The following is a 72,089-nucleotide window of genomic DNA, read 5'->3' on the forward strand; positions in this document are numbered from 1 at the left end:
CATATAGACCATTACAATAGCAATAAAGTCTCCTTCCAGGGCGTGACACACATCTTTATAAAAATGCTCGTCAGCACATCACACTGCCAGTGATAATGCACAGTCATAACCCACCACACTGTCACTGGTTGTCAGAAAATATTGGCCATATGTTTACTTCTCAGTGCTGGCCATTTGTACAAATAAAACCGGCACAACTGACATACTGCAGAATCACTATCACAAATGTGCTGTAATCAATGATATTTAAAGCGCCCTGCACAGGGGGATATGTCTGAAGTGATGTGGACCGGATTTCCTTTCAACATAACGTTATGGGGACTTGCTTATATCTGATAAACATTTCAGAGGAGATATTTACCAACGAATGAATAAGATAACAGTGAAACATTATGGTACAGTATTCGTTCTGGGCTTTTGTACTTATTTGTGGATTGATATCACAGGTGACCCGGCGGTCAGGGATAAACGTTCAGGCTTTATTTTTTGTCATCACATTGGGCCGGGTTTACATTTCGAGTCACTGGTCCATTTTGTTTTTCGTATATGTAAAAGCAATTCGGAGTCATTTATTTGTAAATCCTGTTACACTCTTTTGTTTCGAAGACGAAATATAAGTCGTTGTTTCAAAATATTAGCGTGGCCTATAATTATTTGGTTGATTTGTGAGACTTTCCCACATCCTACGCTCTATACCTCTCACTTACCCGTGCACTCTACCTCCTTTTCCCCCTCTCTCACAATTTCGCTCTGTCTGTACTGTCTATATCTCTTTATCTCTCCCCTCTCCTCTCTCTCTCCACTCTGCACACTCTCGATCCCTCTTCTTGCCCACATATTCATCCATCTTCAGCTTCCCTATCTGCACCCTTCACACACACCGTACCCCATTCCCTATCCATGCTCACCCATGCAATCTCCTTCTGCCTCTTCCTTCCCCTCACCCGCACTCCCCATTTCACTCTCAGCCGCACATCAACATCAGTTAAAAGGTGGCAAAGGTTAAGGTTGATATGGTCTAATTTGTTCAAATGGCAAAAAAAAAAAAATGTTTTAAAACAACTGCGGATGTTTGGATTAGGGTTAAAAATAACTATGCAGCTTCTGGCCCCTGGTAACCTTCTTTAGACTGTTAAAGGTTCCATCGGTCTTCACTTTAGTAGAAATGGTTTAATGTATTAAAGACACAGTATTCACTACTGAACAAGGTGACGGTGGATTTGATTTCAGCAGAACGACATTTGCGTGTCCAGGCAGTTGATTACACAGAGACACTGAGCTACGTATCTCACAGAACAACAACCAAAACCTTCCTAATCAATCAATGTTGCTTCTTCATTTCTAATTTCTCTGAAGCGTCTCGGCTCGAAAAGTCGAATTTTTATTCAATTCCATAGACTTTGCCTGACCTGCTGAGTTCCTCCATCATTTTGTGTATTACAATAGCTATGGATGATCGGCGAGAGGGAGTGTGTGGGATCAACAGGTGGGCAGTATGAGTGGACTTCACAACATTAGCACGCTGTTAAAGTATTTTGGGAGAATTGAGCTGTGAAGAATTTAACTTATGGTATTTATTTGGACATTAATCCAGATATCTGCGTTATCAATCAATGATGAATGAGTCAGCGAGTTGTAGAACAGTATAATATGGAAACAGGCCCTTCAGCTCCGCCTTCCAACTGCAAACTGCTTCATGTTGCCCTTAAACCTTCCACCATTAACAGATGACTCTGATTGTTAGTGCATCCAAACTCAGTGGAAAATTCCAACCTGCATTTATCCTAGCAGATTTGTAAGGAGATAGTAGATACTTGGAGTAAACATAAGCTTGTGATTGTGGGAGATTTTAATTTTCCAAACATAGACTGGGAAGCCCATACTGTAAAAGTACTGTTAAAGGGCTGGACGGTTTGGAGTTTGTAAAATGTGTGCAGGATCTTTCTTTTGCAGCCATACAGAGAGGTACCAATCAGAGAAGGAGAAGTGTTGAATCTCCTGTTAGGGAATGAGATAGGGCAGATGACGGAGGTTTGTGTTGGGGAGCACTTCGGGTCCAGTGATCACAATGCCATTAGTTTCAATATAATTATGGAGAAGGATAGGTCTGGACCCAGAGTTGATATTTTTGATTGGAGAAAGACTAACTTTGAGGAGATGCGAAAGGATTTAGAAGGAGTGGATTGGGACAAATTGTTTTATGGGAGGGATGTAATATAGTAATGGAGGTCATTTAAAGGTGCAATTCTGAGGGTACAGAATCTTTATGTTCCTATTATGTTGAAAGGAAAGGTTAAGCGTTTGAGCAGCCATGGTTTTCAAGGGATATTGGAAACACAGTTCGGAAAAAGAGAGATACCAACAATAAATATAGGCAGCATGGAGTAAATGAGGTGCTGCAGAAATATGAAGAATGTAAAAAGAATCTTAAGAAAGAAATTAGAAAAGCTAAATGAAGATATGAGGTTGCTTTGGCAAGTAAGGTGAAAATAAAACCAAAGGGTTTCTACAGTTGTATTAATAGGAAAAGGATAGTGGGGGATTAAGTTGGTCCCTTAGAGAATCAAAGTGGACAGCTATGTGTGGAGCCAAAAGAGATTTGGCCATGCAAAACAATTTCTTTTCCTCGGTATTCACTGGGGAGAAGAATATTGACTTGTGTAAGATAAGGGAAACAGGTAGGGAAGTTATGGAAACTATGATGATTAAAGCAGAGGAGGTGCTGGAGCTTTTAAGGAATAACAAAAGTGGATAAGTCTCCGGGTCCTGACAGGATATTTCCTAGGTCCTTGAGAGTAGTTAGTGTGGAAATAGCAGCGGCTCTGACAGAAATATCTTAAATGTCATTAGAAACGGAGATGGTGCCGGAGGATTGTTTTATTGCTCATGTTGTTCCATTGTTTAAAAAGGGTTCTAAGAGTAAACCTAGCAATTATCAGGCTGTGAGTTTGACGTCAGTTGTGGGTAAATTGATGGAAACTATTCTTAGAGATGGTATATATAATTATCTGGATAGACAACGTCTGATTAGGAGTAGACAACATGGATTTGTGCGTGGAAGATCATGTTTGACAAATTTTTTAAATTATTTTTTTGAAGACGTTGCTAGGAAAGTTGACGAGGGTAAAGCAGTGGATGCTGTCTATATGGACTTCAGTAAGGCTTTTGACAAAGTTCCACATGGACTGTTAGTTGGGAAGATTGAATCATTAGGTATTTATATTGAAGTAGTAAAATGGATTCAGCAGTTTCTGAATGGGAGACGCCAGACTGTAGTGGTGAATAACTGTTTGTCAGATTGGAGTCCGGTGATGAGGGGTGTGCCTCAGGAATCTGTACTGGGTACAACGTTGTTTGTCGTATACATTAATGATCTGGATGATGGGGTAGTAAATTGGATTAGTAAGTATGCCGATGTTACTAAGATAGGTGGAGCTGTGGAAAATGAAGTTGTGTTTCAAAGCTTGCAGACAGATTTAGGCCAGTTAGAAGAGTGGGCTGAAAAATGGCAGACACAGTTTAATGCTAATAATTGTGAGGTGCTACATTATGGGAGGACTAATCAAAATAGGACATACACGGTAAATGATAGAGCATTGAAGAATACAGTATAACAGGGGGATCTAGAAATGATGGTGTATACTTCCCTGAAGGTAGAATCTCATGTGGATGGGGTGGTGAAGAAAGCTTTTGGTATGCTGGCCTTTATAAATCAGAGCATTAAGTATAGGAGTTGGGTTGTAATGTTGAAATTGTAGAACGCATCGGTAAGGTCAAATTTGGAGGATTGTGTACAGTTCTGGTCACCGAATTATAGGAAAGGTGTCAACAAAATAGAGAGAGTACAGAGAAGATTTACTAGAATGTTACCTGGGTTTCATCACCTAAGTTACAGAGAGAGTTTGAACAAGTTGGGTCTTTATTCTTTGGAGCGTAGAAGGTTGAGGGAGGTCTTGATAGAGGTATTTAAAATTATGAGGGGGATAGATAGAGTTGAAGTGGATAGGCTTTTTCCATTGAGAGTGGGGGAGATTCAAACAAGATTTGAGATTTAAAGGGCAAAAGTTCAGGGGTAACATAAGGGGGAACGTCTTTACTCAGAGCGTGGTAGCTGTGTGGAACGAACTTCCAGCAGAAGTGGTTGAGGCAGATTCGATGATGTCATTTAAAGTTAAATTGGATAGATATATGGACAGGAAAGGAAAGGAGGGTTATAGGCTGAGTGCAGGTCGGTGGGACTAGGTGAGAGTAAGAGTTCGGCACGGACTAGAAGGGCCGACATGGCCTGTTTTCGTGCTGTAATTGTTGTATGTTTATATGGTTATATCTATACCCCCATAATTTTGTGCACCACTCTCAAAGCTTCGCTCAGTGCTCTAAGTTCCAAGGAATGAAGTCCAATACTCTGTAATGTTACCTTATCAGTCAGGTCGTCCATACCAGGCAACCTCTTGGTAATTTTTCTCTGTACTCTTACTCTGTATCCTTTCCTGTAGGTAGGCGACCAAAACTACACACAGTACTCCAAATTCAGCCTCAGCAATGCCTTATACTACACCAACAAAAATCCCATTTCCTGTGCTCAATGTATTGATTTATGTAGGCCAATGTTCGAAAAACAATGCAGTCTCAGTAAAGTCAGAAATAATCCTGCAAAGTTATTTCCAGTCGTATACCCAATAACGCTTGGATTATATACATTGTACCTTTGACCTTCTTCACTGCCTACAACATTTCAAAATCTCCCTCACCACCTCAGCTCTTCACCATTACCACCTCTTCGACCGAGGTGAGTGACCTCCTTTCTAACATTGGACTCCATCTGACCGGTTGCTTCTCCCAAGCTGAATCCACAGAACGTGTCCATCGCTGCTCGAATCTCATCGGATTCTCTGAGGCCCAGTGCAGTTTATTGCCAACTATGCAATTTCGGGGACGTCAAATACTGCTCAGAATATAAATTCGACAATTACTGTGTAATTAATAAAATATGAGCCTACATGATATTTCATGAAGCTTGGAAATGTTGCTTTCTGTCCCTTAGGCGAATTGTAGACTCCGATTAGGAATAGGTCAGACACCGTGGGAGGTAAGTGCGGAAATTGGTGGGGCCGCAGCGGATACAATTAAATTCTTTGGTCCCTTACAATATCTTTTAACAACTTTCCCACGACTGATAGCAAGCTCAGAGGGCTAAAATTTCACAGATTAATTTAGAGCCTATCTTAAGCAACGGAAGAACGCTGGGCTCTCCTCGAGTCCGCTGGTTTAAGCACGCAGACTGCGGACCCGATCTGTTTTTCTTTTGCACATTTACTTTAAAACTAATGTCCTTCGGACTACTGGATGCAACGTGTTCCCCTATACAAAATGGTGCCACCTGGCCATCCTCCTTCCCTAAATGCAAATCAATATCGCACACTCCCTCATTTGGGACTTTTATCTCCTGATTCAGAAAACATTCCAGAAAATAGATGACAACGTCTATTCCACCTTGTCCCAGTCCCAGTCAAAACCTGGAAATTTAACCCCAGCTCCTATAACAAACTGACGTTTGCTGAAATTCTGAGCAATTTCTCTTCACATTTGTTCCTCTAACTCCCACGGACACTTGGCTGGGCTGTAATGCCGTGTAATACATCTATCATACTTCATCGCTCCAAAGCCAAAGCCCCTTTAACATGGCCATACCTGTCTTATTACTACGTTCCACATTGAACGCCTCACTAGGTGAGTTCTCTAATCCACCCTGATGTGACATCTTCCTTAACTAGTAACGCCATCCCTCCTCATTTATTCCTTCCCCCTCTGCTTCATCTTAAACAGCGGAGCGGTGGAATACTGCGCTGCCAGTCCTGCTCATACTGCAACCATCCCACTAATGGCGAGAATATAGGAAATCCACGTGCTCATTCATGCCATGGTCTCATCCGCCTTTTAATACAATACTTCTTACATTGAGGTATCTGCAGCTGAGTACATTACTCGCACCATGATCAACAATTAAATTCCTGACACGAGGAATTCTGCAGATGCTGGAAATTCTAGCAACACACATCAAAGTTCACCAGAAACGTTGATGTATGTAAATTAAATTCCTGATTCTGTCTGAGGCCTTAGCATCTGTCTCCACAATCTACTCACTTTCTGTTCTGCGGCAGCCTTGTTGTTATCGCTTGCAAGTCTGGATTTACCCTTCCCCCTCCCACCACCAATTCCCCCACCCACCCCACCTCGAGCAGCACTCGCAAGCCTTCCGGCTAGGATATTAATAGTCTTCAGTTCACGTGCATACGAACTTCCTTTCAGCCGACTCCAAAATCAACCAAACCACTCCCTCAGCTTAATGCTGTATTTTTTTTTCTTCCGCTCACATGTCTTTGAAATGTCCCTAATGTCTCAGCACCGAACACCAGCCCTGGCAGCCTGTTCCAGGACCGCAGCAATCTCTGTGTAACAAAATGTTGCTTCTCGCATCCAGACTATAATCTCTTCCGATTCTTTTAATGTTATGCCCTTCGTATTAGCCACTTACGTCCTCGACAATGTCTAGCTGTCCAATATCCCAAAACCTCTTATCACTTATCACTCTTCTATCAAGCAATATGTCATACTCCTTCCTACCAGATCCATAAAACAGAGATCCATCAACGTTTTCTGAAAAGGTTTTTTGTCATACCTGAATAGCATCTCGGAAAATCTATTCTGGGTCAACTTTAAACGCTCCAAATACTCCTATAATTGCAGCAGAATGAGGCCATTTCCGCCACTCTGCCCCGCCGTTCCATCATGGCTGAATTACTATTCCTCGTAATTCCATGCTGCTGCCTTCTTGCCGTAACCTTTGAAGTCCTGACTGATCAAGAACATACGAACTTTCGCTTTCAAAACTAAATCCAATAACTTCGATTCCACAGTTGGCTGAAAATAAATGATAAGAGATTTACCACTCTCTGGCTATAATCATAATAATCATAAATTAATTAATCAATTAATAAATGAATAAATCACAATCAGCTCTGTCCATCTGCGATTCTCCAGACGAGTTACACATTATTTGCAATTTTTGGCACTGCCAGTAGTTGGGTTTGCAGGTGGGCAGATAAAGAGTGAGAGGGAAATGAGAATGCGGAAATGTGAAATGGAAGGGGGCAGTACCGGAAGTTCAAGATATCCGATATATCAAGGTATTCCGTCTGGGTAGACTCTAAACCATTAGTTCAGAAGCTACCCAGACGAAGTGTAAGTTGTTGTTACATCAACGTGAGTGTGGCCTCATTGCTTCAATATCCAGCACAGAAATGTGCAGCTTTCCACTAGACACAGGCCTCCAATTAGAAAGGCAACCATTTTCCTTCACTCTCTGTCTCGTGCCCCTACACCAATGTCCACTCCAATGTTACACCTCATCTTGAAAGTAAAGCTCACGGATTTTCCTGACAAATCTCCGATGCGGGACTTTGATAAATTCTCCTGATAAAGTCAATTTAGCCATCATCCAATACAGTTCGTTTGTCGACTTTCCTAGGGGAAAAAATCGTTACTTCCTCGGGAAACTCTATAACATAGTGTGGGATGTACAATGCCGTGACTCGCCCTAGTCAGTCCCGTCTATTAAAATACTGATACATACGGTGCTTGCAAACTTTACTACTACTGATGTCACGAGTAGGGACCTGTGGTTCCACAGATGATTTCTGAGCCTTTCCCACATTCCTCGCTCTATCCCTCTCACTAACCCGTGCACTCTACCTTCGACTCCCTCTCTCTTACACTACCCCTCTCTGCTCTCTGTAAAGCTCTTTTTCGCTACCTCTCTCCTCTCAGTCCAGCTCGCCACTCTACCCTCTTTCTCCATCTTGAGCTTCCTTTTCTCCAACTTTCACACACACCCTGCCCTTTTCCCTCTCCCTGCTCACCCATTCACTCTCCTTCCGTCTCATTATAGCGCTTACCCTCACTCTCCCTCTTAAAGTCACCGTTACATCCGCATTAAACATGTTGGTCGGAAAAGGTTAGGAGTGCAATGGGCTGAGTAATTTAAATTAATTTTTAAAATATTTCTTTAAACAAATGCCGTTGAATGAAGTCTGAGTGTAAAATAAGTGCAAGTTCTGACCCTGGTAGTTTTCCTTATACGGTTAAAGTTTCCATCACTCTTTTCTGAAGCAGAATTGGTTAAAAATAATTGGTTAAATGCAATATTCAGGTCATATCGTTCACACCTGAATGAGAGTGAAATTGCATTTCATTTCAGCAGAAAGGCCAGCCCCTATTATGAGGAAACTGTGGGGTCAGGCAACTGATTAGACAGGGACATTGATCTCCGAATCTCACAGAGCAAGAACCCAAACCTTCCTAATCAAGCAATAATCTGGACTCTTCCTGCTTGATTTCTAATTTCTCTGAGGCCCGAAAGGTTGAATTCTTGATCCATTCCACAGATTTTGCCTGAGTTTCTCGGGCATTGTTTTGCGTTACCATAGTTACAAAAGATTGGCGAAATGGAGTAATGAAGCAGTAAGTAGTTTGAAACGGCATCAAAACATAACCACGGTGTTAGAATATTTTTTGGAGAACTAAGCTGTGAACAGTCTAACTTCTGAAATTTATATTGGATCTTAGTTTAATCATCCGTTTGTGTGTGTTACGAATCAATTATTAAGGAGTTAGTGAGTCATGGAAATGTACAGTATGGAAACAAGCCCTTCGACCCATGGCTCTCATCTGCAAACTCCCATCCACCTGTACAGAGGCCCCCACTATCCAACATTCCCTTCAAGTTTGAAATGTAGCCCGCATGCACCACTTGCCACAGAAGCATTTTTTTACACTGTCATAATCCTCTGAATGAAGAAGTGTTCATTTGTAATACCCTTAAACTTTTCTGACTCGGCTGGTGGCGTAGTGGCATTAGTCGAAAGGTCCCGAGTTCGAATCCAGCCGGCTCCCCTGCACGCTTTCCATCCTTGCCGGGTTATGAGCTGGTGATATCTTTGGAATCTCACCCGGCAGAGGGCAATTGCAAACCACTACTGTCAATTGCCTCGTACGCGGTTCCCCACTACGTCAGAAGGGCGTGGAGGGAAATTGTCCGCTAACCGTAAAAACTCCGGATGCGAGGTAACATTCCTTTTCCTATCCTTTTCACCTGCACCCTTAAGACATGACCTCTGATTGTAAGTTTACCCAAACTCACTGAAAATCTCTACTTGCATTTACCCTATCACTATCCCTCATCTTTGTGTGTACCTCTAACAAATATTCCTTGGTGTTCTTATTTCTAAGGAATAAAGTCCGATTCTATTCAATCTCACCTTATAACTCATGTCTTCCATACCAGACAACGTCCAGTTAAGTTTCCTCTGTACTATTACTCTGTAGCCTTCCCTGTAGGTAGATGACCACAATTGCACACAATACTCCGAATTCGGCCTGAACAATGCCTCAAACAAGCTCAACTTGTTTCCCATCTCTTGTACTCAAAAGTATTAATTTATGACAGCCAATGTGCCCAAATCAATGCATTCTCAGTAATGTCCTGAATAATTCAGCAAAGTTATTTCCACTTGTGTACCCAATAGCGTTTAGAATATATATAGTACCTTTCACCTCGCTCAATAGCTACCTCATGTCAAAACCTCCCTCGCCGCCTCAGCCCTCCACTATTTCTGCTTCTTCTGCAGAAGTGGGTGACTTCATTTCCAGCAATGGACTCCATCTGGTCTGTTGCTTCTCCCCAACCTGAACCCCCGCAACGTGTCCATCAATACTTAAATCTTATTGGATTTGTGAGGCCCAGTCGAATTTATTGCCAACCGCGCAAATTGGGGGTGAAACTGTCCTTTCAAATAACGCTCAGAACATTAATTCGACAAAAAAACAGAGATGCCTCAACGTTTCCTCATAAGACTTATTGTCTTACCTGAGAGGTATGTCGGTAAATCTATTCTGCATCGTGTTTAAACTTTCCACATCATCCTGTAATTGGAGCAGAATTCGGCCATTCGGACCATTCTGCTCCAAAATTCAATCGTGGCTGATATACTATTCCTAGCAACTCCATCCGGGTGCCTCCGTCCTATAACCTTTGATGTCCTAACTAATCAGAAACATATTAACCTTCGCTTTAATAACTATACCCAATAGCATAGCTGCACAGCCGGCTGGAAAATTAGTAACAGTGATTTACCATTCTCTAAGCTGAAAATAAATAGATTTAAAAAATCTTCATATCTGTCGTTCCTTCGATTCTCCACACGAGTTATGCTTTATTTCCGATTTCTGGCAATGCAAGCAGTTGGGGTTTCAGGTAAGCAGGCAGGAAGAGAAAGGAGAAATGAAAATTAGGAATGTTGCAGTTAACGGGGGCATTACCGAATTTTTGAGATATCGATGCTCACACCATCAGGTGGGAGGCTAACCAGACGGAATGTAAGTTTGTGTTCCAGCGACATGAGTGTCTTTTGATTGCTTCCATATCCAGCACCAACACGTGCGTCTCTCTTCTCGTCACAGGCCTCCACTTAGTAAGGCAACAATCTGCCACCACTCTCTGCCTCGTCCCAGTACGCCAATGTCCACCCTAAAGTATTACCTCATCTTGAATGAAAAGCTAATGGATTTTGTTGATGAATCTGTTATGCCGGATTTTCATAAAATCTGTTGATAAAATCCATGAAAACCTCATTCACTGCATTACCTTCATCAACTCTCCTTGAAATTTACCTCGTGACTGCACGAAAAAATTGCCTAGAATACACAAAGCCATGCTGACTATCCTAGTCAGTCCTCTCTATTAAAATACTCACACATACGGTGCTTTCCCACTTTCCCACTGCTGATATCAGGAGCACAGGCTTAAACTCCCTGGCTGATTTGTGAGACTTTCCCACAACCCTCGCTCTAACCATTTCACTTTCCCGTGCACTCAATCATCCACTGCCTGTCTCCTGCACTTCCTATCTCTCTGCCATCTCGATCTCTCTTTTCCTCTGCCTCTCTCATCTCAGTCCAGCTCTGCACTTTCCCCTCTGCACTTTCATCTTGAGCTTCCCTTCCTCCACCTTCCATAGACACCCTGTCGTTTCCCTGCTCCCTGCTCTCCCATTCTCTCTCCTTCTGACTCCTTTTCCCTCCGCCCTCACTCCCTCACTCTGAACTTCAACCTCACAACAAGATTTAAAATATTGCTGGCGAAATGTTAGGAACGCAATGGGCTGATTTATTTAAATAATCGTTGAAATATTTCTTTAAACAACTGCAGATGATTTGAGTCTGAGTTAAAATAAAGTGCAGGCTCTGACCCCTGTTAATTTTCTTTATAAGTTTAAATTTTCTGTCTCTCTTCCCTGCAGCAGAAATGGTTAAATGCAATATTAAAGACAAATGGTTCACACCTGAATAAGAGTGAAACTGCACTCCATTTCAGCAGAACGGCCTCTCCCTATTCTCAGGTATGTGAGGGCGAGGTAGCTGATCATGCAGAGATACTGAGCTCCGAATCTCACACAACAACTCAAATCTTCCTAATCAATCAATAGTCTGGATTCTCCCTGCTTTATTTCTCATTTCTCTGAAGGGCGTCGGCCCGAAAGGTCGAATTCTTGTTCAATTCCATAGATCTTGCCAAACCGGCTGAGTTCTTCAAGCATTGATTTGTGTTACCATTGTTACGAGCGGTCGGCAAAAGGGAGTGTGCAGATGCAGTAGGCAGGTTGAAACGACTTCAATAACCTTCCTTATCAATCAATTACCTGGCCTCTTCTTCCCTCCTTTGCAGTTCCACTGAAGAGTGTCGGCCCGAAAGGTCGAATTCTTCTTCAATTCCATAGACTTTGCCTGAGATGCTGAGTTCGTCCGGCATTTGGTGTATTACTGTAGGTACGAAAGATTGGCGAAAGACAGTTTGCGGGAGCAGTGGGCGGGCAGTTTGAAACAACTTCCAAACACAAGCACGCTGTCAGACTATATTTGGAGATTTAACCTGTGAACAATTGAACTTCTGATATTTATTTTGGATCTTATTTTATTTTGGACAGTTGTCGGTATTGTAAATCAATGAGTAAGGAGTTATCGATTCAAAGGAAAGTACAGAATGGAAGCAGGACCTTCGGCACAGTCCTCGCAATGCAGACTTCCATCCACCTGCACCCGGGCCATAGTTACCCATAGCACCACTATCCAAAATTATCTTAAAATTTCACATCCAACTCGCATGCACCATTTGTGCCGGCAGCAGCATTTACACTCTCACATTCCTCTGAATGAAGAAGAGTTCCCTCGTAATCCTCTTAAACTTTTCACATTCCACCCTTAACCCATGATCTCTGATGGCATGTCCACACAAACTCAATGCAAAGTGTCTGCTTGCATTTACCCCAACTCTACCCCGCATCTTTGTTGTCTACATCTAACATTCGTCCCACAATATTTTACTTTCCAAGGAATAAACTCCGAAACTATCCAATAATTCCTTATAATTCATGTCTTCCATACCAGCAGCTTCACTGTAAAATTCTATGTATTCTTTCCCTTTATTCTTTCTTGTCGGTAGGTGACCATAACGGCACATAATACTCCAAATTCGCCTTGAGCAATGCCTAAAACAACTTCAAAAAAATTCCCGTCTGCTGTACTCAAAATATTGAATTAAGACCATAACACCATAAGACAAAGGAGCAGAAGCTGACCATTCGGTCCATGGAGTCCGCTCCGCCATTTTATCATGAGCTGATCCATTCTCCCATTTAGTCCCAGTCCCCGCCTTCTCACCATAACCTTTGATGCCCTGGCTACTCAGATACCTATCAACCTCTGCCTTAAATACATCCAATGACTAGTCCTCCACTGCCGCATGGGGCAACGAATTCCACAGATTCACCATCCTCTGGCTAAAAAAAAAAAAAAAAAAAAAAGTTCTTCGCATCTCTGTTCTGAATGGGCGCCCTTCAATCCTTAATTCATGCCATCTCATACTAGACTCCCCCACCATGGGAAACAATTTTGCCACATCCACTCTGTCCATGCATTCGAAATGTTTCTTTGAGGTCCCCGCTCATTCTTCTAAACTCCAAGGAATACAGTCCAAGAGCGGACAAATGTTCCTCATTTGTTAACCCTCTCATTCCTGGAATCATTCCTGTGAATCTTCTCTGAACCATCTCCAAAGTCAGCACATCTTTTCTTAAATAAGGAGCCCAAAACTGCCCAAAGTACTCCAAGTGAGGTCTCACCAGCGCATCATAGAGCCTCAACGTCACATTCCTGCTCCTATACTCTATTCTTCTAGAAATGAATGCTAACATTGCATTCGCCTTCTTCACCAGCGACTCAACCTGGAGGTTAACCTTAAGGGTATCCTGTACGAGGATTCCCAAGTCCTGTTGCAACTCTGCAACTCAGAACTTTGATTTTTCTCCCCATTTAAATAATGGTCTGCCCGTTTATTTATTCTGCCAAAGTGCATAACCATACACTTCCCAACATTGTAATTCATTTGCCACCTCTTTGCCCATTCTCCCAATCTATCCAAGTCTCTCTGCAAACTCTTTGTTTCCACAGCACTACGGGCCACTCCACCTATCTTTATAGCATCAGAAAACTTAGCCACAAAGCCATCCATTCCATAATCCAAATCGTTGATGTACAACGTAAAAAGAAGCGGCCCGAACACGCAACCCTGTGGAACACCACTGGTAATCGGCAGTCAACCAGAAAATCAAGAAGGCCAATGTGCCAAAAGCAATGCAATGTCACCAACGTCCTAAATAAACATGTTTCCAGTCCTATACCAAATAACGCTCGGATTATATCATCTGACCTCCCTCAGTTCCTGCCTCATTCCAACATCTGCCTCCGCACCTCAACACTTCACCAGCTCTGACTCTTCCACAGAAGCGAGTGACTTCATTCAACAACAATGGGCTCCATCTGACCTGCTGCTTTCCCACACCCTAAAACACAAAACCTTGTCCATCACTACTGACATCTCGTTGGGTTTTGTGAGGCCCAGTCCAGTAGATTGCCAAGTGTTGAAGCTCGTGGAGATACAGTCCATTCAAATAAAACTCAGAACTGCTTTTTCATTAATAGAATTTGAACACGGGTATTATGTCATTAAGAAACATGAAATGTTGGATCCTGTCTCTCAGCCGAATTGGAAACAACTCGGACAGCGAAGTATGTAAGTACGGAAGTTGGTGGTGTCGCAGCATATATATTTAAATTATGCTGAGTGACAGGTAAGGTACTGGAGGATTGGTGGATAGTTTTTTTTTTATTTTTCCGCTGTTTATGAAAGGGTCAGAAAGCAACCAGGAAATTGTAGGCCGTTGCTGCTTACATCAGTATTGGGAGAATTAATGGAAGGACCGTACACGTGAGATTTTAATGGGCAGGACTGATTAGGGATAGTCAATGTGGCGTTCTGTACTGGGTAATCTTAGAGAGTTTTCCGGCAAGGTTACGAGGAATTTACTGGGAATGTTGATGAAGACAAGCCAGTGGACGATGTCTGTATGGACTTCAGCAATGCAATTGGCGGCCGGCGCGGGGGAAGGCAGTGAGTGCTACTAGATGGTGCCTCTCTGAGTGGAGACCTGTGGCTAGTGGAGGACCGCGGGGTCTGTGCTGGGGCCACTGCTGTTTCTCATCTTTTAGAATGATCTGGACTATAATGTGGTTAACTGGACCAGAAAATCTGCCGATGACACCGTGATAGGTGACAACGGGGAAGACTATCAAAGCTTGCAGCAGGATCTGGAACAACTACAAAACAGAGGTGAAAATGGCAGATGTAATTTAATGCAGGCAAGTGGAAGCTGTTGCTCTGCTGTAGAAATAACGAGGGTAGGTTTCAGAAGTAAGAGTTAGGGACTGAGGAGTATTACAGAAAAAAAAATGGATTTGGGATTATGGGTCCACACTTCATTTGAAGTAGTGTCACAGGTAGATAGAGTCGGAAAGAATGCTTTTGGTACATTCGCCTTCTATCTCTTACTAAGTCATTCAGTTAGTCCTGACGAAGGGTCTCGGCCTGAAACGTCGACTGTACCTCTTCCTAGAGATGCTGCCTGGCCTGTTGCGTTCACCAGCAACTTTGACATCTCTTAATGCTGATGTTATTAAACGAATGTCAATAAACTCCACTGATCTGACAATCTTTGACCAAATTGATTCCAGTTGAATGGGAGTATATTGTCAAAACAGTTTGTTTTAATATCAGCAGAAAGGCAGTTCCCTGTACCGAGACAGGTGAGCGATGTTTGAGCTGAAACTTGACCTGCTTCGGTTAGATATTTTTACGCGCCGGGCGGTCCTCAGACCCTCACGAACCCAGGCTGGACCAAATTTGCAGCCTGGACTCGTTCAGTTAAAAAGAGAAACTCCGCAGCACTGTTTGCAATGTAAGAACTAGGCGGGAATGTCACTAGGAAATCCAGACAAAAACTGCCTGTGGCCGCGAGGATTAGTTAACACAGCCTGTTTGCTTTCCGGGTTACGGTTGCTACATTTGTTCTAATCCCCTCTCCTCACTCTGTCGGGCTTGACTCGGGCCGGTGAGAGTAAGTGTGAGCCAGACTACGCAGCTCAGCGTTCCCGAGGTTCACCGTGCCCTTTAAGTCTGTAATGAGCGAGGGACATTTTATAGACGAATGGCCTCAGGAGCAACAGCTCAGACGCAACTCTCCGTAATAGGTGAGGACACAAGGGCAGGAAGATTGCCGCTCACCCGGTAGTCAGACTGTGATTACCCGGGACCACATTTAACGCCGTTCAGTCCAAACATCAGAGTTAGGTGCTGTCTCTAAAGCTGCACAATTATTCAGCGTTTAGAGCGAGGCTTGGCTTAAAATCCGTTGGGATCGGGAAGGGAACAATGAGAGAAGGGAGCCCTCAGCTGACCAAGTTAAGGAGTTAATTATTATCGAATCAGATTACTTCAAATGACATGGGTGCCTCCATTCACAAACACTCTCCAAGGTGTTCGTGCAGAAAGTAACTTTCACCGCGGCAGATTAAGCTGCAATGTCGCACGGGCCAGGGTCCCGTCACCGATCTCTCTCTATCCTTAAAAAGTAACTAAACCGAATAACAGGCAGTGGGATTTTATAATTGATAGTGCCACAGATTAATTTATTTGAAGGAATAGTGAGAAATATTGATACAAACATCTACAGTGGTTGGAATCATATGTTAAGGGACAAATGGTGTAAACTCGCAGCAACGTTAACATTAACCTTTCAGATTCCAGAGCCTAGTTAATGCGATTGTACATCTCATTGTGGGTGTTATTGGTGTTTCTTGTGGCGCAAAGGGTTACATTCACGTTAGACCAACCCTTTTCACAGTTGAAAGTGAACGTGGAACTGGGTTGGACTGGGTTTGAGCAGAGTGCCCTCTCCCATTTCTTTGGAATGTGCGCTTGTGGGACGGGCCGCTGCTTGCACAGACACTGAGCTCTGAGCCTCATACAACAGCAACTCGCACTTCCCACATCAGCCAAATTTCCCTCGCCTGATTGCTTGCACGGAGGTTTGTTGTAGAAACCCACACTGCCAGAATATTCTTTGGGAATTACGGTGAAAATATTTGATTAAGGACTTTATTTCCAGTCAAACTGCTGTCTGACTTTGGAATCAGTCTTCAAGAAGGCATCATTTCTGTTTTAAGCCTCTTCTGTCGGCGGGGTGGTGGGGGGGGTAGGTGTTTGTTTTCCTGCAGTAACTTGTTTGCGCGGTTGATACTTTTCACACCCTACTTCCAGCTTAAAAACTGTTCTAGAACTAGCAACATCAGTGTGAGAGCAATGGTGCGGTATTTGTTTAGCCAGCAACTGCTCCGCTTTCGAAATACCGAATTTCGGATTATATATATATTTCTTTCTTTTTCGTCCGGGTTGGTTGCGAGTGTTTTAGCGCCTCACAATGGCCAGAGGAAGCAATGATTTTAATTATATTCACGCCAAGATGTTTAATAAATCGAGACCAAGACAGCCATAAGAAGGACGGCACACAGGAATGAGGGTTAAAGGCCAATTCAGATCGATCACTTTGAAATTAGATAGTTGTTTGGAACAGCAGGTTCGACGGGACAAGTGAACCAATTCCTCCTATTAGTCTGTTTTGAGTACGTCTTCCTCTTTGGATGCATATATCCTATCCCTTCCCAATTGATTCCATAAACTGGAGCCATTGCTGTCCTGTCGTCATCCTTGCCAGCGTCTGGACGTGAAAGCACAGAGGAACATCTGGAGAAATTTCTGAAACGCCCATCCGCTGCTGTCGTTAATTTGTGGTCGGTAATCTTTCGGAGGGTAGGCCTCAAAATCTCCGGCTTTGCCTGCTTTTGCCGAACGAGAAAGAGGTCGAATCTCTCGGACAGAGGTGGCACTCAGTACTCGGTGTTGGAGATCTGATCAGAGCTCGAAGTGTTCGGTTGACTCAGAGTCGGATTGTGGTCGGCATGGCAGGGAGAGTTCTTCCTTCTCCCGTCTGCGTGAGGTGTGGGACATTTGAGAAACTTTGAACTTTACTGTGCTCACGGACTTCTTCATCAAGTTATGGTATTATGCACTGTTGTAGCTATGTGTTATAATTATGTGGTTTTGTTAGCTTTTTTTAGTCCTGGTTTGTCCTGTGTTTTGTGATATCACACCGGAGGAACTAATGTATCATTTCTTAATGCATGCATTACTAAATGACAATAAAAGAGGACTACATGTCTTCATAATCTAAAAGTATCTAACATATCTGTCTCTACGAACACCCCAGGTGGTTAATCCAGCAATCGGCCAATCTGTGTATAAAAGGGCTTGCCTCTTACATCTTTGAGATGATCCCCTGTCACATTAAATTCATAGCCTCTGGTGTTAGACATTTCAACAGTGGGTTCAAATCTCCCCCGTCTCTTTCTCCCCAGACTCTCCCTCTCTCCATACTCTTTCTTTCTCAGTACACTCTAAGGAAGCGTCGATCGCTTGGCTCAGGATTGGAGTCCTTTTCACAAGAACCGAATTCCCCTCTGTGGCAATACAAGACCGGTTGTTTAACACACAAAAACGATACACAATAAAAGGCCAATAGATTGACGGCGATAAAAGCGGTAAATGCGAAGAGAAGGATGTTCCAGGATCCTGCGACAGTTTATTTCAATCTGATTACTAACACAGGTATAATAAAGTAGCAATCATCAATCACCAAAATCATGCTTTAAAATAGAAACGCATGAAAGATCCTATACATTACTATGAATACAATACTGATTCAGATTTAGAGTCCCACAAATTACACTGCGACTGACCCTTAGTAGAGATAGGGCAATTTGGATTTTCTATAGAAATTATGAATAGAATGATTGAGTTCTGTGGCGTTAAGCATGTCTGCACAGCTGGTTTATCTAATACGAAGGACAAGTGCAATGTTTACTCTGGCTTCTGAAGGCTGTTGACTTTCTTTTTCGTAGAATTCTTATCCAAAAGTTTTAGCTGTTTATTTAACGATGATCTTATCCCTGCTCATTCGATCGTCATAATTAGAAGTCGAATTTTGCAGATGATAACTGGAGCTTGGGCAGACAGTCCCTGGGCAGGTAAACACATTACTAATTTGATACCAGGTCACTGGCCACAGGTACACTTACAGTTGAAGTTCGCACATCTGTACTCTTGGATTTGTTTGTTCATCGCCTGTTCGATGCAATCAGCTAAATCCATCCACCGCCTAATCTCTCCCAATCTACACCAGGCCCGATATGATCGCAAGAGGCTCAGTGTGAATTGCGCCCGTTCACCGTGTGATGGCAACACTTCGGCTGGATGATCCCTTTCCTCTCTGTCACCGAGAAGCAAAGGCTTTTGACGGATGTGCATTTACACTGTGTTATCGGATTCATTATCACGTTGTTTAGCGGTGACGAGAGCGCGGATATGCTGAAAAATTAAATATAAAAGTTGCGATGAGTTTAATAATTGGTAGCAGTTGTAGGTCGCGGTCTGTTCAGTACCGTGACTCGTTCGTGTTCTACACTAGATTTATTCTCGCCGCTGCCACGTTCTCCAATGACCGCCAGTTCTGTAGTGTCAAGGTAGTAAACACCGTGAAGAGCATAAATATTTTTTAGTAATTATTTGAATAATTGACATGAGCAGGTATTTCACTTCGCTCATGAACGGCGCTCTGAACTTGGGCTAAGTTACCCCATAAATAAACGTATTTGTGCAGACACTTAATTTCATCACCATGTAACACACTCAAAATGCTGGTGGAACGCCGTAAGCCAGTCAGCATCAATAAGAAGAAGTATGGTCGACGTTCGGGCCGAGACCCTGACTCTAAACTAGAACAAAGTCTCTGCCCACCATTTTATCAAACTTCCGTTCCACCCCTGCATCATCCATAACCACATATCGCAATCACTCTTACGATTAATAGTTTAAGAGAGACTTAAGCACAAAACCCACTTGATCAATATACAGGCTAACCACACGGCATCCAACGAAACCGATCCCGGACGATACCCCCACCATGAACCGCTCCCCAGCGTCGTTTCTCACATGGCACACATTCTACACCATCACTCTTCTTCAAAAATAACCCAGACGGGCTGAGAGTAGAACAAACTGCTCTGACAGAGCTGATAAATGAAATACCGAGATCATAGTAGTGAAGATATGAATATCTATCTATCTATCTATTTATTTATCTGTGTTGGTATTGGAGATGGAAAGTCGATGTGGAAAGGATGTTTCCCATTGTGAGAGAGTCGAGGACAACAGGGTACAGCCTCAAGATAGAGGGGAGCTCTTTCAAAACGGAGATGCGGAGACATTTCTTTAGTCAAAGGGTGCTGAATTTGCTCAATTTGTTCGCACATGCAGCTGTGGAAACCAGGTCGTTGGGTGCATTTAAGCATGAGATTGATAGGTTCTTGATTGGATTTGCATCAAATGTTACGGGGAGAAGGCCAGGAAATGGGGCTGAAGAGGAGAAAAAAAAGGATCAGCCATGATTGAATGGCGGAGCAGACTCGATGGGCAAGATGGCCAAATTCTGCTGCTATGTCTTATGGGCTATGGTCTACAGGATCTGTAAACTGTCAACATCAGGACTGTAAACTGTAAATAAACGGTGTAAATGCAGATAATAAATGCAGCATCTGTGGAGAAGAATAAACGCCGCATATTTTGACCTCAGACCCTTCATCAGAACTGGAGTGGAAGGGTACAGAAGCAGAAGATAGCTACTACCATCCTTCTCTTCTCCTCCCCGTCCTCGTAATTACCCATCACCCCCTCTGGTTCCTGTCTCATCCCCTTACTCCACTGTGCACTCTTATCAGATTCATTCTTTCGACTACTTTCTTAACGTGGAGAAAATCCCGGAATCTGAGATGCAGAGGGACCTAGGAGCCCTTGTTCAGTACATCCTGAAGGTTAACTTGTAGGTTGAGTCAGTGGTGAGGAAGGCAAATGCGATGTTAGCATTCATTTCAAGAAAACTCTAATATAAGTGCAAGGATGCGATTGTGAGGGATTATAAGGCACTGGTGAGGCCTCACCCTCAGCGTTGTTAATAGTTTGGGTGGCCATCTTAGAAAATATTTTCTGGCATTAAAGAGAGTCCAGAACAGTTTCGCAAGGATGATTGCAGGAATTAAATGCTTATCATACGTGGAACGTTTGACAGCTCTCGGTCTGGACTCGCTAAAGTTCTGAAGGATGAAGTGGGGAATCTCGTTGAAACCTTTCGAAGGCTGAAAGGCCTAGACAGAGTAGATGTGGAAACGTTGTTTCTCATGGCGGGAGAGTCTAGGACAAGAGAGTATAGCGACAGGACAGAGGGTCGCCCTTTTTAACAGAGATGCGGAGACAATTCTTTAGCTAAAGGGTGATGAATTTGTGGAATTTGTTGCCACATGCAGCTGTGGAGACCAGGTCGCTGGGCGTATTTAAGGCATGGATTAATAGCTTCTTGATTGGACATGATATCAATGGATATGACCAGGAACTGTGGTTGAGAAGAAGATCAAGAAAAAGGATCAACAGTGATTGAATGATGGAACAGATTTATAGACAATAGACAATAGACGATAGGTGCAGAAGTAGACCATTCGGCCTTTCGAGCTTGAACCGCCATTCTGAGATCATGGCTGATCATCTACTATCAATACCCGGTTCCTGCCTTGTCCCCATAACCCTTGATTCCCCTATCCATAAGATACCTATCTAGCTCCCTCTTGAAAGCATCCAGAGAATTGGCCTCCACTGCCTTCTGAGGCAGCGCATTCCACACCTCCACAACTCTCTGGGAGAAGAAGTTCCTCCTCAACTCTGTCCTAAATGACCCACCCCTTATTCTTAATCCATGCCCTCTGGTACTGGACTCCCCCAGCATCTGGAACATATTTTCTGTCTCTATCTTGTCCAATCCCTTTATAATCTTATATGTTCAATCAGATCCCCCCCTCAATCTCCTTAATTCCAGCGTGTACAAGCCCAGTCTCTCTAACCTCTCTGCGTAAGACAGTCCGGACATCCCAGGAATTAACCTAGTGAACCTACGCTGCACCTCCTCCACAGCCAGAATGTCCTTCCTTCACCCTGGAGACCAAAACTGCACACAATACTCCAGGTATGGTCTCACCAGGGCCCTGTACAAACGCAAAAGGATTTCCTTGCTCTTGTACTCAATTTCCTTTGTAATAAAGGTTAACATTCCATTAGCCTTCTTCACTGCCTGCTGCACTTGCTCATTCACCTTCAGAGACTGATGAACAAGTACTCCTAGATCTCTTTGTATTTCTGCCTTACCTAACTCCACACCGTTCAGATAATAATCTGCCTTCCTGTTCTTGCTCCCAAAGTGAATAACCTCACACTTATTCACATTAAACGCCATCTGCCAAGTTTCTGCCCACTCACCCAGCCGATCCAAGTCACCTTGAAATCTCCTAACATACTCATCACATGTCACACTGCCACCCAGCTTAGTATCATCGCAAACTTGCTGATGTTATTCACAATGCCTTCCTCCAAATTACTGACGTAAATCGTAAACAGCTGTGGTCCCAATACCGAGCCCTGTGGCACCCCACTAGTCACCACCTGCCATTCCGAGAAACACCCATTCACTGCTACCCTTTGCTTTCTATCTGCCAACCAGATTTCTATCTATATCAATATCCTCCCCCCAATGCCATGAGCTCTGATTTTACCCACCAATCTCCTATGTGGTACCTTATCAAATGCCTTCAAAAAGTGAAGGTACACCACATCCACTGTATCTCCCGCGTCTATCTTCCTAGTTACATCCTCGAAAAACTCCAATAGATTAGTCAAGCATGATTTGCCCTTGGTAAATCCATGCTGGCTCGGCCCAATCCTATCACTACTATCAAGATATGCCGCTATTTCATCTTTAATAATGGACTCTAGCATCTTCCCCACTACTGATGTTAGGCTAACAGGGCGATAGTTCTCTGTTTTTTCCCTCCCTCCTTTCTTAAAAAGTAGGATAACATTAGCCATTCGCCAATCCTCAGGAACTGATCCTGAATCTAAGGAACATTGGAAAATGGTCACCAATGCATCCGCAATTTCCAGAGCCACGTCCTTTAGTACCCTAGGATGCAGACCATCTGGAGCTGGGGATTTGTTAGCCTTCAGTCCCATCAGTCTACGCATCACAGTTTCCTTCCTAATGTCAATCAGTTTCAGTTTCTCTGTTACCTTATGTCTTTGGCCCATCCATACATCTGGGAGATTGCTTGTGTCTTCCCTAGTGAAGACAGATCCAAAGTACTTATTAAATTCGTCTGCCATTTCTCTGTTTCCCATAACAATTTCTCCCAATTCATTCTTCAAGGGCCTAACATTGTTTCTAACTATTTTCCTTCTCTTCACATACCTAAAAAAAAACTTTTGCTATCCTCCTTTATATTCCTAACTAGCTTGCGGTCATACCTCATTTTTTTTCTCCCCGTATTGCCTTTTTAGTTAAGTTCTGTTGCTCCTTAAAAATTTCCCAATCATCCGTCTTCCCACTCAGCTTAGCTCTGTTATACTTCTTACTTTTTAATACTACGCTACCTCTTACTTCCTTTGTCAACCACTGTGGTCTCTCCCCCACCCCCCCCGCCCCCCGGCCCCCCCTTTGAATCCTTCCTTCTCCGGGGGATGAACTGATTTTGCACCTTGTGCATTATTCCTAAGAATACCTGCCATTGCTGTTCCACTGTCTTTTCTGCTAGGATATCCGACCAGTCAACGTTGGCCAGCTCCTCTCTCATGGCTCCATAGTCTCCTTTGTTCGACTGCAATACTGACACTTCTGATCTGCCCTTATCCCTCTCAACTTGCAGATAAAAACTTATCATATTATGGTCACTACCTCTTAATGGCTCCTTTACTTCAAGATCACTTATCAAATCCTGTTCATTGCACAACACTAAATCCAGAATAGCCTTATCCCTGGTCAGCTCTCGTACAAGCTGCTCCAAAAATGCATCCCGTAGGCACTCTACAAACTCCCTATCCTGGGGTCCAGTACCAACCTGATTTTACCAGTTCACCTGCATGTTGAAATCCCCCATAACTACTGCAACATTTCCTTTGCCACATGCCATTGTTAACTCCCTGATCAATTTGCACCCAATATCCATGCTACTGTTTGAGGCCTGTAGGGTCTATTAGGGTCTTTTTTTTCCCCTTACTGTTCCTCAGTTCTATCCGCACTGACTCTACTTCTCCTGATTCTATGTCCCCCCTTGCAAGGGACTGAATCTCATTCCTCACCAACAGGGCCACCCCACCCCCTCTGCCCACCTTTCTGTCCCTTCGATAGCACGTATACCCTTGTACATTCAATTCCCAGGTCTGATCCCCCTGCAGCCATGTCTCCGTTATCCCAACAACATCATAGTTACCCATTTGCACCTGAGCTTCAAGCTCATCCGCCTTATTTCTGACACTTCGCGCATTCAGATATAGAATGCTTAACCCATTGTTCCTCTCTCTGTTTAAATCGCTACCTATTGTGCATAACCCAGCTCCCCAAACTTTCAACGGGCTATACGCCCCTTGAATTTTGCTGTCCTTCTTAAATTTACTTACTCTCTCTGCACATTTAACTCCATGCTACGTCAGACCATCCCTCTGCACATGTATCCTCCTTATCACTCGTTCCGCCTCACCTTTCTCTACTTCACACTTAATAGTCCGGAACCGTGTGGTCCTCACCTGTCCTTTATACTTCATCTCGCTATCCTCTCTCACATTCTGGATCCCTGCCCCCTGCAAATTTAGTTTAAAACCCCCCAAGCAGCACTAGCAAACTTTCCTGCAAGAATGTTAGTACGCCTCCAGTTCAGGTGTAAACGGTCCCGTCGGAACAGATCCCATCTTCCCTGGAACAAAGCCCAAATATCTAAAACCCTGAAGCCCTCCCTCCTGCACCATCCTCTCAGCCACATATTGATCTGTATAATCCTTCTGTCCCTCGCCTCACTCGCACGTGGCACAGGTAGCAATCCTGAGATTGTTACCCTGGAGGTCCTGCCCTTCAGCTTCGCACCTAACTCCCTGAACTCACTACGCAGGACCTCCTCACTCTTCCTACCCACGTCGTTGGCCCCTACATGGACCACAACATCTGGATTCTTGCCCTCCCTCTCGAGAATAACCTGCACCCGATGTGAGATGTCCAGGACCCCGGCACCAGGGAGGTAACATACCATCCGAGACTCCCGATCTTCCCCACAGAATCTCCTATCTGCCCCCCTGACTATAGAATCCCCGATCACTACCGCTGTCCTCTCTTCCCTCTTCCCCTTCTGAGTCGAGGGTCCAACCTCAGTGCCAGAGACAGGACCACTGCAACTTGTTCCTGGTAGGTCATCCCCACCAACAGTATCCAAAACGGTATATTCCTCCAGTCACAGGTCTCCAATCAGAGAGGCAACCATCTGCTACCACTATCTGCCTTCCCCCACAACGTCAATGTCTACTCCCATTTACTACCTTGTCTTGAATGCTAAGAGAATGACCAACATATTATGCGGGACCTTGTCAAATACCTTGCTAAAGTCAATGTAGACGATATACAGTGTGTTGCTTTCATCAACTTTCTTCGTAACATTTCTTGTAACTTCTTCGAAAAACTCTACACAGTTGTCCAAAATACACAAAGTCATGTTGAATATCCCTATTCAGTCCTGTTGATTCAAATACTCATTATTCCCGTCCTTCCAATGCATTTCCACTTCTGCTGTCGGACGCACCGGCCTACAATTTTCTGGTTTAATATTGGAGACTTTTTTTTTAAACAGCGGAACAAAATTATCTATCCTTCAATCCTCTGGTACCTCTCCTATCGCTGAACATTTTCAACGTATCGGTTACACTCCTACAATTTCCACACTCGCCTCCTTCAGGGTCCGAAGGGTGAACTTGTCAGTCGCTGGGATTTATCAACTCGAATTTGTCCAAATTACTGAACACTTACTCATCCGTAATATAACATTTATGGCCTCACTTCTAGAGATTCTGTGTCTTTTTCCCGAGTGAACACAGCTGCAAACATCCACTTAAGAACTCCTCTAGCTTTTTTGCTCTATGCATGCATTACCATTCTGATAATCCAGACGATCACTTTTGTCCACTGCAATCCCTTTGCTTTTAAAATACCTCTATAATCCCTCACCCTGTCTGCCAGGAGAACCTTATGCCACCCGATAGCCTTCCTGGTTTCATTTTCCTGTGTCATTTTGCATTTCCTCGACTCCATTAGCACCTCACTTTTTTCCTACCTGCTTACACCAGCTATGCACCTCCTATTTTCTTTTCTTTTCCAGGTCCTCAATATCTGTTGAAAACCAAGGTTCCCAAGAACTGGTATTTATGAATCTGATAGACTCATAAATACTTTGAACTCTAAAAAATTCTATCTTTCAAGGTCTTCCACTTACCAAGTTCGCATTTGCCAAAATATAGCCTGACCCAATCCACACGAGTCAGATCCTTTCTGATACCATCAAAATTGATATTTCTCCAATTTGGAATTTCAACCCATGGAGCAGAGGTATCGTTGTCCGAACTTCCTTTGAATCTGATGGCACTGTGATTACTAAATGCAAAGGGTTCTCCCACACAGACTTCTGTAACTTGTATCCTGTCTCATTCCCTACTAGGACAACAAGTATCACACACTCTCTCTTTGGGAATTCAATGTACTGATTAAGGAAGCTTTCCTGAACATATGAATCAAAGTCATCAGTATATCTGCTCGATATGCAGTATGAGAGTTCCAGTCCATATGTGGAAGGATAAAATCTAATGATAACATATAATGTTTCTTGCAATATTCTGCGACTTCTACTAACTTGTTCCTCTAAATCCCGCGGACTCTTGGGTGGTTTATCCCTCATGCTATGTCACGTCGAAACAACGAAACTTCAGAATATTGATCTGCTACTGCTCTGCAAGTCAATAATGGCATCGATATTATAATTCCATCTGTTGATCCACGACCTGAGCTCATCTGCCTTTCCTTCAATACTTCTTGCACTGAAATATACGCAGCTCAGAACATTAGTCACAAATTGGTTACCTTTCGATTCCTGACTTTGTCTGAGATCTTAACAACATCTGTTTGAGAAAGTTGGATAGGTACATGGATGGGAGGGGATGGAGGTCAGGTCAATGGGACTCGACGGATTAACAGTTCGATATGGAGACCGGAAACCGTGCACAGTAAAACTCCGGGCGTGGGAAAGGGGGAATGACAATCATGCACCGTAAAAAAGCCGGCGTGATAGGATCCAGAGACCGTGCATCGTTTGCGGAAAAATACCCATGTGAGATTGGCGACCGGGAAACGTGCGTGGTAAAATCCCCGACTGTGGGATACCAAGACCGGGAACCGCAGTCTCACGCAGGATTAGTTCAGTGACTAGTGATAAGCCATGACGAACATCTTGCCACTGTGAAAGAATAAATATTTAGTCCAATAATTCTGGCCTCTTTCACTTGTCCATACCTCCTGACCGCCAATCTTCAGCCTGCTCTCTTCACCAACCTTCTCCCTCACCCCTCCGAAATCACTCCACTCTACTCGCCACCCGTCAACCTCACCCTCCTTTCTCATCATCGGATTTGCGCTCACCCTCCTACCCGTCCGCAAACCACACCTTCACTTCTTCTGCCCCAATCCCGGCTCCCACACTGTTCCGTCATTGATGTTATTCTCAGTCTCCCGCCTTTTCTCGTCGCCCAACTCGGTCACACATCCTCCTCACTGTACAGGCCACCACCCCTCCCTCCTCACCTTCCTCCTCGTTCATCCCTCTCTCCTTACCATTCTAGATGAACTCCTTCCTCGCTGCACCCCTCGCTCACCTAGTCCTCCTCGACGCCTCATGCACTCCCCTTCTTCCACATCCCATTCACTCATCCTGTCCTCCACACCATTTATAACACATTCCCCTCCACTCTCCCTAATTCCCTCTGTCACTCCCTCACTACTCAAGTCATTCACTCTCCCTAACATTTACTCCTTCAACGCTCTCGCTCCTCTCTCTCCCCTTTCCTTCGTCTTCTGTCCTATCCCACGCCCCTCACTCTCCGCCTCCCATTACCTTCTCACTTCTTGTCTCTCAGTCACTCCATCACTCTACCAGCTTTTCCCCCCGTCTTTGTCCCTCCCTCTCTCTTCCCCTTCTTTCCGTCTCCGTATCTGTCCCACTCTCTCCGTCCTTCTCTCACTCCTCTTTCCAGATCTCTCTCACTCTGCTATCCCTCTCTCCACAAACCTTCTCCTCTCTGTCCCTCCTCCTTTCCCTTCCCACGTCTCACTCTTTCTTCCCTTCTCTCCGTCCATCGCTCTTCCTCCTCTCTCTATCGCCCTCTGCCCTCACTCTCCCCATCCTTCACGCCCGCAGTCTCCCCCCACACTCTCTACCTGCCCCCACACAATTTCAGCTTCACCGTCTCCACCTTCTACACACTCACCCTGCCGTTCCCCCTAACCTGCTCTCCCCATCACTCTCCTCCTTACTCTCACAGTCACCTCCCCCCCCCCCCCCAACATTCGCCCTTACATCAACAGTATTGAAAGGTTTAGTGGGAACAGTAACTGGGAATCAGACAGGATCATACCCTATATCCTATATCTTATCGTCGCATTATACTGCTGCCGCCAAGACAAAAATGTTTACGATATATGCCTGCAATATGACATCTCGTTCTGATAGCTTTTCCGGGATTGAATCCGATTTATCCATCGGGTTGAGGGCCACTTCCTGTGGTCTTCTTTGTTCCCCAATGACAAACTGACGGACAGAGAGGGACAGACGAACCCAATAACAGACGGAGGCCGTCGTGGGCCAGTCATGCCGCTGTCCCGCTCGTTAATGGTGGAAACCCACCTTTTTCGTTTCACTTTCCGGAAAGCCGGACTCTGGTCGCTGCCGATTTGGAGCTGTGCTCACAGGGACATCCGAGGCTTTTTGAAGCAGACGCGCTCCCACCAACCTGAGATGGCACTTGTAGTGCGGACGGTGCTGTCGCAGCCCCGGGAATATCAGCTCATGGACTCAGACACTGGAAACTGGGCGACAGCACGACTACACAATTTCTTCCCCCATGTCATAACTTCCGTGCTTAGTTTCTCCCCAGAGCAGTGAAAGTAAAATCGCTGTTGGTGGTCTGTTGTTTTATTTTTAATGTATTTGTATTTAACTTAAGCTGTTAACAAACTACTCGCAGATTAATGTTGTGACAGAAGGCAAAGCTCAGGACTTGACCATCAGTGCAACTTCTGAGAGCAACTGGGAAGCGAACCAGGATGAACTCGTCGAACCACATCCGCATATCACGCCTTCCCCCGTCCCGGGAATTCCTCGACCACCGGCCGCTGGCCACTGCCCCAGTGACACAATCCCCTCTCTGAGAGGAATGGCGGTGGATCTCAGGTGTGGAGCTTGATAACGGTCCCCTCCCCTATTGTGTCCACAGGCTGGAAGTATCTAACTAAGCTGAGGATCCTCCCGTCCTTCCTGATGCCCCAGGAAGCCCGGCGCCAATGGGAAGGTGAGATAAACCCCGCTCGGTGGCCTCCCCCTGGATACGGAGAATGCGCCTGGCGTACAGGGGGATTTGTACCCAGGCATGGACTGAGTCATTCCGCTCCTACCCGAGAGTGCAAAGCATAGAGAGAGGGACTGAACGGTCCCAGTCCTGCTTCCTGACAGGGGCAGCTGTTTGGAAAGGTAACGTGACAGGAGGAGTGGGGATAAGCCGTTACTGAGGAAGAGGTAGATACAGACAAGCTTACAGACGGCGAAAAAGCTCATTGAGCCAAGTCGCACATTACCCGTTCTACAGGTGCCCGTCCTTCCCAGTAACACAGTGTCTAATCCCGCATTACTCTGGTATTAACGCCCACATCAGGACACTCCGAAATCTGCGCACAGCATCCCCGCCAGTCCTGTTTCACAAACATACTGTCGCTCCAGATCCAGCTAATGCCGTGACGGGGCTGCAGATCGCTGGAGGCCCGTTGACTCAGCCACACTGGGAGGAGCCTGATCCCTCACCCAGCAGCATAGAGACATTCACAATATTTCTTATTTGTTTCACAGGGCGAAGCAAACGCAAACAAACTTTTTCCTGGTAGGTTAGCAACATACACACTGAGAAGCGATAAGCCAGACTCTATAAGCAGTGAAAGCTTTGGCAATTGCTCGTTTGTCAATATAAAATGCATACCCTCAAATTCAATTTACCTTCGTCCAATCGAGAGATCTGAGTTTGGGTTCTCTGACACTGTTCCCATAACAACCACAAAATGCCGGAGGAAATTAGCAGGGCAGGCAGCATCTACGGAGAAGTATAAACAGTCGATGTTTCGCGTCGAGAAATTCCTTCCCATAGATGGTGTCTGAACTTCTGGATTTTTCCGGCAAATAGCATGTGTTACTCTAAATTTCCAGAACCTGCAGACTCTCTTGTGTTTACTATTTCGATAGTCTGATTTTAAAATCACGCCCATTCTGAATTACCGCTACATCTATATCAAGACTGAAGAATATTCGGATTCCTTCCTTAACATCTGCTCTGCCCTTTGAGCTTCTGTTCTTTCACAGCATCCTGCAATTTGTAATAATGAGCACCCAGACCCAGTCATCTGTAAGCGCTATTTGGCCGGATTCAGACATAACGCTTTCTGAATAGTAAAGAAAACTATTGAGGCTTCTGGAAGGATACCCGCGAGTCTTGGTCCGACCTCATTAAATTGGTTTGCAATCACTCTGTAGTCAGAGCTTTTCTTGTAAAATAACAGGATTAAATTTGCCACCAGCCCACTGAGCCTTCTGCCCCAAGCTTTCGTTCCGCAACACACATCAAAGTTGCTGGTGAACGCAGCAGGCCAGGCAGCATCGGTAGGAAGAGGTACAGTCGACGTTTCAGGCCGAGACCCTTCGAATGCCGCCCGCCGCTTTCTGTAACTGGTCACCCCCCACTGTTTGCTATGTATCGAGGCCTTGAACAGACAAAGTCTTTGCTTCGACAGGACTTTCAGGACATCAGCTCAGAAACACCCACAATAAACACAGTCTCAAACAAAAACCAACATCATTCATCTGAAACGGCAAGTTTTGCTAAAAGGGAACTCATGTTGCCTGAACAGCTCTTCGCACGCTTGCTTTGCAATTGTAACACCTGGTTAGAGAACTGTTCCTAATCTCATCCACCTCTTGCAGACTCTCTGGTGTTCACTATTTTCGTAGCACGATTTCCCTGCTAACATTGATTTACAATCGCACCCTCTTTGCATTACTTGTAACTTATATCAAAATTGAAAAAAAACATTCGGAATCCTCACTTAACGTCGACGTCGCCTCTTTGCTTTTGAGCTGCTGTTCACACACAGCATTCTTGTGATCTGTAACAATGAGCACCCACCCGGTCATCTTACAGCCGTAATAAATTGAAACAAAGATCGGAAATAAATATCAGAAACTGAATTATTCTCAACTTAATTCACCAAGATAATTGCCAGGTTTACTCTTAATTCACTAAGAGTAAACATAGCAATTATCGGCCCGTGAGGTTGACGTCAGTGGTGGGTAAATTGGTGGAAAGTATTCTTAGAGATGGTATATATAATTATCCGGATAGTCAGGTTCTGATCAGGAACTGTCAACATGGACCTGCAGGGATGGTCATGTTTGACAAATCTTATTGAATTTCTTGAAGTGGTTACTAGGAACGTTGACGAGGGTAAAGCGATGGATGCTGTCTACATGGACTTCAGTAAGGCCTTTGACAAGGTCCCACACAGAAGATTGCTTAGGAAAGTTCAATCGTTAGGTATTAATATCGAAGTAGTAAAATGGATTCAGCAGTGGCTGGATGGGGACGCCAGAGAGTAGTGGTGGATAACTGTGTGTCAGATTGGAGGTTGGTGACTAGTCGTGTGCCTCAGGGATCTGTACTGGGTCCAATATTATTTGTCACATACATTAATGATCTGGATGATAGGGTGGTAAATTGGATTAGTAAGTATGCAGATGATACTAAGATAGGTGGAGTTGTGGATAATGAAGTAGGTTTTCAAAGCTTGCAGAGAGATTTAGGCCATCTAGAAGAGTGGGCTGAAAGATAGCAGATAGAGTTTAATGCTGATAAATGTGAGGTGCTATATTCTCGTAGCAGTAATCAAAATAGGACATATTTGGCAAATGATAGGGCATTGAAGAATGCAGAAGAACAGAGGGATCTAGGAATAATGGTGCATAGTTACCCGAAGGTGGAATCTCATGTGGATAGGGTGGTAAAGAAAGCTTTTGGCTCGTTGGCCTTTATAAATCAGAGCATTGAGTATAGGAGTTGGGGTGTAATGTTGAAATTGTACAAAGCATTGGTGAAGCCAAATTTGGAGGATTGTGTACAGTTTTGGTCACCGAATTGTAGGAAAGATGTCAACAAAATAGAGAGAGTACAGAGAAGATTTACTAGAATGTTACCTGGGTTTCATCACCTAAGTTACAGAGAAAGGTTGAACCAGTTAGGTCTTTATTCTTTGGAACGTAGAAGGTTGAGGGTGGACTTGAGGGCGGTATGTAAAATTATGAGGGGGATAGATAGAATTGACGTGGATAGTTTTTTTTTCCCCCATTGCGATTGGGGGAGCTTCAAACAAGAGGACATGAGTTGAGAGTTAAAGCGGAAAAGTTTAGGGGTAGCTTGAGGGGGAACTTCTTTACTCCGGGAGTGGTAGCTGTGTGGAAAGAGCTTCCAGCAGAAGTGGCTGAGCCAGGTTCGATGTCTTTGTTTAAAGTTAAATTGGACAGCTATATGGACAGGAAAGGAATGCAGGGTTATTGGCTGAGTGCAGGTCGGTGGGACTAGGTGAGAGTAAGAGTTCGGCACGGACTAGAAGGGCCGAGATGGCCTGTTTCCGAGCTGGAATTGTTATATGGTTATATGGAATGTTCAGTTTCCGTGTGGATATATTTACAAGTCCTTTTCTTCCAAATGCATAGCAGACAATCAGGTGAAGTTCAGTTAGTAGCTGTGGGGAGGGGCCGGTGTTGCTGTTCTGTGAGACTCACAGCGCGATTTTCTGTGTGCAAGCGGCTGCCTGTCAACCGGGCGGACTCCGACACGCAGACATTCCTCAGAGCAGGGAGCGGCCTCACGGCTGAAGACAAGCAAGCCAGTTCGACATTTCGCCCTCACATGCAACTGTGAACAAAGCTAATTTAAAGCTGTATTTAAATATTTTTGTTACAGAAGAAAAAAACTATTGGTGCAGGATAATATATAAAAAAAGTTCCCTAGTGTCTGCAGTCTGCAGGTTTCCTTGTTACAATTCCTATCAGACTTTGTGAGTTTCCAGTATTTTAATTTACCTCAACATCCGATCATCTGTGGCTTTAGTATTATTATTTTTAATGTAATTTCATAAAGCGATCTGCGGCATTCTGAAATGGGACAATTCGCACAGTAAAATTTCACGGATCTCTGTTATTTTGAGTAGTTAGTTTTACTGTGTGTGTGTGTGAGAGAGAGAGAGAGAGAGAGAGAGAGAGAGAGAGAGAGACAGAGAGAGAGAGAGAGAGAGACAGAGAGATCGGAGATCGGAGACGGCACCCTGCCCTATGGTACATTTCGGATATCACTATCGGTGTGAAAGTTTCTTCTGCACTGACTCAGTAGAAACCGACTGGACTATGTTTGTGATTGAAGGTAACAACATCGTTTCCCCTAACCCATTTGGTAAATAATTCATTCGTTAACTTAAGCATTTCAGAGCTTCTTTCTCTCACTGAATTCCTTCCCGGTCCGGAAAACAGCCGAGCCCCTCTGTAAACGCCCCCTAACTCTGAAGAGTCGGAGACAACACTTACTGTGATGTTGAAACCGGGCGGAGTTCAGTGCCGTCCCGGGTGAGCAGTGTGCTTACCATTCACAGAGATTTCAGTCCAAGCTGCTACCCCCGAGCTTATTCGGTTATATAGTCTCCGTCGTTCATTACAGATACACTGATCTGATTGAGCCGGTATACGCGCACACGGCCGCAGTTCTGGTCTGCACACCCTCGGCGGCCCGGGACATGTCCGACCGCGGGAGGATAGAGGACTGCGGCAAGTGGAGCAAACACAGACAGGAATATCAAAGGCTGCCTTATGGTCCTGTCTGGATTTCCGTGTAAATCTCACGATTTCCCTCCTTGCTCTTCAATCACAACCAAAGGGACGGAGATTCTTTATTTAATTCAGCGAATCACAGGCTGTGGATTTGATCCATCCTGGGTTCTGGAAGGTTCTGAACTCCACCCTGTGTGAGAACAGAGCTTCCCAGTGCAGGACGAGTTTCAGCTGGAACATCCCTCACCTACCCCGGTACAGGGAGTCGCCTTTCTGCTGAAATCAAAACCAAACACGTTCGACAATTTGCCCCCAGAGGAAATCTGAACAACTTTTGTCATAGATTTTCAGTGAGCTTCTCGATTTAGGACAATTTATTAATATTATTTTGTTAACACTAACATTCAGAGATTTTTGCTTTTCCATCCGGGCAGCTGTTGCCACCTGAATTCCCTCGCCCACGCTGAAAAACGAGTTTCATTTCACGAGCAATGGTTGCTGATCCACATCCCGCCAGAAACATTTGTGGTGTCTGTCGCTGCTAAAAGCCGCCTATTCCAATTGGACCGAAGTTTTACCGAGGGAGGAAGTTATAACTGACGGGATGGTGAGGTTGTGTGCGACTCACGCCATGGTGTACTCAAATTGTGGAACGCGCGTGGAAGAAGTTTGCTATGAGGAGGAGCTGCCCCCTCCCTATCTCGTCTCCAAACCCCGTCCCGAGATTTCCCGCCCTCTCAGAGGATAGGACCGGACAGCTCCAGGCTGTGAAGCGGGAAGGATGTTGTCAAATTGGCCAGCAAAGGCGGCAGTGGGATTCAGAATTGCTGGACAAATAGAGACGAGGTGTCGATTGCGAGCTGGACAGCATGGAGCCCCATTATCTTTTGTAGGGACACAGGTGTGGGGAGAGAGTGGTAGTGTTCAGAGATAAGTGAGGGATTTTGCCAACAAAAGGGAGGACAGAGGTAAAGAAGATAATAAACCGTCCTTCAAGCTCTGTGTCTTCCCTCTCTCCCTCGCCGTACCGCTCAATGCCACTCTCTCTATCTCTCTCTCAGCACCCTCGGTCTATGCCTTCGCGATAATCCTTGCTCTCTCATCTGTAGATCGTCTCTCCCCTTCCTTTTTTCTCGCCTCTCTCCTTCCTTTTTCTTTCCTTTCATATTCTCTCTGTTAAACCGCTCGCCCTTTCTCCTCCCTCCACCTCCCCACCTCTCCATCTGTCTCTTACCACTCCTCCAACCTTCTCATTCTCCCGCCCCCCTCTCCTCCACCCACTCTTTCTACGTCCCTTTCTCCCCATACCCTTTTATGCAATACTTCTTGGAATGGAATGCACGCAGCTCAGAATATTAGTCGTACCAAACTTAATCTTTTCATTCCCGACATGTCAGAGATATTAACATCTGTTTGAGAAACTTGGATATGTAGTGGGATGGGAGGAGTAGGGAGACCAAGTAATGGGTCTCGGTAGTTTAACGGTTCGGCACGGAGATCTGCAACCGTGCACATTAAACCTCTCAGGGTGGCAGATTGGGAATTATGCGCAGTAAAACTCCCATGTAGCATGCGGAGACTGGAAATGGTGTGCGGTGGGCTACAGAGACTGGTAATCGTGTGAGGTAAAACTATCGATGTGGGACATGGAGAAAGGGAACAGTGCGTGGCAAACCCCCGGGTTTGCGATACAGAGACAAGGAAATATAATCTCACTGTGAACTTGTTCGGTGACTTCTGAACAACGGGGAATAACTTCATTCTCGCTGTGGAATGAATAAATAGTTAGTCTAACAATACTGGCCAGACCTCCCTCCACCTGCCCTTTGCCATCACCTCCCCTTCCTCGCCATATTCATCCCTCCTTGCTTGCTGCCTCTCTCTCCCAGCCGTCTCTCCTCATTGCCCCTTCTCACCCATCCCTCTTCTCCATTCCTCTCAACTCACCCCTCCTATCTCGCCCAAGTTTCCTTCCTTCCTCTACCTGCTCTTCTCACTCACCGATCGCGCATGCTCAGCCCTTCGTCCTTACCCCACTCCTTCACTCCTTCTGCCTCACGCTCGTCTCCCTCACACCGACTGCCTCATTGCCCTACCAAATCTGTCACCGTTCTTCCACTCCTCACTTCCCTTTCATCCATCCCTCCTCTGTACCGATCTTCACCATTCCTTTCTCCTCGCTTCCTCAAACACTCACACTCACCACCCACTCCCACCCTCACTCCCTCTTTTCCCCACTCTCCCTCTCACCATAATGTCATCAACCGCATCAACTTTCCACATACCTATCCCGTCAACTTTCTCCTCGTCCCTCCTTTGCCCCTAGAGACCGTTCTTAGATTCACTTTTCCACTCCTTCCGCCTCACCCTCCGCTTACACTCCCCATCGCCCTCTCCCTCTCTCACCGCTAACTCTAAACCTCAGCTTAAACCTCATCCTCAAAGTCGTCACCCTCCCCCCACACTCACTCTTACTCTCACTACCACAGCCCCCCACACTCACTCCGACCTTCGCTCTCGCCTCATCATAAACTGTAGCCCAATGCTCACCCTCACTCTCTCCCTTTTCCTCACACCCACCCTCACACTTACATATAGAGCATTGAAAATGTAAGTGGAAATTTTAACTGTTCCATTCTCCAGATAATGTTGTTGTTTTTTTTATATATTAAAGAATGTTGTTGTTGAGACGCAATGGGCTGATTAACCAAAAAGAATCGTGAAGAATATTTTGTTGAGAAAATTGGAGTCTAACATCAATTAAAGACTCGTTTTAAACAAAATGTATGTTAGAGTATGAAGTGTTAGTCCCTGCAGCAGAAATGGTTAATTACAATATTAAAGCGACTTTGCTCACATCTGAAGGTGAGTGTTTTGAGGAACGGATGAGACATGATTTCAGTCGGAAAGCCGCACCCTGTTCTCAGAAATGTGCTACAACACGCAGCTGCTTACGAGAGAACCTGAACTCCGAGTCTTACAGAACAACAACCTGCACCTTAAAAATCAGTCAATTCTCCTTCTTCCCTCTTCATTTCCAGTCCTCACGAAAGCTATCGGATTGAAACATCGACTGTTCACTTGCATGCATGGATGCTGCCTGACCTACTGAATTCTTACAGTATACTGTGTATTGCCGTGGTTGCAAAATAACCCCGACAGGACTCCTGTGGGGCAGTGAGCCGGGCGAGTTGAAATCCACGACTTGAAAACATCGACAATGTCAGAATATTCTTGGGCAATAGCCAACGCCCGCTAGATTTTGAAAACATCTCATTTCAGATGAGTACATGAATATATATTCTGGGTAGATTGTGAGCGTTTGTAATATCTCACAATGGCCAATGGAAGCAAAGTTTTCGATTACATTCAAGGGCCAGATGATCGATAAACGTGGGGGTGAAGAGCTCTATGGAGCGGGCGTGCTGGATGTGGGAATCTGACAAGCAAAGTTTAAATCAGTTTACCGCCAGGAGTAGCGTGAGTGGCCTATGCGCATTAGTATGTGCAGAAGGAAATCAATGACACATGCCAATTGTTCGTAGGTTGAAGAGAAAATTAACATTGCACTAAATAGGCTTATTATATCCAAAGTGGTAACGAATCAGCATACGGGAAGGAGATTGACCAAGTAGCAAGACCAAGGAGCTGCTTATAAATTCAAGAGGAGGAAACCAGAGGTCCATGAGCTCCTTAACGTTATTATTTGGAAGGCCTGGACTGGGCCTAGAATGTAAATGCAGTTACCTAGGACGCATGCCAGTGCCTCTACTTCCTGAGTAGTTTGCGGAGATTTGGCATGACATCTAAAACTGACAAACTTTTATAGATGTGTAGTGGACAGCACATTGGCTGGATACAACACAACCTGTTATAGAAACACCATTGCCATTGAACGGAAAGTCACATGAAAAGAACTGGATATGGCCCCATCCATCAGGAATAAAGTCGTTCTCACCACTGGGCAGATCTACATGAAAAGCATCATCCATCATCAGAGAACTCCACCATACAGTCCACGCTCTCCACTTGCTATAGCATCAGGAGGAAAGTATACAAGCCTCAGGTCTCAAACTAGCAGATTCAGGAACAGTTATTACTCCTCAAACATCAGGCTTTTGAACCAAATGCAGAAACTTCACTTAACTTCTCTTGCCTCATCATTGAAAATTTCCTACAACCAATGGACTCACTTTCAGGAGTCCCTCAGCTTATGTTCTGAATATTTATCATTATTATTATTATTATTATTACAGTTTGTTGACTTTTCTACATTGGTTGTACGCCCTCGATGGCGTGTTTTTTCATTGATAAATTATTCTATAATAGATTTATTGAGTAAGCACGCAAGTAAAAAAAAAAGAATCTCAGGTTGGTGTGTGGCGATGACACATTAATTTGAACTCTGAACGTTGACTGCGACAATGATGTGAGTTGCTGTTATAACGAGCTGAATAATCCGTCACCTTCAGACTGAATCAGAAAAAAAAATCCGAGGGTGGTTGATATGTCAGAAGCAGGGCAGATGTAATTGCGTGTGTAGGCAGTACGTCTCCATCAGACCCCCAGTGAGATGCTTCAAGTTACAACGTACAGGAATGAAAGCACAGTGTTTTGGGCCCGGTTTAATCACTGATTCTGACACAGTGAGAGGGTTGATTTGCTGTAAGGAAGCGATGTTAATGGAAGAAGACACGGAAGCGTCATCAATTAACAGTTGTTTAGCAGAAATGATCAACCTGTACGTTACCTTGACAAAACAGATATTCGCAATGGCGACAAAGGGATGCCATCTGGTTTATTTCAGGTTGGAGAGGGGTGAGGGGTTGTGAAATCAATGCTTTGCGGTGCCACCATCGTCAATCAAGCATGTCCGGAGTGGTGGATCACACAGCACGGAAACAGGCCTTTGGCCGGCCATACCTGTTCTGACCATCCACTCACTGTCTACACTGGTCCAATTTATCAGCACTCGGTTCATATCCGACTGTATCTCGGTAGTTTCAATGCTCATCCACTTCATAATGTTGTGAAGGGACCTGCCTCCACCACCACCTCGGACAGTGTGTTCCAGATTTCAGCTACCCTCTGTGTGAAAAATCTCTTCTTCAGGTCCCTCAATACCTCTTCTTGCTCTGCTTAAATCTGTGCCATATGATCTTTGACCCACCTGTTCCAGGAACATGGCCTATATGTGCATCAGTGAGGCTTTTGATAAGGTTCAGCATGGTAATTTCCCGCGGAGAGTTAGATCACAATGGATCCAGGGAAAGCTGACTAACAGGATGCTCATTTGACTTGATGGTAGCAAGCAGAGAGTGATGGCGGCAGGATCTTTATTGGACTCGAGGCCAGTGCCTAGTGCTGGTCCCCACTGTTACGCCAATTGCAACTTGTCAACTATATCAATAACTTGGTTGTGAATGTACAGGGTATGAGTAGTGAGTTTGCAGCAAGTAAGTTCCAACAATTACTTTTTTTGAAAGCTAATAAGTATAAACACTCCCTTCCGTTTCCTTCTCCCCACTTAGCCTCCCCCTTCCCCTCCCGCCTTCTGTCTCCACCTCACATACCACCTGTCTTCTCTCTCCACTCCATCTGTCCCTCTCTGTCCTTCAGAGTTCCCAGATTTGTGGTGAACGGTGAAATGTTTAAGGGAACCTGAGGGGCGATTCACTCAGAGGATGGTGACATTTGGGAACGAGCTGCCAGCAGAAGTGATTGATTGGGGCTGGATTTCAATATTTAGCAGAAATTTGATCGGTACAGGATGGGAGATTTGTGGAGGAGATGATGCAGCGGATCGAAACAGCAAGATAAAAACAGGTCAGCAGGGACTAGAAGGGCTGAAGGGCCTGTTTCAGTGCTGCTGTGCTCTGTTAACCTAATAGTATTCTGATTTGTAATTTCCACAGTCAGTGCTTTACTGCTGATGACTGAACCCAGAAAGTTCAGAATGGGTGAAGAGGTTGCTCAGTGACTAGTCCTGTGTTCAATGTTATTGGGACGTCTCTTCACGGTAAAGATATTGTCTTCTCCAGTCGTTTTCTCTCAGCCTGTAACGGAACAAGTTCATTGCCTACAGCAAGTCACAGAACTGACAGAGAAAGGAACCCACACGGAGGGTTTCCCCACACTTTCTCAGTCTGGTAATGGAGAAAGTTTCCCAGTCCCAGGGAGTGATGTGGGAATTTTTTGTGGAAATGAGGAATGCCTTGGTAAGGATGGACAAAATGATAAAAGAAGTTCTCGAGCTCGGTGTGTAACACACTGAAATGAAAATTACATTGAAACATTGTAGACTGAACAATGTTATAGAACATAGACATAGAACATAGAACAGTATAGCACAGAAACAGGCCCTTCGGCCCACAATGTTTATAGTTCCCTGGAAGTGGCCAAGTAAATCTGTAATCCAACGGCTATGGATACTAATCCATTATTCTTTCAAAAAATCCATCTCCTTCCATTTTCCTCACAGTCATGTTCCGATCTAAGAGTCTCTTTAAAGTCTCTACTGTATATGGTTCCACCAAAACACTCGGCTCTCATCCTCGGCACTCCAAAACTGTGTAAACGAGCTTGCCTTTCACGCAAGGGTTTCCTTTCTTCTTTGAACGTACGACCTCTCACATTAAATGCAGATCCTTTGGTATTAGACATTTCAACATCTCAACAAAGATACCGTCTCACACGAGGAAATCTGCAGATGCTGGAATTTCAAGCAACTCACATAAATGTTGATGGTGAACACAGCAGGCCAGGCAGCATCTCTAGGAAGAGATATAGTCGACGTTTCAGGCCGAGACCCTTCGCCAGGACTAACTGAAGGAAGAGCTAGTAAGAGATTTGAAAGTGGTAGGGGGAGGGGGAGATCCAAAATGATAGGACAGGAGCGGGAAGGATGGAGCCAAGAGCTGGATGGTGATTGGCAAAAAGGATATGAGAGGATCATGGGACAGGTGGCCCAGGGAGAAGAGAAAGGGGGAGGAGGGGAGCCCAGAGGATGGGCAAGGGGTATAGTCAGAGGGACAGAGGGAGAAAAAGGAGAGAGTGAGAAAGTATATATATATATTTAATCCGGACAGTAGAGGAGGCCGTGGATAGACATATCAGAATGGAAACGGGACGTGGAATTAAAATGCCTGGCCACTGGGAGATCCTGCTTTCTCTGGCGGACAGAGCGTAGGTGTTCAGCGAAACAGGCTCCGAGTCTGCGCCGGGTCTCGCCAATATATAGAAGGCCACATCGGGAGCACCGGACGCAGAATATCACCCCAGCCGACTCACTGGTGAAGTGAGTCGACCTACTATATATATATACCTCTCATAATCTTATAAACCTCTATCATACTGCTCCTCACACTCCACCGCTCCAGAGAAAACAATACGTTTGTCCAACCACATACCCTCTAATCGGGCTAATAGCCTGGTAAACCTCTTCTGCACTCTCTCCAAGGCCTCAGAATCTTTCCAAGAGTGAGGCAACCGCAATGGTTCGCAATACTCCAGATATGGCCTGACTAGAGTTTTATCAGGTGCACATAACTTCCTGACTTTTGGACTCAGTGTCTCGAGTAAGAAAGTCAAGTATGACAAATGCCTTCTTAACCAAATAATCAACCTGCATAGCCAATTTCAGGGAGGTTTGAATTTCAATCCCAGATCGTTCTGTTCATTAACACCTAGTCAGCGTCTTGTACTTAACAGTGTATTGTATGTTTACATTTGACATGTCGAGGTGCAAGAACTCATATTTGCCTGGGTTATGCCCCATCTGCCATTTCTCTGTCCATGTCTGCAACTGATGTGCAGTACATCGCACTCTATTCTTTGCCAGTCATCTGTGCTATCCATACCCCTGTACATTTTCAGCCAGGTCGGTTATATACAACATAAACTGCAGAGGTCACAGTACCGATCCCTGCGGAACACCAGTAATCATAGAGCTCCAGCTAGAATAGGTCCATTCATTCACCACCCTCTGTCTTCAAAGGGCAAACTAATTCTGAATTCAATAATGGCCAAATCACCACTGATGCCATGCATCTGAATCTTCTGGATGAGCCTCCCATGTGGGACCTTGTGAAACGCCTTTCTGAAATGAGGTGAAATAGCAACCATAGTTCTACATTTATCAATCATCCTCGTCACCTTATCAACAAAATCAATCAAGGTAGTAAGACACAATTTGCCAAACGAAAGGTCATGCTAACTCTCCCTAATCAGGTTTTCCAAATACTCATGAATCCTATCTGTCACAATACTCCCGTACCTTCCCTGCCACTGAGGTGAGACTTGCCGGTCTATAGTTTCCATGATTATCCCTGATGTCCTTCTTGAATAATGGAGCAACATGAAATTCTCATCAGTCCTCCAGGACCTGGCCTGTGGCTACGGAGGACAGAAGTATATTTCGTCAAGGCCCCAGCAATCTCTTCATTTTCCTCTCAATTACCTGAGGTATATCCCATCAGGCACTCGGAACCTATCCAACTTATTGCTATTTAAGATACCGAGCACTGTCTCCTCCTATACTTCAAAAAGCCCCAGCATAATAGTACTCTTGGCAATGATCTCCGCATCCTCCACGTCCTTCTTTTTGGTAAATATTGATGTAAAATACTCATTCTGGACCTCACCCACATCCTTTGAACTCAAGCAAATGCTCCCCCCCACCCTCTCACTTTATCGTTGTGTGTTTCCCACCCTCTCCCTTGTTATCTCTTGCCCCTGATGTATATAGAGCATACCAAGGGCATTTCATTGTCCATCCTAGCTTTCCCAACTCCCCTCCTAAGTTATTTTCTGGCTTCTTTATAATCCTCCAAGACACCCTTTGATTCTAGCTTCCTCAGCTTTACCTATTTTTCATTTTTATTCTGGACTACACGCATGACCTCCCTCGACATCCACGGTTCTCTTACCCTGCCATCCATGTCCTTCCTTCTGACTGGAACATACCTGTCCTGTAGTCTGTGTAGTTAGTCATTAGTTACCTTCCACATTTGGTTGTGGACTTGCTCAAATGCAGCTGTTCCCAATTAACTCTCCCTAGGTACTGCACGGAGCTCTCGTAATGTAACTTGCTCCATTTTAACATCCTTTCACAAACTCCATGTTTATCCTTATCTGTTGCTATCGTACAATTTAAGGAGATGTGGTAGCTGTTTGGTCTGAAATGTCGGTCAGCTGGCCAGGTTCATTACCTAACGTCAGATCCAGTACAGCTTCTGCTCCTGTTGGACAATATACATACTAATTTGATAAACCCACCTGGATGCCGCCTCTAAACCATTTGTACTAACAATGTCCCAGCTTACCTTCCTTCCTTTGCTATGATATCGGTGATCATGGTCTTTCCATGACGCTCATTGTTTGGCAATTTTTTTTTCGACAGGAGCGCTTTTCTATTGCCTTCTCCCAGAGATTATCTTTACAAGGCAAATGACTCCAGCCATGATCAATGCTATTCAGATGTTGTCCGCCCAGTGTCAGTGATCACATAAGCACAACTTGAGACCTGCGTTGATTGCTCATGCTACCATCCACCACATTCTTCCACAGCTTCACATGGCCCTGATTCGGTAGAGACGCATCTTGTACAAATCTATCGAGTCGACTCTCAACCTCCTTTGCTCCAAAGAGAATGTACAGAATGTCTTATCCAAGCAGCGTCATGGTAAACATCCCATGCAACCTGTATAAAGATTCCGTATCCTTTCTGTAACGAGGCGTTCAGACCTGAAGACAGTAATCCAAGTGTGATCTAACCAGGATTTCAGAGTTACAACAGTAGATTGCGGCTCTTAAACTCAAGCCCCTGACAAATGAAGGCAACTCCCAATATCCCTGCTTAATCACCCTATCAACTTGCTAAAAAGCTTAGAGTGATCATTGGATCTGGACCCTATCATTGTTCTGTTCCACCACACGGCTAACATTCCTGTCATTAACACTGTGCTCTGCTTTCAAATTTGTCCTTCCATGGTGAATCACTTCTCAGCTCTGCTCTGCATTCTGTCCATGTCCTGTTGTAACCTACGACAATCTGTAACACTGTCCACAACTCTACCAACCTGGCATATCATCCGCCAATTTACTAATTCCTCCCTTCCACTTCCTGATTTAAATCATTTATAAATATCACAAAAGTGGAGGGGGTGGGTGTGGTCCGAGATCAGATCTCTTCAGAACACCACCTCTGTGTGTAATCATCCCTTGTCTTCTATGGTCAAAACTTATTCTGAATCCTGCAGCTATCATTCCCAGAAGACCACGCCTACTTACTTTCTGAAGGACACAACCATGGTAAACCTTATCAAATATCTTATTAAATATCACCAGATCAAACTCTCTATTTTTATAATATGCTTTGTCACATCAGAGACTTCAAGCAGGCTCGTGTAATTTCCAGCACATTCTCTCTCTTCAGCTGGTTATGTTCCAGCACATCAGCCCAGTTAACGCCCTCATAAACATTAAGATCTCTCTCACTGGTGAATACTGAAGTAAAGACAGTTGTCTTGATGGTAGGAAGCAGAGAGTGATGGTGGGAGGCTGTTTATTGGACTCAAGGCCCGGCCCAGTGGGGTTCCCCATTGCTGTCGTTATTTATTGATATTTAATTATATTTGCATTTACACAGTTTGTTGAATTCTATGCTCTACTTGATCTTTCACTGATCCTGTTACTATTCTATAGATTTGCTAAGTGATCCTATAGGAAAAATTATCTCAGGGTTGTAAGTGGTGACATAGGTACTCTGATAATAAAAGTTACTTTGAAGTTTGAACATTGCTACTTGTCATTTCGATCAATAATTTGGTTGAGAATGTACAGGGTATGGAGAGTAGGTTTGCAGCAAATAAGTTTAAACAAGTACTTTTTCTGAAAGATATTAAGTATAAACTCTCCGCTCTGTTTCCCTCTCCGCACTCGACCACCCCCTACCCTTACTGACTTCCCTCTTCACCCCGTCTTCCCTCTCACCCCCACATTGGACATAAGTTTAGGGTGAAAGTGAATTCTTTCAGGGGAGTCTGAAGGGGAATTCCTCACTCAGAGTTTGGTGGGAGTGTGGAATGAGCTGCCAGTGGAACTGGTGGATATGGGTTTGATTTAGACACTAAAGAGAAACTTGGGTGATGACATGGATGGGAGGTGTATGGAGGCTATGGTGCAGGTAGTTGGAACTAGGCAGTAAAAACAAAAACAGGTCAACATTGACTAGAAGAGCCAAAGGGCCTGTTTCAGTGCTGCTGGGCTCTGTGACTCTGATAATATTCTGATTTGTAATTTCCACAGTCAGTGCTTTGCTGCTATTGACTGAACACAGAAATTTACCCAAGCAAGAATTGAAAGACTCTTAGCTGGCTACAAAAAGCGTTTTCAAGCTGTGATACTTGCTAAAGGGGGTGTTACTAAGTACTGGCCATGCAGGGTGCCCAAACTTTTGCTTCGGGCCCTTTTCCTTTTTCATTATTTTGAAACTGTAAAAGATGGAAATAAAAATGTAACCTTGCTTAAAATATTAAAGAAATGTGCCATGTTTAACTTTATGCCTTTTGGAAATCAGGTCAATTTTTACTCGCTTAGCTATTCACAGTAACAGAAATTTAACCAGGGGTGCCCAAACATTTACATGCCACTGTATATATCCTGTGCCTTCCGAATTGCTTCCAGTAATTCCTGCCATTGCTGCTCTGTTTTCATCCCTGTTGTGCTCTTTGCAAATCACTTTTGACCAATTTTTCTCTCATACCTCTCGAATTCTCTTTATCCCACATCTGACTTTAGCTTCTCCTTCTCTAATGTCAGGGTGAAATTGATCATATTAATATCACTTGCGCCTAAGGGTTCTTTGAATTTAAGTGACCTAATTAATTCCAGTTCATTACAACACCCAATCCAGAATAACTGATCTCCAAGTGGTCTCAACCACGAACTGCTCTAAAAAAGCATCTTGTAGGCAGTCCAGGAATTCCTCCTCTTGAGACCAACACCATCCTAATTTTCCTAATCACCTGCATGACAATCCCCCATGACTATTGTAACATTGCCCTTTTGTCACGCACTTTCTAACTCCCATTGTAATTTGTGGATCACATACTCACTACTGTTTGGAGGTCTCTATACAATTCCCGTCAGGGATTTTTATTACACTTGCTGTTCCTTAATTCTACCCACAGGTTCTACACCTTCCAACAATACGCCACCTCTTTCTAATGATTTTATTTAATATTTTACAAACACACCCACAGATTGCCACTGCCAGCTTGTTCTTTCAAGAAGCATCTGGGAATCAAGAGGACCTGCAGATGCTAGAAATCTAGAGAACTACACACAAAGTGCTGGAGCAGCTCAGCATGTCAGGCAGCATCTATGGATGGGAATCAACATTTCGGGCCAAGACCCTTCATCGGGACTCTTGATACCCCCGTATCTGGAATATCCACAAGCAAGGAAAATACAAAGTAGTGCAAAATAGGGAAAACCTTTGACAACATTTCGTTCAAGGCTTTAAAAAACCTGCCAAGTAGAACTCAAAGTTAACAAATACAACAAAGGCAATAAACACTTGTATCAATACCGACATTGACTTTTTTTATATAAAAATATCTTTGTCCCATTTCAATCAGTAAAATTTACAATGATAAATAGCTCTAGAAAACTTTTCTAAGACTATTTACACTCAAACTCACTTAGATTAACACTACCTTGGACAGAATAAGGTAGAGAAATAACACACTTGAAAAAAAATCACACAACAGAAAGTATATATTTTCATCAAAAATGAACAGAATTCAGCACTCCATGTGTGTCTATGCAATCGTGATAAGAAATACGGACCAGAAAACTTAAATGAGAGGCCAACTCAGAAAAATGAATCACCACTGTCAAAGAAAACATTAACCAGTGGAATGAGTATGACCCTCCATGGGAGGCATCTCAACGATCTGAGCAGATGAGATGGTGACAAAGAAGCATCGAGCACCTGACTGAGAGTTGGATTCCTCTTCCCAGAAACAGTGGGGTTCCTTTCAGAAATACAGGACAAGGCGGTTAACAAAAGGGAAAAAAAATGAAAATACATGAAATACAAACAAACAAGGCAGCAAGTGCAGAAAATGCCAAGAGAAACCAGACACAATCCAACACATTCCAGGATCCTGCATCAGTTTAACTCAATCTGATTACTTACAAAGGTACAATCAAGTGGCAAATATCATTCACCAAAATCTTGCTTTAAAATACAAACTCATGAATGCCCTCCATCAATCCATAAAGGCACCATAAATTCAAGCCTGATCCAGTTTCAGTCAAAATCTAACAAATTATATGATAATCAGTACATTATTTCAGATAGGACAATCCATAATAGCTATCCGGATATAATATTACAGGATAAACAAGCAGGAACAACTTCCTCAATAGATATAACCATCCCAACACACACATTTTCCTTGATCAATGGAGCACTTCACCACGGGTATTGTTTGGGTCATCAGTCAGACAACCAAGATATTTTCTCAGTCAGTCAGCTTCCAAATGTTGCTACTCTGTTCTTTGCTGACACGCCCCGTTGCTGATTCCCTTCTCCTCATCATACGTTCTTACCCTGAACATCGTCTAGAGTCCCAAACTCAGCCCTGTCCATACCTGCCTCTGGTTTCTGACCCTGCTTCGTTGAACATCCAACTGATGGTTTCCCATTCTGCTTTCAGTCTTTAGAGGACAGGGGTGTTTTCTAACAACCCTTTAGAAGCAGGGAAAATGACCCAAAATGTGGAAATGAGCCGTCAATAAGGTTAACTACCAATGTTATTCTTCCTCAGCCGAGAGATTAGAGGGGCAAAGAACATCTCAGACAGAACTGCAGTCAGCTCGATTTCATCAGTCTGCAGAAAATTCAAGGGGAACCTCTTCACCCGCAGAGTGGTGACTGTTTGGAACCCATCACCACAGGGGGAGCGTGACATGAACAACAGGGGAGGATTTAAAAGGACTGTCATGGAACAGAATCACTGGCAGGGTCCAGCCGGCCTGAGTTGCCTCTTTACTCTATATTAGGTGTGTTATAAATTCACTAAGTACCGGAGACAGACTTCAAAATAGAACTGATTTATTTGTCTCAGATCCAGAATATTAAATTCCAGTCCCATTAAAGGTGAATGTGCAGCAGAAGAAACTCCTCCCATGCCCAGTGACCAGAGTGCAGAACTGGGTGTGGTGAGCAGCAGCAATAATTGCAGAGTTCAGCACCGACAGTCACTCTCAAAATTGCATTGAGAAACAATGATGGACAAATATCCAGCATGAAGCTTATTGAAACTTTCTCCCCAGTGTGAACCCAGTGATGTGTTACAAGGTTAGATTACTGAGTGAATCCCTTCTCACATTCACAGCAGGTGAGCGGTCTCTCCTCAGTGTGAACTCAATGATGCACATTTGATGGAGATGGCTGAGAGAATCTCTTCCCAATCTCTGAGCAGGTGTATGGCCTCTACCCAGTGTGAACTCGCTGGTGTCTCTGTAGGCAGGATGATTGCAGAAATGCTTTCCCACATTCATAGCAGGGGAGCAGCCTCTCCTGTATGAACTGACTGGTGTACCAGTAGTTGGGATGACCAAGTGAATCTCTTCCCACATTCTGAGCAGGTGAACGGCTTCTCCTCTGTGTGAACTCGCTGATGACTCTCTAGGCTGGATGACCGAGTGAATCCCTTCCCGCAGTCTGAGCAGGTGAACAGCCTCTCTCCAGTGTGAACTCGCTGATGTGCCTTCAGATTAGATGAGCAAGTGAATCCCTTCCCGCAGTCTGAACAGGTGAATGGTCTCTCTCCAGTGTGAACTGACTGGTGTGCCAGTAGCTTGGATGACCGAGAGAATCCCTTCCCACAGTCTGAGCAGGTGAACGGCCTCTCTCCAGTGTGAACTCGCTGATGTACCTTCAGTTTAGATAAACAAGTGAACCCCTTCCCGCAGTCTGAGCAGGTGAATGGCCATTCCCCGGTGTGAACTCTCTGATGTTCCTTCAGTTTAGATGACTGAGTGAATCCCATCCCACAGTCTGAGCAGGTGAATGGCCTCTCCCCAGTGTGAACTCGCTGGTGCACCAGTAGGTCAGATGACGGAGTGAAACCCTTCCCGCAGTCTGAGCAGGTGAATGGCTTCTCCCTGATGTGAACCCGCTGGTGCGCTATTAAATTGGATGACTGAGTGAATCCCTTCCCACAGTTCAAGCAGGTGAACGGCCTCTCCCCAGTGTGAACTGACTTGTGTACCAGTAGGGTGGATGACTGATGGAATCCCTTCCCACAGTCTGAGCAGGTGAACGGTCTCTCCCTGGTGTGAACTCGCTGATCAGCCATTAGGTCAGCTGATTGAGTGAATCCTTCCCCCCAAATTCAGCAGATGACCAGCCTCTGCCCAGTCTGAACTGACTGGTGTGTCCACAGGTGGGAAGACCGACTGAATCCCTTCTCACACACAGAACAGGTGAATGGCCTTGTCCCAGTGTGAACTTGCTGAAGTACCTTCAGTTGAGATGACCGAGTGAATCCATTCCTGCTGTCTGAGCAGGTGAACAGCCTCTCCCCAGTGTAAAATGACAGGCATGCCAGTCGGTCAGATGATCGAGTGAATCCCTGCCCAGTCTGAGTAGGAAGGACGATTGAGTGAAGCCCTTGCTCCAATTCCTAAATATCTGGACAGTGTCAGAAAATCTGGCGTGTTGTGTTCGAGATTCCTGTAGGTAAATTCCTTGTCGTTTTTAACCTGTGAAAACATTTACAAAATCCATCAGTGGGTGAAGGACAACATTTCAGATGAGATCACTTTAGTCAGCAAGCTGTGATCTGACATCACACTGTTACAGTGAGCTTCAACCCAAGTTGGAGAGAGAACTCATCTTCGAACTGGCACAGTGCTGGTATCTAGGATTAAATGTTAACTGGAATCAATCTCTCTGATGCTTTTCCTGTCTCTATAAGAATGGGGCATTTCTGCCATCTCCAATCTGTGCCTCCATTGGTATTATTCCCTCTTCCCACTGAGCTACATGGGTGTCTCGTTCCACAGTAACTGAAACACTCTCACACAAATAGCCTTTGTTGACCTGCAGCTGGGACTTTCTTTTATGCACTGTTAGATTAAAGTGCCACAGTTTTAACACCATATAAAAATTTGCTGCTGAGATGAACGGTCGGTCTGATAAAAGGAATTAGAGTGAATATTAATACTATTTAAGGTTCTTGTCACAGTCATAGAAAAGTACAACACAGAACAAGACCCTTCAGCCCATCTAGGTTGTGCTAACTATTTGAACTTTCTACTCCTATATCCCGACTATCCAGGTACTGACACAAACCTCTTAAATGTTGAAATTGAGGTCACATTCACCACTTGTGCTGTCTGCTCATTCCACACCCGGATGACCGTCTGTGTGAAGAAGTTTCTCGTCATGTTCCCCTTAACGTTTCACCTTTCACACTAAACTCATGACCTCGTGTTGTTGTCCCACCCCATCTCAGTGGAGAAGGCCAGCTTGCATTTACCCTATCTTTACTCCTCATAATTGTGGTACACTTCCATCAAATCTCCCCTCAATCTTTTACATTACAAGGAATAAACACCTGACCTGTTCAAGCTTTCCTTATAACCTAAGACCTCCAGACCTAGCAACATCCTTATGAATTTTCCCTGAACTCTTTCAACCTCTTTTTCATCTTTCCTGTGGGTAGGCGACCAAAACTGTACACAATACTCCAAATTAGGCTTCACCAATGCCTTGTACTATGTCAACATAACATCCATCTCCTGTACTCAGTACTTTGGCTTATGAAGGCCAATGTGCCAAAATCTTTCTCTCCATCCCTATCTAACTGGGGTACCACTTTCAGTGAATTACAGACCTGTGTTCCCAGATCCCTTCCTTCTACAGCACTCCTCAGTGCCCTACCAGTCACTGTGTAAGACCTTGTTCCTACCAACGTGCAACACTTCACACTTGTCTGCATTAAATTCCTTTTTCCGTTTCTCAAACTATTTTCCCAGCTGGTCCAGATCACACTACAAGCCATGATAGTCTTCCTCACTGTCCACTACACCCCAATCTTGGTGTCATCCACAAATTTGCTGATCCAGTTAACCACACTATCATCCAGATTACTGATATAGATGACAAACAACAACAGATCCAGCACCGATCCCTGTGGCACACCACTAGTCACAGGCTTCCAGTCAGAGAGGCAACCATCTGCTACCACAGTCTGGCTTCTGCCAAAGACAGTGTCTCATCCAGTTTACTATCTCATCTTGAATGCTGAATGACTGAACCTTCTTGACCAACCTCCCATATGAGACTTCGTCAAGTGCTTTGCTAAAGTCCATGTGGACAACATCCACTGCCTTGCCTTCATCCACTTTCCTGATAACTTCCTCGAGAGACTCTATAAGATTGGTTAGACATGACCTACCGTGCACAAAGCCATGCTGCCTATCCTTCACCAGTCCACATCTATCCACATACTTAGATATTGACTTCCTGCACATACGTTCCAATAACTTCCCCACAACTGATGTCAAGCTCACCAATGTAGAATTTCCTATTTATTTTTAAAGCCTTTCTTGAACAGCAGAACAACATTGCCTGTCCTCCAATCCTCCAGTCCCTCACCTGTCACTAAGGACGATTTAAATATCTCTGCTTGGGCTCCAACAATTTCTGCACTTGTCTTCCGCAGGGTCCCAGGGGAACAACTTGTCAGGTCCTGGTGATTTATCCACGCTTATTTGCCTTAAGACAGCAAACACAGATTCCATGAAGTTGATGCTGCTTTGTCTCACTTCTATAGACTCTCTGTCCATCTCCTGAGTAAATACAGATGCAAAAATACTACTTAAAATCTCCCACTTCTATTTTGTCTCCTCATATAAATTATCATTCGGATCGTCAAGAGTGGGCCTGTTTCTGCACTGAACTTCTCCATGTTTCTGTTCCTCCCCGGGGAACCGGCATCAAACCGACGGGCCGAGCGGTCTCCTCCTACCTCTCAGCGATACATCAGACTCCGGCCGCAAGAGACGCTTCACAAACGCCCCAAACTTCCCTCGGAGGGAAATAGAAATAAATCAGAAAGCGGGACATTTACTTCGGGTTTTGTTCTTCTTGGACGGGGAGTTTAATGCGGCTGCGGAGATGTCAGTGTTGATGATCAGAGGGATCTTAGACTCCAAGTCCATCGCTTCCTGAAAGAGACTGCACAGATTGATCGGGTGGTTAAGAAGGCAAATGGCGTGGTTGTCTTTATTAGTTGAAGCACTGAGTTGAAAAGTCGGGAAGTTGTGTTGCGGCTGTTGCGAGCCTGCGGTCGGACTGTGACTGTGTCTTTAAGAGCGCCGCAGTGAGGAGGCGGGACTATGACGTCAGTCACAGGCTGACAGCGCTAACTGTGGATTTAACCATAAGAGAGAGAGAGCGGTCTGCAGACAGGCAGTCGGCCAGTCTAAAGAGAGAGAGAGAGAAAGAGAGAGAACGAGAACCCATATCTGATAGGAGAGGAGAGTGGAGAATAGGAGAAAGGGTTGGAGCAGTGGACCCAGAGAGAAGTGATCAGCAGGAGAGAGGACTTGAAAAGTCAGAGAGGAATTGAGGGAGTGGGATGGAGAGGTGACGGGGAGATTTGTTCACCGGAAGGAGAAATCGATATTCATGCCGTCAGGTTGGAGGGTACCCAGACGGAATATGAGGCGCTGATCCTGGACCCTGAGGGAGGCCTCATCTTGGCACAAGAGGAGGCGATGGGTTGACACGTCGCAACAGGAATGGGAATCGGAGTGAAAATGTTTGGACACCGGGAAGTCCCGCTCGGAGTGGATAATTCAAAGGTTAATTTATTATCAAAGCAGGTATCGATAAACAGAGCAACACACATAAGAGTTGCTGGTGAACGCAGCAGGCCAGGCAGCATCTCTAGGAAGAGGTGCAGTCGACGTTTCAGGCCGAGACCCTTCGTCAGGACTAACTGAAGGAAGAGCTGGTAAGAGATTTGAAAGTGGGAGGGGGAGAGGGAGATCCAAAATGATAGGAGAAGACAGGAGGGGAAGGGATGGAGCCAGGAGCTGGACAGGTGATTGGCAAAAGAGATATGAGAGGATAATGGGACAGGAGGCCTAGGCAGAAAGAAAAGGGGGATGGGGGAAACAGAGGATGGGCAAGGAGTACAGTGAGGGGGACAGAGGGATAAAAAGGAGAGTGAGAGAAAGAATGTGTGTATAAAAATAAGTAACAGATGGGGTACGAGGGGGAGGTGGGGCCTAGCGGAAGTTAGAGAAGTCGATGTTCATGCCATCAGGTTGGAAGCTACCCAGACGGAATATAAGGTGTTGTTCCTCCAACCTGATGGCATGAACATCGACTTCTCTAACTTCCGCTAGGCCCCACCTCCACCTCGTACCCCATCTGTTACTTATTTTTATGCACACATTCTTTCTCTCACTCTCCTTTTTCTCCCTCTGTCCCTCTGAATATATCTCTTGCCCATCCTCTGGGTCCCCCCCTCCGCCCCTTGTCTTTCTTCCCGGACCTCCTGTCCCATGATCCTCTCGTATCCCCTTTTGCCAATCACCTGTCCAGCTCTTGGTTCCATTCCTCCCCCTCCTGTCTTCTCCCATCATTTTGGATCTCCCCCTCCCCCTCCAACTTTCAAATCCCTTACTCACTCTTCCTTCAGTTAGTCCTGATGAAAAGTCTCAGCCTGAAACGTCGACTGCACCTCTTCCTACAGATGCTGCCTGGCCTGCTGCGTTCACCAGCAACTTTTATGTGTGTTGCTTGAATTTCCAGCATCTGCAGATTTCCTGTTGTTTGCATCGATAAACAGAGTTTTTTTTTTGCTCCTCCAGGGAGCCACGAAACAAAGAAAGAAAAAGAAAGGCTTTCAGAGAGAAAAAAATCAAACTCCCACCCCACCCCCGTATAAAAAAAGAACGGCATCCCGATCATCAACCCCCAAAACCCACCCCTCCCACAAATAGGAACAATAACATCGATCCCCCAGTAAAAACAACCCGACTCCGCACAACTGCGGAGGAGCCGGTGTCACCGGTGTAGAGGAGCCGCATCGGGAGCAGCGGACACAACGGGCGACCCCGGAAGATTCACAGGTGAAGGGTCGCCTCACCTGGAAGGATGTTTGGACAACGGAGAGAGTTCGGCCGTCCGGCCCTTTCACTGTGACCCCCGAACTCCACATCAAATCCGTCCAAACGAATCTGGGTGAACTTTAATGACCAATAAATATAATTTCTCTCTTTGATCACTGTCTGAGTGATCCCCTGACTCTGAGAGGAAGGGGTGTCTATGGTCCACATTGTCAGGGTGTTGAGTTTACCAGGAGACAGAGACTGCAGGGACGGGAGGTTTTCTGGTCACTAATACACTGTGTGTGGACCCCGCTGGCAATTCTGGTGTTGTGACCCGAATCGAGACAAACACCACGCTGCCCACTCCACCAACAACACGGCACAGCCGGACACATAACAGGGGACTTTACATCTCACAACACTGGATTCAGTGATGAAACCCGAGATTAATGTTGTTGTCCCACTGAAATCATAAGAAATATCCATTCAGGTGTTTTTAAATACCAGCGCTCCACCACCCGCCTGACGTCACACATGGTTCCCCTCGCGCGTATCGACGTCACACACGCGCTGCTGCGCTCTTGCTGAGGCAGTTTAACGGCTGAGCTACCGACCACGAGACCCCTCCACCCCTCACCTCCACTGCGCTGTAGTGATTGGCCCGAAGCGATGTCAATCACTGATTACGCCCAATAGCGGAGGCGGACCAGCCGAGAGGGCGTTACCCCGCTGACATCTCTTCTCAAAGAGGAACAAACCCCAAAGTAAATGTCCGCTTTCTGATTTATTTCCATTTCCCTCCGAGGGAAGTTGGGGCGTTTGTGAAGCGTCTCCTGCGGCCGGAGTCTGATGTATCGCTGAGAGGTAGGAGGAGACCGCTCCGCCCGTCGGTTTGATGCCGGTTCCCCGGGGAGGGAGAGGATGAAGACGGTGAGAGAGGGGGCGGACAGGATGTTTGTCCCGGTGGGGACAGGAGGGGCTCATCTGTGGAAATGTCTGAGCCCACGGTGGTGGCGATTCACCACATTGGGGGCAAACACCGGCAGACTGTTGCCCTGCAAGCGGGGACAGGACTGGAGTTGGGAGGGTGGGTGAGGAGAGGAGATTTCGGATGGTGGGGGTAAGATCTCGAAAGATCATTGCTAATATCTCCACATCCCTTCAGCCACCTCTTTCAGATCTCTGGGGTGTTCACCATCTGGTCCAGGTGATCTATTTACCTTCAGACCATCTCTGTTTCCCAAGAAACTTCTCCCGAGTAACGTAACTTTACACATTCTGACCACTGACATCTGGGACTTTCATATTCCTGCCAGTGTCTTTGACAGATAAGAGTGATGTACAATACTTATTCAGTTCATCTGCCATCACCTTGCACCCCCACCCCATTACTACCTCTCCAGCATCATTTCCCAGTGGTTTCCACCTCTCTTTTACACTATATGTACCTGAAGAAAAAATTGGTATCCTCTTTAATATTACTGGCTAGCTCACCTATGTATTCCATCTTTTCCTTCCTAATTATTTTAGTTGCATTCTGTTGGTTTTTAAAAGCTTCCCAATCCTCTAACTTCCCAGTAATTTTTGCTCCATGCCCTCTCTTTGGTTTTTATGTTGTTTTTTGGTTTTCTCTTATCAGCCACGGTTTTGTCACCTTACCTTTAGAATACCACTTCCTCTTTGTGATTTATATATCCCGTGCTTTCCGAATTGCTTCCAGAAATTCCAACCATTGCTGCTCTGTTTCATCCCTGCCCGTATTCTTCTCAAACCAGTTTGACCAATTCTGCTGTCATGCCTCTCTAGTTCACTTTATTTCACATCTGACTTTACCTTCTCCTTCTCTAATGTCAGGGTGAATTTGATCATATTAAGATCACTTGCCCCTAAGGGTTCTTTAAACTTAAGAGACCTAATTAATTCGGGTTCATTACAACACCCAATCCAGAATAGCTGATCCCCAAGCGGGCTCAACCATGAGCTGCTCTAAAAAAGCATCTTGCGGGCATTCTAGGAATTCCTCCTCTTGACACCAACACTGTCCTAATTTTCCTAATCACCTGCATGACAATCCCCCATGACTACTGTAACATTGCCCTTTTGGCACACATTTTCTATCTCCCGTTGTAATTTGTGGCCCACATACTTACTACTGTTTGGAGGTCTCTATACAATTCCCGTCAAGGATTTTTTTTTTTACATTTGCTGTTCCTTAATTCTACCCACAGATTCTACACCTTCCAACCCTATGCCACCTCTTTCTAATGATGTTATTTAATATTTTAAAAACAGACCCACACAACCCCAATACCAGCTTGTTCTTTCCAGAAACGTACCTGGGAAACAAGAGGACCTGCAGATGCTAGAAATCTAGAGAACCACACACAAAGTGCTGGAGGAGCTCAGCATGTCAGGCAGCATCTATGGATGGGAATCAACATTTCGGGCCAAGACCCTTCATCTGGAATCTTGATACCCACATATCTGGAATATCAACAAGGAAAATAGAAAGTAGTGAAAAATAGGGAAAACCTTGACAAAATTTAGTTCAAAGCTTAAAAAAACCTGCCAACCAGAGCTCAATTGTTAACAAATACAACAAAGGCAATAAATACTTTCACCAAAACCAACATTGACTTTTTTAAATATAAAAATACCTTGGTCCCATTTCAATCAGTAAAATTTACAAAGATAAATAACAACCTTAGAAAAGCCTATTTACACTCAAACCCATTTAGATTAACACTACCTTGGACAGAAGGAGGAAGAGAAATAACACACATGAAAAAAAAACACAACAGTCAGATAAAACTTCTAAGTATACACTTTCATCAAAAATGAACAGGATTCAGCACTCCATGTGTGTATATGCAATCACAATAAGAAATACAGACCGGAAAACTTAAATGAGAGACCAGCTCAGAAAAAGGAATCATAACTATGGAAGAAAAGATTAACCAGTGGAATGAGTATGACCTTCCATGGGAGACATCCCAACGATCTGAGCAGACGAGATGGTGACAAGGAAGCATCGAGCACCTGACTGAGAGTTGGAGACCTCTTCCCAGAAACAGAGGGAGTCCTTCCAGAAATACAGGACAAGCTGGTTAACAAAAGGGGGAAAAAAAATCAAAAATACAGGAAATACAAACAAACAAGGCAGCAAGTGTAGAAAATGCCAAGAGAAACGAGACACAATCCAACACATTCCAGGATCCTGCAGCAGTTTAACTCAATCTGATTAATTACAAAGGTACAATCAAGTGGTAAATATCATTCACCAAAATCTTGCTGTAAAATACAAACTCATGAATGCCCTTCATCACTTCATAAAGGCACCATAAATTCAAGCCTGATCCAGTTTTAGAGTCCAAATCTTACAAATTATATGATAATCAATACATTATTACAGATAAGACAACCCATAATAACCATCCGGATATAATATTACAGGATAAACAAGCAGGAACAACTCCCTCAATAGATAAAACCATTCCCAACACACACATGTTCCTCGACCAGTGGAGCACCTCACCACGGGCATTGTTTGTGTCACCAGTCAGACAAACAAATTATTTTCTCTGTCAATCAGCTTCCAAATGTTGTTGCTCTGTCATTCGTTGCCATGCCCCGCTGCTGATTCCCTTCTCCTCATCATACGTTCTTACCCTGACCATCGTCCAGAGCCCCAAACTCTGCCCTGTGCAGACCCGCCTCTGGTTTCTGACCCTGTTCTGTTGAGCATCCAACTGATGGTTTCCCATTCTGATTTCAGTCTTTAGAGGACAGTGGTATTTCCTTACAACCCTTCAGAAGCAGAGAAAATGACCCATAATGTGGGAATGAACCCTGAATAAAGAGGTTAACTCCCAATGACATTCTTCCTCAGCCCAGAGATTTGAGGGGCAAAGAACATCTCAGACAGAACTGCAGTCAGCTCGACTTGTTCAGTCTGCAGAAAATTCAAGCAAAACCTCTTCACCCACAGAGTGGTGACTGTTTGGAACCCATCCCACAGGGAGAGCGAGAGATGAACAACAGGGGTGGATTTAAAAGGACTGTCGTGGAACAGAATCACTGGCCGGGTCCAGCCGGCCTGAGTTGACTCCCTACTGTACACTAGGTGTGTCATAAATTCACTAAGTACCAGAGACAGAGTTTAAAATAGAACTGATTTATATGTCTCAGATCCAGAATATTAAACTCCAGTCCCATTAAAGGTGAATATGCAGCAGAAGAAAGTCCCCCCATACCCAGTGACCAGGGTGCAGAACTGGGTGTGGTGACCAGCAGCAATAATTACAGAGTTCAGCACCAACAGTCACCCTCGAAATTGCATTCAGCAATGGTGATGGACAAATATCCAGCATGTAGCCGATTGAAACTTTCTCCCCAGTGTGAACCCGGCAGTGTGTCACAAGTGTAATATGCTGAATAAGCTGTAAGTTTCACTGCTAATGTAATGGCCTCTCTGTAATGTTTCACTGCTGAGGTAATGGTTTCTCTGTAGCAGCAATGTTTAGGTTATGACTACAGATAACAGGATTTTGGAATGCGGGGTTATCCAGTGAGAGAAATGTTGTTCTTTCATGTGAGTCTGGAAGAGAGATTTTCCCAGTCTTTTGCCGGGGAGAAATGAGAAGACACGAATGGAGAGAGTGGGCCCCTTTTCTTTTTTTTGGTTTTCTTTCCTGACCCTATAGTCAAAGTAAGAATTATAAAGCTCAATCGTATAATCACATACTCTGTACTGTTTTTGTTATTTCGGGGTACTGATTTGTAACAGGGGACACATCACGCAGCATTCAACCAAATGAGATTTCTTAAGTTTTCCCAGGCTGGGGGGCTATCACCCCCTATATTAAGCTGCGAGCCAAAACGGGATTTACACAAGGATAGATGACTGAGTGAATCCCTTCCCGCATTCACAGCAGGTGAACGGCCTCTCCCCAGTGTGAACTCAATGATGCACATTTGGTTGATTTGGCTGAGAGAATCTCTTATCAAAGTCTGAGCAGGTGAAAGGCCTCTCCCCAGTGTGAACTCTCTGATGTACCTTCACTTTAGATGACGATGTGAATCCCTTCTCACAGTCTGAGCATAAAAATGCCTCTCCCCAGTGTGAACTCGCTGGTGTACCTTCAGTTTAGATGACGAAGTGAATCCCTTCCCACAGTCTGAGCAGGCGAATGGCCTCTCCCCAGTGTGAACTGACTGGTGTCTCAGTAGATCAGTTGACAAAGTGAATCTCTTCCCACACACTGAGCAGGTGAATGGCCTCTCGCCAGTGTGAAGTCGCTGATGTACCTTCAGTGGAGATGACGAAGCAAATCCCTTCCCACAGTCTGAGCAGGTGAATGGCCTCTCTCCAGTATGAACTCGCTGATGTTCCTTCAGATGAGATGACCAAGTGAATCCCTTCCCACAATCCGAGCAGGAGAACGGCCACTCTCCAGTGTGAATTCGCTGGTGTACTATTAGGTAAGATGACCGAGTCAATCCCTTCCCACAGTCTGAGCAGGTGAATGGCCTCTCTCTGGTGTGAACTGACTGGTGTTTTAGTAGATCAGATGACATAGTGAATCTCTTCCCGCAGTCTGAGCAGGTGAATGGCCGCTCCCCGGTGTGAACTCGCTGATGTACTTTCAGGTGAGATGAGCAAGTGAATCCCTTCCCACAGTCCGAGCAGGTGAATGGCCTCTCCCCGGTGTGAACTCGCTGGTGAGCCATTAGGTCAGATGACTGAGTGAATCCCTTCCCACAGTCTGAGCAGGTGAACGGCCTCTCGCCAGTGTGAAGTCGCTGATGTACCTTCAGTTGAGATGACCAAGTGAATCCCTTCCCACAATCCGAGCAGGAGAACGGCCACTCTCCAGTGTGAATTCGCTGGTGTACCATTAGGTAAGATGACCGAGAGAATCCCTTCCCACAGTCTGAGCAGGTGAACGGCCGCTCCCCGGTGTGAATTCGCTGGTGAGCCATTAGGTCAGATGACCAAGTGAATCCTACCCCACAAATTCAGCAGATGACCAGCCTCTGGTGTCCACGGGTGGGAAGACTGACTGAATCCCTTCTCACACACAGAATAGACGAATGGCCTTTCCCAGTGTGAACTTGCTGATGTACCTTCAGTTGAAATGACCGACTGAAACCATTCCCACTGTCTGAGCAGGAAGGATGATCGAGTGAATCCCTTGCTCCACTTCTTAAATATCTGGACAGAGACAGCAAAACTGGCGTGTTGTGTTCGAGATTCCCGCAGACAAATTCCTTGTCATTTTTAACCTGTAAAAAGATTTACAAAATCCATCAATGGGTGTAGGACAACATTTCAGATGAGATCACTTGATTTGTCAAGGTGTGATCTGCCATCACACTGTTACAGTGAAGTTCAACCCAAGTTGGAGAGAGAAATCATCTTCTAACTGGGCACTGTGCTGGTATCTGGAATGACCATCAAATTCTGATGCTCTTCCTGTCTGTATAAGAATGGGGCACTTCTGCCAATCTGTGACCTGGCTCAGTTTGACTCTCTCCATTGGTATTATTCCCTGTTCCCATTGAGCTGCATGGGTGCCTGGCCCCACAGTAACTGAAACACTCTCACACAAATAGCTGGCAGTGCATTCCACGCACCCAGCACTCTCTGTGTAAAAAACTTACCCCTGACTTCCCCTCAGTATCTATTTCCAAGCTCCTTAAAACTCTGCCCCCTTGTGTTAGCCACTTCAGCCCTGGGAAGAAACCTCTGGCTATCCACACGATCAATGCCCCTCATCATCTTATACACCTAAAAATGGCTTTAAACATAAACAAGGAAATTATACATTGCATTGAGGATTTGTGAGAAGTATACAAAATTATAAGGGTATAGATAGGGTAAATGCAAGCAGCTTTTTCCACTGAGGTTGGGTGGGATGACAACCAGAGGTCATGGATAAGTGGGGAAGTGAAAATTTAACGGGAACATTTGGAAAAGCTCTTTACTGATGTTTTTAAGAAGATCCAACACTCCCTCTTCCTTAAACTCCACATTGTCCAGCACACAGGCCTGTTCTAACTTGACCTCACCCTGATCAAGATCCTTTTCAATTGTAAATACTGAAGCAAAGTATTCATTTAGGACCTCCCCAACCTCCCCCACCTCCAGGCACATGTTGTCTTCTTCATCCTTGAGCAGCCCCACCTTCATTCTTGCCATCCTTCTGTTCTTCACATTCGCATAGAACGCCTTGGGGTTCTCCTTAATCCTACATGCCAAGGCCTTCTCATCATGCCCCCTTCGAGCTCTCCTAAGTCCTTAAGCTCCTTCCTGGCTACCCTATATTTCTCATAAGCCCCTCCTGCTTCCTGCTTCTTATATCTAACATATGCTTCCTTCTTCCTCTTGACGAGTTGAATCACGTGTTTCGTCAGCCACGATTCCCTTTTTCTACCATTTTTTCCTTGTCTCAGAGGGACAAAACCTATCCTGAACCCAGCACAAGTGGTCCCTAAATTTCCTCCACATTACTTCTGTGCTTTCACCCTTGAACATCTGTTTCCAATTTACTCTCGCTAGTTCCTGCCTCATCCCTTCATAGTTAGCCCTTCCCCAGTTAAGCACTTTCCCATTTTGTCTGTTTTTATCCTTTTCCATAGCTATGCTGAAGCTAAGGGAGTTGTGGTCACTCTCACCAAAATGCTCCCCCACCAAGAGGTCTACCACCTGAACAGGTTCATTACCCAGAACTAGATCCAGTATGGCCTCTCCTCTCATCAGCCAGTCCACGTACTGTGTCAGGAATCCTTCTTGAATGCACCTGACAAATTCAGCCCCACCTCACCCCCTTGCAGTCAAGAGGTGCCAGTCAATACGAGGGAAGTGGAAATCACCCATAACTACAAATCTGCACCATTCTAAACTCTGTCTGCTTATCTGCTCCTCGGTGTCCTGAGGGCTATTTGGGGGCTATAGACTACTCCCAGCACAGTGATTGATCCCTTCCTATTTCTGACTTCCACCCACGCCGACTCAGTGGACACTCCCTCTGCAGCATCCTCCCTTTCTATAGCCGTGATACTATCCCTGACCAGTAATGCTACTCCCCCCCTTTTCTACCTCCCATCCTATTCCTTATAAAACACCTGCATCAGCCAATCCTGCCCTTCCTCCAGCCAAGTTTCAGTAACGGCCACAACGTCATCGTTCCATGTACTGATCCATGCTCCAAGTTCATCCCCTTTATTCCTAACACTCCTACTGTTGAAATAGACACACTTCAACCCCTTTAACTGGCTACATTTATGTTTTGTCCCCTGCCTGTCCTTCCTCACCAACTCATGCCATAGCATCAAATCCCCTATCACTACTGCTCTCCTCTTTTCACTCCTTCCTTTCTGAGGTAAGGGTCCAGAGACGCAGTGCCAGAGACGCGACCACTACAACTTGTCCCTGGCAGGTCGTCCCCATCAACAGTACCCAAACTTGGAGAAGTTCAGTACAGAAACAGGGGCCCACCTAGTCAATGGTGAAAAAACATTCAGGCTGTCTAATGTAACTACCTGCACTGGGACCTCCTTCCTGCCTTTTCTGGCATTCTGACTCCAATCCCCCCTGCAACTTGAGTTTAACCTCCCCACCCACCCCAGCACACACCAGCACCAGCAAGCCTTACCACTAGGATATTAGACCTCTGCTAGTTTTAATTCCCTAACTAACAAATCCCCTATCAACCCTTTGACATTCCTCTGCTAGGTAATCCTCCATAACTGTGTCTAAAGTGGTCTACCTGTTGTTGTGTGGGATGGCCACAGGAGTACTCTGCAATGGCTATTTAACCTCATTCCCCTACCTGACTGTCACCCAGTTTCTTATGTCCTGCATTTTGGTTTAAATCACCTCTCTTCGTGACATATCTATCACCCATCCAACTCCTGGATGATATGGAATTTATCTGCTCCTCGGTGTCCCGAGGGCTATTTGGGGGCCTATAGACTACTCCCAGCACAGTGATTGATCCCTTCCTATTCCTGACTTCCAGCCACACCGACTCAGTGGACACTCCCTCTGCAGCATCCTCCCTTCCTACAGCCGTGATACTATCCCTGACCAGTAATGCTATTTTCTACCTCCCATCCTATTCCTTATAAAACACCAGATCCAATGCCTGAAAGTGCAGGGTTTTTTTTATGTTTCAAAATATACTATATTCAAAAATAAATATATACAATAAACCATTCAATAACTTCCCATCCTTTACATACGTTTCCATTATAGTCTGTACATATCCATATTTATGGCCACCCACGTGGCACTCCAGTTGTTCACCTTACCACATCACTGTTGAGGGGTATACTCCCCGCCACCCGGCCCCTCCCACTCCCACGGGAGAAGAACTCTATACTGTGGTCCTTCCCCACCGGGCCCTTGCGGTGGCTGCACCGAGTTTCAGTGCGTCCCTCAGCACGTACTCCTGCAGCCGAGAATGTGTCAGTCGGCAGCATTCTCCCACGGACATCTCCATGTGCTGGTAGATCATCAAGTTTCGGGCCGACCAAAGAGCGTCTTTCACCGAGTTGATGATCTGCCAGCAGCACCGGATGTTGGTCTCCGTGTGCGTCCCCGGGAACAGCCCGTAGATCAGAGAGTCCTCTGTTACGCAGCTGCTGGGGATGAAACGTGACACTAGCCCGTCCATCCTCCTCCACACCCTCTCTGCGAACTGTCACAGACTCCTCCTCACTGCAGTCCTCCCGTGGGCAGTGGGGTGCGGAGACGACGTTCCGGGCATATAGGAGGGCTCTGACTGGGAGGGTCCCTCTCACCGCCAGCAGGCGAGGTCTTGGTGCCTGTTGGTGAGATCTGGCGATGAGGCATTTTGCCAGATGAACTGGACGGTCTGCTTAGGGAACCACACCACTGTGTCCATCACGTCCTTCTCCTGCAGTGCCTGCAGGACATTACGTGCCGACCACTGCCTGATGGCCCCGTGGTCAAAGGCGTTCTCCTGGAAGAACTTTGCTACGTAGGACAGGTATGCCAGCAACGACCAGCTGACTGGGGCGTTGCGCGGGAGTGGGGCCAGACCCATCCTTCGTAGCCAGGGCGACAGGTAGAGCCTGGGCACATAGTGGTACTTGGTGCCCACATACCTGGGTTCTACACACAACCTGATGCAGCCACATACGAAGCTGGCCATTAGGGTGAGGGCGACATTGGGGACGTTCTTGCCCCCATTGTCCAGGGACTTGTGCATGACAGTCCATCTCACCCGCTCCATCTTGGATCCCCAGACGAACCTGAAGACAGCTCGGGTGATTTCCGAGCTGTTGGAGCGGGGGACGGGCCACACCTGCGCCAAGTGCAGCAGCCCTGAGAGCACCTCACACCTGATGACCCGGTTCTTGCCCGTTATTGACAGGGAGCGCCCTCCCCACTGTCCCAGTTTCTGTTTCACCTTGGCAGTCCGCTCCTGCCAGTTCTTGTTGCATGCCTCAGCCCCTCCGAACCAGATCCCCAACACCTTCACGTGGTCAGACCTGATGGTGAAGGGGACGCTGGATCGGTCGGGCCAGTTGCCGAAGAGCATGGCTTTGCTCTTCGTGCGGTTGACCCTGGCCCCCGACGCTAGCTCAAACTGTTCGCAGGTGCCAATCAACCTGTGAACTGACCTCGGATCAGAGCAGAAGACGGTGACGTCGTCCATGCACAGGGAGGTTCTCACTTGGGTCCCTCCACTGCCTCGCAGCGTCACCCCTCTTATGCCCTCATCCCTCCTGACGGCTTCCGCAAAGGGTTCTATGCAGCAGACAAACAAGACAGGGGAGAGGGGACAGCCCTGCCTGACTCCCGACCTGATGGGGAAGCTGTTTGTTTCCCACCCGTTGACCTGGACTGCACTACGGATGTCTGTGTAGAGCAGTCTAATCCAATTCCGGATTCCCTCCCCAAATCCCATTTTGGAAAGCACGTCCGCCATGTATGTGTGTGATATCCTGTTGAAGGCTTTCTCCTGGTCCAAGTTGACCAGGCAGGTGTCCACCCCCCTGTCCTGCACGTAGGCGATGGTGTCCCTCAGCAGTGCGAGGTTGTCTGAGATTTTCCTGCCCGGTACAGCACAGGTTTGGTCCGGGTGAATCACCTGTCCTAGAGCAGACTCGACCCTGTTGGCGATAGCCTTGGACAGGATCTTGTAGCCCACATTCAGGAGAGAGATGGGTCTCCAATTCCTAATGTCCTCCTTTTCCCCGTTCTGCTTGTAGATGAGGGTGATGATGCCCTTCCTCATGGACTCAGACATACTGCCGGCCAGAAGCATAGCGTTGCACACTTCCAGCAGGTCTGGGCCCATCCAGTTCCACAGAGCCGAGTACAACTCAGCCGGTGAGCTGTCACTTCTGGGAGTCTTACCCGACCCAAAGGAACGGATGGAGCCTGTCAGCTCGTCCAGGGTCAGTGGCCGATCCAGACTCTCCTGCTTGCCGTCGTCTAAGACCTGCGTGATAGACGACAGGAAGTTACGGGAGGCTGTGGATTCTGTGGGGTGGGTATGTCGAAGCTGCAGCTGGATGCACATCTTGCAGGTGAGGGCATCAGGGACACTGGAGGTCTCCCCACCTTCCCACCAATGTCCTCTCTAATTTGTAATGACCAGTGTGCCAAAAAATCTTGTGCTGTGCAATTTTTACCCAGTGACAACAACATGTGCACACTGAACTTTAAATAGAGAGGGATTTATTTTAACAGCTAGCAAATCACTATTAATAAGAACTTTGATATCCTCTGGGTTTCATCAAGTTAATCTGCACTCTCACACAATCTGTGTTGCAGGCCTGTAGAGGGTTATGAAGGATTTTCTCACACCAGCTTTTGCACACCGTCCATATCTGATTTGCTTGCTAAACGACACTTTAAAAAGTCAGATTTCCAAATATCACTCCACTTCCTCCCACTTGCAAGTTCTCCAGCAACGTTTGCATCGTCACAATACACACAGGTAACACCAGTTTCTGTATCGTACATAAATATTTCCCCTGAACCCTCCCCCAGGTGACTGGCGGCCAGTGAATATGAAGGGAAGGGCAGTAGTCTGTCTCATTGGAGTCTGGCACTTGTTGCCAAGGACAATGGTGCTTGATATCATTGTGTCCTCAGAGAGAATGGGTCAAAACATGTCCCCACGGGTAGAAAGGTCCAGAACAAGAGGAGGTAGAACAACCAACACACACAAAATGATGGAGGAACTCAGCAGGCCAGACAGCATTATGGAAAACAGTACAAATGCTGAATTCCTCCAGCATTTTGAGTGTGTTGCTTGGATTTTCAATATCTGTAGATTTTATCTTATTTGTGATGGGAGGCAGAACAAAGGTGAATTTCTCAACAGCTGATGTAAAAGATTTTGTTCCCTTTCTCCGAGTTCCTAATCCTTGCATTTAGACAGCTGGAGCTCAGCTCTGTCTGAGAGATCCATCGGCTCCCATTCCCTCATCAGCCGGAAGCTGCCCGGGGCCCGTGTACGGATCGTGTGGCTGAGAGAGAGGGAAGAGAGCACGAATGTCCCGGGATTGCGGGCCACGGTATCCGGAGCTCACAGCAATTGTTCCGAATCCGGCAACCGGGGAATATCTCTTACCCGGAGCTGATTTTCCGAGGCCTTTATGTACTGCGCGCATGCGTGATATTCGGGACAACCGCAACCCTGACGCATGCGCATTCGATCGGCGCTTCAGCGACAGCGACCATTCCTACGCAGAGCTTTCTGGGTAATCACGGTGCCATTAAACATTTCTGCAAACACCGGTTCCATGTTCATACCTCAGTTTTTTTTTGGTGGGGGGGGCGGAATTCAGCAGCTCTTTTAATGGAGAAAGCAGCTTTCATAAACAATGCACTTAATATCAGCAAACTTTCCGCGTGTTTCATGCCGAAGTAGATATGAAACACAAGAGATTCTGCTGCTGCTGGAACTGTAGACACATGCACATAAAATGCTGGAGGAACTCTGCAGTTCAGGCAGCAACTAAGCAGAGGAGTACACAGTCTAGGCATACTGAAGGGGCTCGGCCTAAACGTTGTCTATTTATTCCTCTCCACATTTGCGGCCCGATCTGTTGATTTCCTACAGTATTTTGCACAGGTTAACCACCCTTTTTTTTCAATCGAACAATTTCAAAATGTTTCTGATCTTTCATTTGTGGCCACATTCTGGTGGTCTGATTCTTCTCCCTTCTCCTCCTTGTAAATTCTAGGCCCCATTTCCTTTCTGGCGCCCCAAAGCCCTGATTCAGGGTGGTAACTCTTTGGTTTCTGACTCTGCACCATCGAAGATTCACTTGCTAGTCTGCTGTCAGACTTTAGAGGTGCATTGCAACAATCCAGCTGTCTGAGGCACAGACCTTTGAAATGAGTGAAAATGACAGAAAACTTTGAAAAGAGCAGGGAAGAAGGAGCTTAACCACCTTAGTCCAGAGCCCTGAAGAACGTCAAAACCACAGTGAGCTCATCGTGTTATTCAGCCTGGAGAGAAGCATGCAGGAAATTCATGCAGGTGTATAGGATGATGAGAGGCATTAGTCGTGTGGATAGCCAGAGGCTTTTTTTCCAGGGCTGAAACGGCTAACACGAGGGGGCACAGGTTTAAGCTGCCTAGAAGTAGTTGCAGAGAAGGTGAAAGAGCTAAGTTTTATAAACAAAGTGTTTGGTGTGTGTGTGGAATGCACTGCCATCGACGGTGGTAGAGGTGGATACAATCGGGTCTTTTAAGAGACTTGTAGATAGGTACATGGAGCTCGGGAAAATAGAGGGCTATGTGGTAGGGTAACTCTAGGCAGTTTCTAAAGTAAGTTACGTGGTCGGCACAACGCTGTGGGCCAAAGGGTCTGTAATGAGCTGTAGATTTCTATGATTCTATGAAATTCAAGGAAAATCTCCTTCCCAAGGAGTTACAACCTGTTATCACAAGGAGAGTGAGAGGGGAACGGCAGGGATAGATTTTGATATACTGATATGGAACAGAAACATGGGCAGGGACCAGATGGGCCGAGTGGCCTCTAGTGTGCATTGTGAGTATGGTAGAGACAGTAAGTACTTGAGACACGGGATTTGATACAGAACTGATTTATCTTTCACAGATCCACAATATTAAACATCAGTCCAGTTTAAGGCTAACATCAGCAGAACAGACTCCTCCAATGCTCAGTGACCAGGGTTCAGTCCTGGGTGTGATGAGCAGCCGCAATAACTGCAGAATCTGACAGTAACAGTCCCTCATGAACCTGCAGCTGCCTTCAGTCACCGTGATGGTTAAACATTTAACACAAAGCCATGCATTTGAGAATTTAGACATTTCTATTTTTCTGAGCTTCTCATAAATGTGTACAGTTTAGTTAAGTTCTGCTCCAGAATTTCCACACAATTAAAAGAGTTTATTACATCTTTTATTTCTAGTTTTGCAACATTTATATAATTTAACAATTTAATATGTACATTATTGCAATTCATAGTTGTTACCGCAGATCGTAATGCGAGATTGAAGCCTTTTCTATTTATCTGCATTCCTCAGAAATAACAATAGTTCAGTTAAGTTTCCTTCTGTCATTCCAAAGCAGAAGCTCAGTCTGTCTAACATTTACACACAATTAAAATGGTGAATTTGTTTATCATTATCATGTACTGAGCCACAGTGAAAATCTTGCCTGACGTACCATCCACACAGATCTATACATTACGGCAGTACATTGATCTGATATACGACAAAACAATAACTGTAACAAACCATTATGGCTGCAGAGAAAGTGCAGTGCAGAAAGACATATGGTGCAGGGTCATCTCGAATTACATTGTGAGATCAAGTCCATTTTATCGGACTGGAGACCATTCATTTGGCTTATAGCCGCAGACAGGAAGCCGTCCTTGAGCCTGGTTGTATGCGCTTTAAGGCTTTTGTATCTCTTCCCCGATGGGGGAGCAGGTTTGCAAGAATGTCCGGGTTGTGAGGATCTTTGAGTATATGACTGGCTTTTCCAAGGCAGGGGAAGTGTAGGAAGAGTCCATGGAGGGGAGGTTTGCTTCTCTGATGTTCTCTGCTCTCCAAAGTTCTCTGCAGTTCCTTGCAGTCATGGGCAGAGCAGTAGCCATACGAAGGCGTGAGGTATCAACAAGGAGCTCAGAGACCTCGGCCTTCACCCTGCCTTGTGTAGCTGGATCCTGGACTTCCTGTCAGATCGCCGGCAGGTGGAAAGAGTGGGCTCCCTCACCTCTGTCTCTCTGACCCTCAGCACTCATACGCACAGGGTTGTCTCCTTGGCCCCCTCCTTTACTCTCTGTATTCCCATGACTTGTGTCGCCACCCACAGCTCCAATCTGCTAATTAAATTTGCTTACGACACTACATTGATTGGCCTAATCGCAAATAATAACGAGGCAGCCTACAGAGAAGAAGTCATCACCCCGACACAGTGGTGTCCAGAAAACAACCTCTCCCTCATTGTCACAAAACCAAAGGAGCTGGTTGTGGATTACAGGAGGAATGGAGACAGGGACCAAAATTCAACATTTCCAAGTCTGTTATTGACACAAAATGCACATTTTAATATTGATCACAACACAATGTATTTTATATACTTTTAATGACATAAAACGTATTTATAGATTGTGACTGACAGAGAATCGTATAATTTGTGTTCCGTGTGTTATCTGAATGTACTTGCCTGTGATGCTGCCACAAGTCAGTGTTTCTCTGTACCTGTACCTTCCCGTACTTGTGCACTTGGCAATAAATTCAAGAGGACCTGAGAAATCTCAGTGAGTTTTGATTAGTGATGATCACCTTGGCAGCTTGGTAGGTCGAATGTGTGAGACAGTACACTGTTAAATGCAAAACCCTGAACAGTGTTGATGATCAGAGGGATCTTAGACTCCAAGTTCAATGCTCCCTGAAAGAGACTGCAGAGATTGATCGGGTGGTTAAGAAGGCAAATGGTGTGGTTGTCTTTATTAGTTGAAGCACTGAGCTGAAAAGTCGGGGGGGGGGGGGAGAGAGAGAGAGAGAGAGAGAGAGAGAAGAAAGAGAAAATGAACCCAGACGGAATATAAGGTGCTGATCCTGGACCCTGAGGGTGGCCACATCTTGGCACAAGAGGAGACGATGGGTTGACACGTCGGATTGGGAATGGGAATGAAAATATTTGGACACGGGAAGTCCCGCTCGGGACGGATAGTTCAAAGGTTAATTCATTATCAAAGCAGGTATCCATAAACAACTCTGAGTTTTTTTTCTCCTCCAGAGAGTCACGAAACAAAGAAAGAAAAAGGCTTTCAGAGCGAAAAAAATCGGACTCCCACCCCACCCCCGTATAAAAAAGAACGGCATCCCGATCATCAACCCCCCAAAACCCACCCCTCCCACAAACGGGAACAATAACATCGAATCTGGGTGAACTTTAATGACCAATAAATATAATTCCTCTCTTTGATCAGCTGTCTGAATGATCCCCTGACTCTGAGAGGAAGGGGTGTCTATGATCCACATTGTCAGGGTGTTGAGTTTACCAGGAGACAAAGACTGCAGGGACGAGAGGTTTTCTGGTCACTAATACACTGTGTGTGGACCCCGCTGGCAATTCTGGTGTTGTGACCCGAATCGAGACAAACACCACGCTGCCCACTCCACCAACAACACGGCACAGCCGGACACATAACAGGGGACTTTACATCTCACAACACTGGATTCAGTGATGAAACCCGTGATTAATGTTGTTGTCCCACTGAAATCATAAGAAATGTCCATTGTGGTGCTTTTAAATACGAGTGCTCCCCCACAGGTGACGTCACACCCCCCCCCAAGTTCAGCACCGACAGTCACTCTCAAAATTGCATTGAGAAACAATGATGGACAAATATCCAGCATGAAGCTTATTGAAACTTTCTCCCCAGTGTGAACCCGGTAGCGTGTTACAAGGTTAGATTACTGAGTGAATCCCTTCTCACATTCACAGCAGGTGAACGGCCTCTCCCCAGTGTGAACTCAATGATGCACATTTGATGGAGATGGCTGAGAGAATCTCTTCCCAATCTCTGAGCAGGTGTATGGCCTCTACCCAGTGTGAACTCGCTGGTGTCTCTGTAGGCAGGATGATTGCAGAAATGCTTTCCCACATTCATAGCAGGGGAACAGCCTCTCCCGTATGAACTGACTGGTGTGCCAGTAGTTGGGATGACCAAGTGAATCTCTTCCCACAGTCTGAGCAGGTGAACGGCTTCTCTCCAGTGTGAACTCGCTGATGACTCTGTAGATTGGATGACCGAGTGAAGCCCTTCCCACATTCTGAGCAGGTGAACAGCTTCTCCCCAGTGTGAACTCGCTGATGTCTGTGTAGGGTGAATGAATGAGTGAATCCCTTCCCACATTCTGAGCAGGTGAACGGCTTCTCCCCAGTGTGAACTCGCTGATGACTCTCTAGGTTGGATGACCGAGCGAATCTCTTCCCACAGACTGAGCAGCTGAACGGCCTCTCCCCTGTGTGAACAGACTGGTGTCTCTGTAAAGTGGAGGACTGAGTGAACCCCCTCCCACAGTCTGAGCAGGTGAACGGCCTCTCCCCAGTGTGAACTCGCTGGTGTACCAGTAGGTCGGGTGACCGACTGAACCCTTTCCCACAGTCTGAGCAGCTGAACGGCCTCTCTCCAGTGTGAACTCTCTGGTGTGCCAGTAGGTCGGGTGACCGAGTGAATCCCTTCCCACAGTCTGAGCAGGTGAATGGCCTCTCTGCAGTGTGAACTCGCTGGTGTACCAGTAGGTCGGGTGACCGAGTAAAGCCCTTTCCACAGTCTGAGCAGGTGAACAGCCTCTCTCCAGTGTGAACTCGCTGATGTGCCTTCAGATTAGATGAGCAAATGAATCCCTTCCCACAGTCTGAGCAGGTGAATGGTCTCTCTCCAGTGTGAACTGACTGGTGTGCCAGTAGCTTGGATGACTGAGAGAATCCTTTCCCACAGTCTGAGCAGGTGAATGGCCATTCCCCGGTGTGAACTCTCTGATGTTCCTTCAGTTTAGATGACCGAGTGAATCCCATCCCACAATCTGAGCAGGTGAATGGCCTCTCCCCAGTGTGAACTCGTTGGTGCACCAGTAGGTCAGATGACCTAGTGAATCCCTTCCTGCAGTCTGAGCAGGTGAATGGCTTCTCCCTGATGTGAACTCGCTGGTGCACTATTAGGTTGGACGATTGAGTGAATCCCTTCCCACAGTCTGAGCAGGTGAACGGCCTCTCCCCAGTGTGAACTGACTTGTGTACCAGTAGGGTGG

Source organism: Mobula birostris, chromosome 13 (genome assembly GCF_030028105.1).
Source record: "Mobula birostris isolate sMobBir1 chromosome 13, sMobBir1.hap1, whole genome shotgun sequence".
Lineage (NCBI taxonomy): Eukaryota > Metazoa > Chordata > Chondrichthyes > Myliobatiformes > Myliobatidae > Mobula > Mobula birostris.